A 72089-nucleotide genomic window follows, 5' to 3' on the forward strand; every position below is an offset into this window, starting at 1 on the left:
TTGGGAATAACTTGAAGAACCCTAAAACTTTACTGAAGCTTTATGTGTGGGTGAGAAAGAAAAAGGCATAGGGAGAGAAATTCAGGGGAACACAGTGTTTAATGTGCTTCACAGAAAACTTTTAAATATTTTAACTCCTTCATTGCCCCTCCCCCAGTACTTTAAACTTACAGAGAATGGGTGCCATTCTGTCCATGTGAGCAGAAGGTTGTCCATAAGCCATGGCAATTTCCATTGATTCCTCTGAAGCATTGAAGACACACCCCATTTTACCTCTAGGATCCAGCTGACACCTTTACCTCAGCATTCGTCTGACTTTCTTTACAAGGGCTGAGGGCCAAGAACATGAGGCTGGAGTCTAGACAGAAACTGAGATTCATCAGGGGACATGAAGTCCCACCAGCAGCAGCATCTCAGCTGAATGTGCCCACCAGATGGGTACCCTAAATGAAATGAATATATGGACATAGGGTGGAGGAAGAAAAGTCTCGGAGTCATGCAGCCAGGTATCTATACCTCCAGAACAATTGAAGTGGACCTAGTTTGGGGATGGTGGGTCAGGAGAACTTTTCTAGAATGGTGTCAGCTATTTGTGGCATCTGTAGAAAACTTATTTGTAATCTCCTTCAGAGGCATGCTGAAAGCAGGGTACATGGTTGCTGGGTGGCTAGAATTTCTCTTTTTTGCTCCCAGGATCTGGCATCCTGGTATTCCTATAAGGTTGACAAATACTTTGTTTTTGCCTATAGTTGCTAGCTGGATTATAAATTCTGCAACAGCAGGCCCATTGGCTGTGGTTCTTTTGAAGTATTCTTAAGACCTAGCACAGTAGTTGCTCAATAAATAGCATTTAGTGAAATAGATTTGTGGATGGCTGTGCAGGCTATATAATTAGCAATTTTGCTAAAATGGATAAGATAGGTGAAATCTCATTTAAATCTTGAATCCATCAAGGCTCTTTCCTCAAAGGCTGGAACATGACAGAAAACTCTTCTCTCTGGAAAAGAGCTTCAACCTGTTAAAATAGTACCAAGAGAGCCAGAGAAACTTTTGCTCACTTTTGCGCCACAGAATATGATCCTCTACAGATCCCCTTTCCTCCCACAGACAAGGATTGTATTTTGGGTAGCAGACACGCAGGAAACACTTGCTGAATTGACTTTCTAATGTGCTGTATGGGAAAACAAGAGAAGGCATTCAGATTCTTCTGAACTGAAGGAAGAACTTTGGGTGAAGATCATAAGAATGCAGAAGGATCCTATCCTAGAGCACATGTAGCTTGGGGTGTTACTTCTACCTTCGTTTCATACATGGGCATTCTAAGAGAAGGCGAATACCTTCTGTCTCTGACCAAAGGGAGTAATCGATCATTTGAAGACCTAAGATTTGCGCCCCAACTCCTCTACTCAACATCTTCACTTCTCAGGAGGAAGGAGGGAAGCATGACTGCTCTATGTGTGCACAGAAGAAGCTGAAGGTGGAGAGGTAGTTGGATAAAGAGTTTTGAGTTTGTATCTTATGAGCTTTGGTTTCTCTTAGGGTTGGAAACTTTCTCTGAGGCTTTGCATGTTTTCTCTATTCATACAATGCAATCTTGTAACTCCAGACCTCAGCCCAGCTACTACACACACACACACACACACACACACACACACACACACACACACACACATACACAGAGAGAGAGAGAGAGAGAGACAGAGACAGAGACAGAGACAGAGAGAGACAGAGAGAGACAGAGAGAGACAGAGACAGAGACAGAGAGAGAGACACAGAGAGAGACAGAGAGAAATAATTTCTACAGACATTTTTGATGGGTCTCCATAAGGCCACATGTTCTTCCATTCATGCCTTTCTTTCTTTTAAATATTTATAAAGGTTCACAAGCAGAAATAAAAGTCCTTCAGATAGAAAGCAAACTAAAAATAGCCACTGTGTTCCTTGCCAGGCAATCTGGCATCAATCAAGGCCATTGCAAAGATGCTCGGGAGGAAAGAAGAGCTGCTGATAACCTTTTATGCCGTTTTTGGTCATTCCTTTCTGTTATTAATAAGTCAGAAAGATTGGCAGCTCGGGATGCAACCCAGATGTTGCTAGACTCCTGCTGCTACAGAGAGCTGCTGCTTCATGGTTCTTGGATTAGATATGTTCTTGAGGAGAGGGCTTTGAACTAGCTAATTGCCCTATAACTTTAGTTTCCTCAGTAAAGGGAAGACTGGGAGGAATCTTTGAAAGAGTGAGGACCTCATGAGCTCCTTAGATAACCCCCATTTCTGCTGGATAGATTTATACAGGGCTTTAAGCTCTGCCCACAGAACTGTTGTTGACTAATTCAAGTGATAATTCACATCTGCTTGCTGGGCCAGGAGATGAGACTGGGTTTGGAGTGTGGTTCCAGAGGGGCGTGGAGATAAACAGGCAAGAGAATCAGCAAACAGCTGAAATAAAGGAATGGGGCTATGGCCTTGGGATAGGAACTTAACATATAGTTGGATAAATGAATACAACGCAGCTTAATGACACCTTTTCTAGGCCTTGCTTAAGTATGGGTAAAAAGTGTTGGGTAACAGAATGACTCTGGATTCGCTAGTGGCCGAAGGCTTAGTGTGACTCAGAGAAGTGGGTGACAAGAAAGGATAAGTTGAAGTCTGGCTGATTCCTCCTGACATATTCCTCCACCTCTCTTGTCAGCTTGGTCCAAAATAGGTTTTCTTGGCCTTCCATGCCTTGGGACATGATCTGAATGACTCCTCTAAACATGCTGAGAGACTGAAGGGAACAGGAAGTGTCACCAGCTGCCCAAGTCCCTAGAAGTTAGTAGGCCAAATAAGTCAGTCATGAAATAAATATGAGCCCAGGGATGAGGGAGTGAGATGATGCCTGTGCCAATTAAATGTCATTCAAACGGGACCCAGATAGAAGAACTGTGGCTGCAGATCAAGTTGGAGAAGAATTTATAGTCTGTGTCTCCTTCTAATAGGAAACTTCCTTCCCTGTTCACACTCACATGCAACAGTTCCCCTCATCCGTGTACTTATATCCTCGGATTCCAGCTTCCCACAGTTAATCACGATTTGAAAACATTAAGTGGAAAATTCTGGAAAATACAGCTCTTATTTTTAAAAATAGCTTTTGTTGTAGTACATTCATACAAATGTATAATTTCATTATTAGTCATTGTTATTATCTCTTATTGTGGATAATAGTTATTTACAAGTAAAATGTTACAGAAAAACCAGGTTCCTGATTGTCTGAAATTTCATTCAGCTAGCAGGGGTCTTGGAATACATTCCCCACAGCTGGGGGGATGTGGTGGGAACTTGATCAGAAAGTTTAGGAGACTTCACTGCTTATGGTAAAGTCAGGGCAATAGCCAAGAAGTGACTGTGATTCAGGTCACAGTGGACCAGTGTTCCATTTCTTTACTCACCAGCTGGAAGACTTTTCTGAAGTTATTTCAAATCTCCAAACCTCAGTTTCTCATAGAATAAGGAGGCTTCTGAGGGGTCTCTAAGGTTCCATTCAACATAAAACTCTAACCCATCCACAAACATTGTTGACAATCTGGTATGGCTGGATGGGGTCCTGTCTTGTAGCTGCAAAAAGATAGATGATTTGGCTAATTCTGACCACTGTTCTTGATGATGTACATGTAGCTAACACACAATATCACTTAAAAACACTACTTTATGTTTCCTATCTTTGCAGTATCCCTATGGAGGGAATTTTCTTTTTATAATAAAACTAGCATTTTAAAAAACATAACTAATCTATAATTGTAATTTAGGAAGAGTTCTCTGTTGTTTTAGATGCAGCACAGTGGCTGCACCTGAATCTACTGCTGCCTCAGCTGCTGACTGCAACTCTGCCTCCTTGTTGCTGAGGCTGCAGCCCATGGAAGCCTTCATATCCCACCACTGCTGCCTCTATCTCTGTCTCAGCTGCCTCCACACAGGGAGACAAATGTTTTTGACTAGTTCTATATCTTTTTATTTGACCAATAAATTCTCGTGAGCCAGATGCTGGGGTGAAAATCTGCTAGCTTAGAGAGTCAGAGAAAGCAGCCCAGCTGGCTGACCTTCCTCCTCCACCAATATCTCAGGAAGAGGCCTCTCCAAAGGACAGCATCAAGAGGACAAAATAGCAGCTTACAGAATGAGTAAAGATCTTCACCAACCCCATATCCAGCAGAGGGCTGATTTCCAACATATATAAGAACTCAAGAAACTAGATATCAACAAACCAAATAATCCAATTAAAAATGGGATGCAGATCTAAACAGAGAATTCTCAACAGAAAAATCTCAAAGGGCTGACAAACACTTAAGATGTTCAATATCCTTAGACATCAGGGAAATGCAGATAAAAAGACTCTTAGATTCTATCTTATACCTGTCAGAATGGCTAAGTTAAAAAAAAACAAGCAACAGCTCATGCGTGAGAGGATGTAGAGCAAGGGGCACATTCCTCCATTGATGGTGGGAGTGCAAACTTGTACAGCCACTCTGAAAATCAGTAAGATGGTTCCTCAGAAAACTGGTAATTGATCTACCTCAAGACCCAGCTATACCACTCTTGAGCATATACCAAAGGATTCTCAGTCATGCCACAAGGACACTTGTTCATCTATGTTTGTAGCATCTTTATTTGTAATAGCCAAAACCTGGGAACAACATAGATGTCCCTCTACTGAGGAACGGGTAAAGAAAATGTGGAACATTTACACAACAAAGTATTACTCAGCTGTTAAAAACAAGGACACCAGGAAATTTGAAGGCAAATGGATGAAACTAGGAAAAAAATCATCCCGAGTGAGGTAACCCAGACCAATAAAGACAAACATGATAAGTACTCACTCGTAAGTGGCTATTAGCTGTAAAACAAAAGATAACTATTAAGACTAGGTAACAAGGAGAGTTCATGGGAGGACACCTAGATCCCCTTAGGAAGGGGAAATGGAAGAGATTTCATGAGTGAACTGAGGGCAAGTTGGGATGGGAACATGAGTGATCAGGTTGACAGGGGTGGGGGAGAACAGAGGAGAAGAGTGCTGAGGGGGGATTTGTGGGGGTGCATTTTGGGGTTTGGGTAGAAGCTTGGTATGGGGGAGGACCTATGGAAAGGACCCCAACTTAGACTCCTAGCAATAGTGGATAAGTAGGTTGAACTGGCCATCGTCTGTGACCAGATTGGTGCATGAACCAATTGTCATCAGAGAGGCTTCAGCCAGCAACTGAGGGAAACAGATGCAGACCCACAACCAAACATTAGGCAGAGTTCTGGAATCCTGCAGAGGAGGAGAAAGGCTTGTAGGAGCCTGAGGGGTTAAAAACACCATGGGAAAGCCACACAGTCAACTAACCTGTGCTCACAGGGGCTCACAGAGACTGAACCGACAACCAACAAACCTGCATGGGATTGACCTAGGCACTCTACATGTATGTTACAGTTGTGTAGCTTGGTCTTTTTGTAGGATTCCTAACAGTGGGAACAGGGCCTGTCTTCGACTCTTTTACTAGCTTCTGGGACCCTACTCCTCATGTTGGGTCACCTTGTCCAGCCTTAATACATGGGGAGGTGCTCAATCTTACTGCAACTTGATATGCCATGTTTTGTTGATATTCAAGGGAGACTGGCCCTTTCCTGGATAGAGACAGAAGAGGAGGGGATTGGGTTGTGGGAAAGGGAGTATGGGGAGAGGGACTGGGAGGGGACATTAGGGAGGGGGAGGCTACAGCATGGATATAAAATAAATAGATGAATTTAAAAAATCCACTGCTCCAATGTTTTCTGTGTTGTTTTTCATAGAGCAACCCAACCTTTCTCCCCTCCCCTCAACCTCTCAACTTCCTCTTGCTCTCTATGGTTTATTCTGATCAACTGGCTGCTTACTCCACCTCTTGACCTATGGTTGATTTTATTTAATTAATGCAATCTCGGGGTTCACAATGTGATCAAATATCTGGCAACAGTTCTCAGACCAAAGAACTCTGAGTTTATTAATGAATTTTAGTGACCTTTGAACTGATGCTCCTGTCTCAGTAGCTGCAAGTACCAGCCTGCATCACTGGGGCTAGCTTAATTTTCCCCTTTTGGTTTAATCCTGTCTATAAAATAAGAATAGTTGTTATTTATTAGCTCAGCTTCAAAATAGATACCTTAATCCAGTATATGATCATATTCTATTTCTACTGCATCTTGTGTGCAGATCTAAAATCTTAAAAGGCAGGACACTTGTACTGTTTAGGGGGCTGCTGAATGGCTGGCTACCATGTTCATATTAGTAAAGGAATTTAGCAGTGATTGTTGTTTAATATATTTAAGTCTGTCCTTACTGGAAATCTAATCTTTGCTGAAATAACCATTTTTAAATGTTTCAAGAAACACCCAAAGGAAATGGGAAACAGAGAAGTATACTGAGATTTCTCTCCATAAATAAATGAATATGGAAAATAAGTTAGAATTTTTATATATATGATTTTTATGAAGGATAATAAAACAGGAGAAATTATAACATAAAATATAACAACAACAAAAAGAAACATCTCCATCAAACTGAGGTCTATGTGTATGTGTGAATGGGGAGGTTAGGTTGGGAGCCATTGACTCCACTGGGAAGGAGTGTTTTATCACCAACATTCCTTAGAGTTACCTGTATGTGGTGGTGATAATAAAAAGAAGTCTGTGGTTCCACGAGTTTCATGTTGTTCCTGTGTTCCACAGGCTGTGCATTCTATCATTGACTTTGTAAAGAGGGCAGCTTTCTGGTCTTGGCTCCTCAATGCCCCTATGGAGGGTTGTTGGTTTAAGAAGTGGAGAATATTAACATTGGAGTAGAAAGTGCAGTCTAGCTTCCATACTAAGTCATCTGTCTGCAGATGGGAGCACTCCACATGAAACACTAAGCTTTGGCAAAGCGTTCTGAAATGTGGGTTGCTCTCTTAGCTCCATTTCATTCACTCACCCCCCTCCCCCAGTGAAGGAAAGGTGGAAAGAAGCTCAGAAATGGACAGAGTACAGAGAAAAAACTTCACATTAGAAAGCGAAAGCCTTTGAAGACTCATTTCTTTCATCTTCCATATGCTTAAATAATATGGTCCATGTTTTATGCATGCAGGAGATATTTTTATTAGGAACTAACAAAGGCAAAGCGTCAAAAAACATTTAAACTGTCACATTGGCTCTACTTCTACCAGGGATTTAGAAGCTCAGAGGGTAGTCTGGTGCGTTCAGGCTGCGGTGTGTGCCATCTACCTCACCTGAATGCTATCACCCTCTGTAACTCTCTCTTCAGAAGAGCGGAAGGGCCAGTCGAGAGTCACGTCAGGAAAGCAGCAGTCAAACAAATTACGGATACTCTTAGGCTTACATGCAGCACTTCAGAGTCATATAATCCTAAATTGCTTTCCAGTGTCCAGTTTCCTCATCTGCAAAGTGAGACATCTTGAAAAGAAGCTTTGTTTTCAACGCTTCCATTGAATGGTTTCAGCCCCAAGGCTCTGCGTCTTTGGTGCTTGTTACCAAACACTGCCTGCCCAGAATGATGAGGAGGCAGCCTTTTGGAGGCTTGCCATCCTGAGAAAAGCATGTTGAGGTGTGAGGGGGCTTTGCATTTTCCAGTATGGTCAGGGCTCCTGGGAGTTTCTGCTCTGCCCATCATTCAGATTGCTCACAGTTCTTAGCAGTGACAAGCCAACTATCAAGAAAACCCTTCTTCTATTGCAGAACTTTCAATTTCCCAGAGCAAACTTCAGTCTGCAGTCTAAATCTATCCCGCCTTTCTCATCAACTCAGATTTGTTAGAATATGTCCAAGGCCGTTTGTTTTCACATGGCAGAAACACACATTTGACAAGGGGTAAAAGATATGCAACTAAAACATTGCCATGTTGTCTGGGAGAAATTGCCTAGGAGAATACTTTATCAGGGATTATAGGGGCCCTCTACTCCCCTCTTACCCCACTCTAGGTACCATTCTGGTTAGGGCGTCCAAGATCTCAAAGAAGTTACTACTTTGTTGCCTAATTGTAGTTCAAGAATCCCCTCCCTAGCTAGACCAATGTGCTTTCCAGGTTGGTTTTCACACACTGGTCACTGGCTCCTTCCCTCTGCCTCTCTTCTCTCTTTCTGCCCATCTCCTTTATTGGTAGCACTGCTGAATACTTATTTTGTGGTCTTTCTATTCATTTTTCAATACTAATACAAAACTGCACTTGAACTACAAGGCCATTCTGAGATTTGAAGGAATGAGATCTGAATATATATCATAAAACACAGGAACTGTTTATGAAAGACAGATATTAGTGCTGCCAATTGTGGGCCTGAGAACTGTTTTTAAGTGATATATACTAAAGGAGGTTGAGGCTTCCCACAAAGCCACCTACTGGTATTTACCTGGCTAATTCTGGCTCACAAAGCTTCTTCGTGTCAAGGCGTGAGTTCTGAAATTGGTGTACGCTGTTTCACCTGGGCTCCTGTTGCCTTCTTGCTATAGCTGTACACACTGTGTTATTAAGAATGGTCATTGTAACCATATCTTTTCTTAGAATTCTATACAATCATGTTTTTTTAAGTCCCTATGATCATGTTGTTTCCTGATTACAATAGTGAATGATGATTGCTAGTTCTGCAGGCATTCACTCATTCAACGGTATGCCGGTCACTGCAGGTCTCAGAGGAGACTTAGAGCCACATAAAGTGTAGCTGTTGTCTGCACACTTCTCTCAGATCTGATACAGAGAAGTGGATGTGACTGAATCTATTCTAAGGCATGGTAAAGGAAGTGCTAATTAGGGCTACATCAGTCAAACGCAAAAGTTGAACTAGGAATACTGGAAATGTTTTATGGGAAGGGTAGGGTTGTAGTCCATAGTAGAATTGATATTTATGGGCAGCTTGTTGTGCCAGAGGCAGTCCTCATCCTTGGCCTTAAGTAATGTGGCATTTGACTGGTTTTGCGTGATCCTTTCATGGCTGAATAGCAATAATGTCTCCTGGGACGGATCAAATAATCGATAATTTAAGTTTGTAGGTCATGGGGTTTCTGTCTTCACCACTCATCACTGCTATTTAGTATGAAACTAGCCAAGCACCATACATAAGTGAACGAGTGGGGCTGAGTTCGTTTATAAAATGGCCTGATTTGGCCAGTATGCTGTATGTATTTGGACACCTTGTGACATGGAAGATGGCTAACAATGCATCTGGAGTGAGACATAACTGCTTGAGTAAAGAAGAGGAATAGACTCTGGGCTGGGGATACTTCTGGAGTGTTTTTTGTGGTAATGAGAGGATTCTATGGGAGAAGAAAACAATGCTTCTGACAATGCTGAGAATGAAACAAAAAAATAAAGATTACTACTTGATACACTAATTGGGGTCATGAAAAGTAGGCTTTCCTCAAAATTGACACATTTCTAACTCAAATGGTGGAGTATTTCGCTGGGCATATGAGTGAACTGGCTCCTTACAATGTCTCTTGTAGATTCCCAGTGTATTTGTGTGCTTCAGGCTCACAGGAGGACACTCGGTGTTTTGGTCGGGCAATCCAAGAAGGGTTTAGTTGAGACTATTTACAAAGATGCGGGTAAAGCTGAGGGAAAACACAGTAAGTTGTGTGGCGCTTCCATCATCTGAAGAGTAGGTTGATGAGGTCCCTGAAGTGATGAAATTTGAGAACCCACAAAGACAGAATGGAAGTGAACAATGGAGGAGCCCTGGCCCTATTTATGGTGATAATAGAAATAAACTGGAACTGCTATCTTGACCTTGGTATTCTCTTCTACTGGATCTTCTCTCAGGAACGGAAGGGGGACAAGACAGAAGTCCGGAACATAGGAAGTCCATGGTCAGGTGAACATTTGATGCAGGTTCCACTTCCTAGGGCATGGATGAAGATAGAGGGAGGGGAGTAAGGAATAACCCTGAAAGGAAAGCCAAAATATCCATTTTCATGATGTACTGATAATGGGGTGATTATCCTTAAAAAAGCAGTATAGGAAAGATATTTACATCTTTCTGATAGCCATGAATTCCATAGCCCCTTGTGCTTAGAAGGATGTGTGACAGAACTCTTCCTAAGGGCAGATGAAAGGGAGTGGTACACATCCTTCTAGGCTAAAGTTCTACAGAGGGATTACTTGAGGCCATGACTCATTCTTTGCTCTGACAACTTGGAAGCTAAGTCTGTCATGGAAAATCACTTGAAAAATAGGCAGGGACCTGATCTCCTTCACAGAAGAATTTGTCCTGGAATTGCTGGACCCTTAGCAGAGCTCACACAATCCAACACACTTTGTTGTTTTGCTATTGAGTTTCTGAGAGTTTGCTTCTTCCTTCAGCAAAACTGAATCATGTCGACCAGTATGGTTAGAAAAATTACAGCCTCATGCATAGAACTCTCCAAAAAAATCACTGGCTAATATCACTTTGCTGCAGTGTTGTGTGGTATAATAGGTTGTGCCATACCTTTTTGAAAGGGCACCAATCATGGTTGACTAGTTAGCCGTCCTCTTTCTGCACATTTGTGACACCATCTTACTCTTCAAAGTATTTGATGATGTTATTTCTGAATGTGTTTGTTCTCCCAACTTTACCCTCTCAGACTCAGAGTTTCAAAGTCAGGCCAATTATTCAGGGCTACTGTCTCTGGAAGTTGAGTTGTCTGATGTGACCTGGGTCTAGGCTTGTTCATGTGGAATCATAGAATCTCTCTGTTAACTGTGGGAAGAATTTGGACTTTGCAACCTGAAATACCTGTGTTTGAGTTTCACCCTGGTCACTCATTAGCTATGTGACTTCATGCATGTAGCTCAACTGAGCCTTATTTTCTGCCCTCTTTTAAATGGCAATATCCTATGAGGAAAAACTATTGTAGGTATTTAAGGATAAATGTCAAGAAAAATTATGTAGTGGATGATTGGTATCTTGCAAGAACTGAATGGTTAATATTTTATATTTGATCTATGAAAATTCTGCTAAGTTTTTAGTTGGTAGTATTTGAATTAACCAAAACATAGTATCAGGCATTAACTTCCTGTCTCATTTTGTTGGCTAGGCTTGAAGCTCAGTAGGGTTTCTGTGAATATCAAATTAAGTATTTTGAGAGAATAGTATAGAAATGATTCTATTCAATTAAAAGTGCAGAATTGCCAGGCGTGCTGGCATATACCTGTGATCCCAACCCTTGGGAGGATGAGGCAGAGGGTTGTGAAGTCCAGGTCAGTTTGGGTTCCATAGTGGGACCTTGCCTGAAAAATGCAGAGTATTTTTTAGGAGGGCAGCTTGGAATAATGGGTCTGAGGTTAGTATATGAGTCAAGACATATAGATGCTGGGCCATGTTCAGCATTTTTAGAACACAATCTGTTAAATCATTTGTTTTCACTAGGTTCTTCTATATTCACTAATATATCGGAAATGGGTTGTCCTCCCATTTACAACTCATAGACTTGCTGTGAGGCTCTGAGAGCAGCACATAAAGGAAGCAAGAGACGACCAGTCAGGAAGCACAGTCCAGGTCAGTTCTTCACACTTTTGGTTCCTTGAGTTTGATAAAATGTCAGTAAATGAATTAAATGGATTAATAAGTAAAGAGGAACTGCTAATGCCACTTACATTACAATCAAGGCCTCCTGTAGTTAGATTTTCCTGCCTGGCCCAGTCAGGACAAATCTCTCTTATCCGCTAGTCCCATAGTCGCTCAGACCCAACCAAGAAAGCACACAGAAACTTACATTGTTTACAAACTGTATGGCCATGGCAGGCTGCTTGTTATCAACTTCTTCTATCTTAAATTAACCCATCTGTATGCCAATGCTTGTGCTTACCAGTGTCTTACAGTGCTTTCATGATTCCGCTTCTTCTTCCAGAATCCTTCTCTCTGTCCGCCTATACTTCCTGCTGGCCACTGCCAAAGAACTTATTTACACAGAGCGATATCCACAGCAGCCTCTTGATGAATGAGGCGTCAGAGGAGGATCTTGGAGAAGAGGGAATGAGTAGAAAGACAAGTAATTCAATTCTTCTTTATCTATTTACCTATAGCAAAAAGTGAGCGTGGAAAGAGAAATAACCCAAGATGTTGGCAAAACTGGAATCCCAGCACTACGGGATTTAGGATGAATGCTGCTTACATCGAAGGGTTTGTGCATACTCCATGAAGAATGTCCAGTTCTTGTTAACACACCTGTGTGTGAGATTATGCCAGTGCACTGTTCTTTGGGCAGGCGGGCAACACACTCATTGATTTTAACACCGTATTTTGCCTAATAGCCCTGAGGGTGTGTGTGTGTGTGTGTGTGTGTGTGTGTGTGTGTGTCCTGATAATTCAGAATTGGCAGGTAGGTTTCCCAATCCTATCTCTTTAATTGAATGGAGGCAACATGTGTTGAAGTAAGCCTGCTTCTGGTTCATGGGTTTGACTCTAGGGTTTCCATATGGATGTAGAGGTACAGGTACACAAATGTTATCAGATTTAGCCACAGTTTTATAATTAATGAACTGTCTATAAGGAATTGTTCTTGTGTTAAGCATTCTAAGACAGCAACAGGGCTTGTTTTTGTCAGAGCATAAAAGTTGGCCTGTAAAGGCTGGAAGTTCTGTGATACTGAAACTTGCTTCAGTCTGAATAACTATGTTCTTGTTGGTCATTTGCCTGCCAAATTGAAGCTCCTTAATTCACTACTCCAAAGTGATTGTTTGAGTTATTGGGAGGTGGGAGCATGTTCATCACCTCTATGACTGCTAGTTGATGACGGATCAGTTAGGTAATTCTCCCACAGCATTGGTGCAGTGTAGCTCTGGGAATATGCCACAGAGGGAACATGAGTTACGCTGTGTATATTTCTTACATCCTCCAGCCTTGGAGAACTATTCAGAAAATGCAGAAACTTAAGTTTCCCTTGAGTTTGGGTAAATTGAATGGGAGCTCAAACTTGTGTAACTTGATTATAAGGATCTTTACTTTAAACTCCGGCTTGAACCCGAGTGTCCAACATAAAATGCAAATGAAAATAATTTCTAATCTCCTCAACAAACAGACTTAGTTTTCTTTATTCATAGACAAGGGTATGAAAATGATCCTTCAGTTGTAATTTATCATTACTTATTTTTGATCATATAATTGTGTCCATAGCCTAAATATATATCAAAAATCCTTAGTGTCAGAGTTTCCGTTTGGTGTTACTCATTTTCATATGAGAGATGCTTATGTTTGATTTCTAGAGCAGACTTAGAGTTGAATATGAAGCCTTGGCTGAAATTGATTAGATATGAGGACTAATAAACAGGGCCAAACCATTCAGGATGAATCTGTTACTGGTTTGGGGAGTTTGTTGCATGTAATAGAAAAGAATGGGATTGTAGAAGTGTGATCTTGAGGTGCTAGAGATTATCATGAAATGGATGTGTAGATTGGGGGTTCACTTCTGAACTCTCTGCTTCCCCTTCCCATGTGCAATCGTGAAAATGCAATAATGCTAATGCCTTGTTTTGAAACTTCTTAATATTTCTTACCCTTTAGTTCCATGACTTATGCAGGCTGAGGAGAATAAGGTGATGAGGTGACTTTTTTTTTTTTAAACAGTCTATGCCACCAGCAAATGGTGGTCATAGATTAGACTTCCTGTCATGGATCCTCAACTGCTGCATGGTCTTAGTTCACGCCTTTGATCTCACTTTGGGTTTGAACACTAAAACCGAGAAACTAATCTATGTCTGAGCACTACATCCCCAGAAACAGTAAATTTCAACATTTCCCCTATTAGGTAAATCTGAGGTGAGACAATTTCATCATCTACTAAGTCAGGGAATGGGAAATACAAAGACAATATCAGAAAACAGTAACAGAGATGAAATAAACTACCAAACTGAATTTGAATTTCTTTTTGAAAAAAAAAAAAGAATGAATTTTCAGAATCCTGGTTTGAGAATTAGGTAAAGGTGCAAGGCAGAGGCTTAGAAACAGACGAGGGAGAGATCAAAAGAGTCAGTTTGTGGTGCATAGTTTTGATGAGAAGAAACAAATACAGGTATCTGTGGCAACACCCTATTTGTGTCTTTATTTATCCTTCAATCTACACAGAACCCACCAGAGCAAAACCACTGCACACTCATCAGGTTGCCCCACATAGATCTTACAGAGCTGACCTGAAAACTCAAAGGGAAATTATTCCACTGCCCAGTGTCTGCTTTTGGCCAGGGCTGAATAGTGGCCTGTATCAGATATATGCACTGAATTCCTACTAAGTCACAATGTCTTGGGGAAGGCAATTTGGAGCATCACTTGGGAATTCTCCCTCTCTTATTTGTAGCAAATCCAAGAAATTCTCCAAAATGATTCCTGAGATTTAAAGAAGAGTTGTTTTTATAACATTAAACATATATTCCGATAATTACTTTTTTTGTTTAGTATAACATCTAGCATTATCTGGCCAAGAGTCTCAAAAGGTATTTCTTTGAGCTAGGCATAGTGGTGTATGCTTTTTATTTTATTTTATTTTAGCGCCCAGGAGTTGGAGGCAGGCAGATCTTTGTGACTTGAAACCAGCTTATTCTATGTCATGAGATTCAGGTCGTCTAGGGCTGCATAGTGAGAGCCTGTCCTAAAAAAAAAAAAAAAAGATGTTTTCTTGGAAGGCTGGAAATGATGGAAATGACACTCCTGTCCCCATTTATAAATAAGATGTAGACATAGTGAAGAGGTTAACATGTCTACCTTAAACTTATTAAAATTTGGTGTGTATTTTTATTTATTATGTGTGTGTTTATATATTCGAATGGGTAAGCAGTTGGCTGTATGTGGAAGTCAGAGATGAGCTTGCAAACGTCATTTCTCTCCTGCAACAGGGGCTCTAGGGGCTAGATTTATGTTACATGGTTTGATGGCAGGCACCTTACCCACTGAGTTATCTCAAACTAAACTTTTGTTCACTGTTTTCAGAGGCATGACATTTTAGAGCTGAGACTTGCCAGGGCAGAAAAATAAACACGAATCCAATCAATATTCAATTCTGTATCTGTGGGGCCTGGAAGTTTCCATGATCATGAATGTCAAAGATGTCATCATATGGGGGGATTCAAATTCTACCTTTGATGCCCCTCCTACACTTCTTGAGAAAAATGTATTTGTGCAGTCTATCCCTTGATATTGTACAAAGCAGAATTTAGAGTTGTGGAAACTGTCTAAGCCAACTGTTTTGTTCTAATTTCCCCCGAACATACAAGGTTTTATTTCTTCCATAAGTATTTATTGTATTCCCATTCTGGACCAGGCTATGTTCCGAGGCATTGTATGCAAGTCAGAGACATGTGATACCTTCAGGGAACTTTGTGTATACCTTCTACTCCTTGTACAGTAAAACTAGACTGCAAATTGTCTGATGTCTCTTCTGCCTTCATATGCCATTGTAACAGCCACTACTGGGCAGTTGAGTCTTAAACCTTCTGTGTGACCTTTGAAAACCCTGAACTGTTTTCAGTGCTCAGCTTTACACAGATCCGAGTATCTCAAGTGCAGACTTGGACCTATCTAGGTAAGTCTTTCTGCCCTTCTCCCAGCTAGAGTCACATCGTGGCTTTCATCTGTCCCGGCCCTGCCTGGCTCACTTCCTCCATAGATTCATATAGAATGTCCTAACTGTTCATGTGTCAGAACTGCCATATGTCTGCATGATTTCTCCACACCAGGGCTATCGCATTCTAGTTGAACTCATTATCTTTTGCCTGCTCTGTGACTGTCACCCACAGGCTCTATTTCTTCTCTCCTTTCCCTGGTAACCAAAGCATGCATCATAGACTGGTTTCCTGTGTTGTTCTCTCCTCATACCTCCAGTGAGTCTCTTTTATCTTCAGATTAACTCTAAACTAAATAATCTTTATGTTATGACCTTAGTCTACCATTTGTGTTCATATCTTCTGTGGTTCCATGTATGCATACATCACAGTCACCAATCCAGGAAATCTCTCTTTGTAAATAAGTTATGTTGAAGCATGCTCGCATTGGCAATGCTTCTATGGTTTTATTTCCCCTAAACTCTAACTGAAGTGTCAAGTTCTTCACAGAAAACCCATGATAGACCTCCTACAACACCCATTACTTAGAATGTGAACTTGTTTTTCTCACATGGAACATTTTGTGTTTACTTGAAGCTTGTAAGGACCTTGAGTTCATATTTCAGATGATTTAGGGTTCTGTTCATATTTCAAATACTTGCCAGAACATTTGGTCAATTTAATGAAAATTATTAATTAATGGGAGCTAAGTGAAGTGTGATAAGATAATAAGTAACTCCAGAGTCCAAAAATTGGGTTGGGGGGGGATAATTATAGGCTTTGCTTTACTTAATCTCCTTTGCTTCCTACCATCACCCAGGAAATAAAGACAGTGAACATCTTTTCTGGCTTGTTCTGAGGAGTAACTACATTAACATACAGAATGACTGGAATAATGCCTGACTCAGGGTAGAGGCCCTGTGTGCGTTTGTAACCCCTCTGATCTGGCTGTTATAAATGAATGTAAGGAGGAACATTTACACACACTGGGGTAACTGGGAGAAGCCCTCTGGGTTGGTAAGTCATCAGTGTGGGTCCTGAGTGGTAGACCAAAGACTCCAGGACATGCCATATTTTGTTTTCTTGGTTCCCCCTCAGTAATCCCCATGATGCTCTCTAATGTCCACTGTCCTTGGTAATATCCAAGTTGTTTCCCAGACTGGAACAACAGTTTTTTGTTTTTTTTTTTGATCCTGTGTTCCAAAGTACCCCCTTCACTGTGCCTGGCCCTCATTCTACCAGAGGGCTGTGAAAACTGAGCTCAGGCTGCCTACTGTTCCTCCTGGTCTCCCACTGTCCACCCAGTGCTGGCAGTCTTGCTGGGCTCAGTCCAGGAAACATTGGCAGGGACAGCTTCTGGATACATTCTCACATTGGTAGGGGCCCAGCTGGGAGACTGACTCCCACATTTTACCTCAGGGTCCTCTTGAGGAGAGTAGGATAAGAGATTTAGATAGAAGGACAGAGGGAAGAGAAACAGATAGAAACACAGGATAGCCTCGGGAGGGCCTGGATCATTATCCATTGGCCCCTCCTGACTCTTCTAAAGGGCTATTTGTGGGAACTTCAAGGAGTGGAGCAAAAGACCTCCCCCAGCTCAGCCATGGGTAGACCTGTCCCATCACCTAGAAAACATGCACATGGTCAAGCAATCCTCTAATGCAGCTCTGCTGGGTAAAGCAAGCTCAGATCTCACTAGGAAACCTTTGTGGCCCTCCACACACATCAGAATGCCTGGCCTGGGCAACCTGCAGGGCCACCTTCTCTAGAAGTCTGTGTAGGGAGGCTGAAGGAAGAGCATTGGGAATGAGTTTGTCACCTGAGGCACAGAGAGTTCCAGTGACGTGACCCTATTGTCTATAAGACAGCTGGCTGCTGTTGTTTTGCTCTTCTCAGTACAATAAATAAAGCCTTCTGTTGCCATGACAATGTCTGGGCTGCCGGAGAACCTCTGAAGGTCCCTCCTGCAGCCCCTGCCTGGGCTCTCAGCCTAGAGAGGTTATGGGGCAAATGGAAAGTCAATTATTTGCACAGCTCCAGCTAATGAATAGCTTTGGACCTGGGACTTCCTGTAGCTGGTGGTGCACTCCACCCATGCAGTGTGATTGAAAAGTTCAGTGTTGTGTCTCCCACACACAACAAGCCATTGGTTGTACCAGGCCTGCCTCAGGGGATAAGCCTGGCTCACTCATCTCACACCTGAGCACTCAAAACATCTTCCCTGTCAGAAAGGGCCTGCCTTGCTTCTTCACAGTTGGGGGTGTGGTTCCTGCCTTGCTCCTCCAGCATTTGTCATTCCTGGGGTGGTCAGGGTCAGCTTGTATGGAGGATAGGCAAACTTTTGGAAGGGTCATAAATTCCAGAGGTAGGCCATGTCTCTGTTTAGACCATGTATGTACTATGGAGACCGGTTGTCCTTCTCCTCTGGGATTCCTCGAAATAGCCAGGTTCTTTTGGGCGTCTGAACCACAGAATCAAAACTGTCTTCTCAGATGCTTTTCATAAGCACACACTACCACCATGAGCTCACAATACTACCACCATGCCTGTGTAACACACCTCATGCCCCGAGCATGCACAGGGAGGGGTGTGTCTGTTAAAAGGGAAGACTGAAATATCTTACCCAAGAGTGGCTGATAGATGGGATGGTAGATGACTGGGGATGAGAACAATGAGGTTTGACTTGCCAGAAGATCTTAAAGTTATCTCTAAACATGTGCCAGGGCTCCCAACTTCAGCTGCTTAGATCTTTTCTCCACGGGGACCTCTGCAGACTGTTGCTTTGATATGGAAATGCACCCATTGATCCCTGCTGGAGGACCTACATCCTTGCACTGAGGGAGGCAGTCTCAGGTTGAAAGAGAACTGAATTCAGCCTTCTTCCTACTGCTTTGCTTCTCTGGAGTGGGAAGTGTCTGGAGTTTTGTTCTTTTTCCAGCAACCTCTTCCCCATCTCACGTTTTTCCCAGTGCTTGGGGGAAATCTCTTTGTTTTCAACAGTAAAATAAATGAATTCTTGGTAAGGGCTGCCATGCTCTTAAAAATCCATATGGGAAGAAAATGTAGATGTCTTCAAAAGGAAGTGTGAGCTGAAAGGTATGTGCCTGGGCTCATCATGAATAATTCCACACTGTAGGTGGACCCAGCCTGCTTTTGAAGTGGCTTTTATACTGACCAATGAACCAAAAGAAGTCATGGCATCACGGGGAGGCCCGGGAAACTCAGCAAAGATGCTCACTAGGGACTTGGCCGCTGTCTTCAGTGTGTAAGCTATCAAATGTATGGATCTGAAGGCTTTTAAATAATGAGACTAAATGCTGCCTTTTAAAGCACAGTTTCCACTCTGGAAGACTGTGTACTTATCCAACCATGAGTTTCTAAATCTTCCTAGGACATTGTGTTAGGGGAAAAAAATGGGCAAAGCAGGCATGGTATCCCTGTGGTCTGTGATCTTCAAAGTCCTAAGGTAATGTTAGAGACCAGAAAAAACTGGCTCAGCTCAAAATTCAAAATTAGACTACAAATTGAATCAATATTTAATTTGTCATTGTGTCATGTAGTCCATAGTGATTCAGTATGGAAATTATATTTTTCCAGATTTATGAGTATAATTGACAACTTTGTGTTGAACACATTTACTGTGTAGACTGTGATGTGGTGCTATGTATATATATTCTGAAACGATTAGCATAGTTGGCTAACTAACCTATCATTTTGCATGTTTGTCTTTATTTTTGTGTGTTTGTAGAGATCAAGACTCAATCAACTGCACTACAGTATGTCAGTCACCATGCGGTAGGTCTGATTAATCAGAACTCATTCATTTTATAGCTGGAAGTTACATTTCTGCATTTTCCCCTCAGAAATTGGCAGGCACTATTTTTACCAATTTTATTTGTTATTTCCATAAATTCATCTTTCTCTATATTTTACATGTAAATGAAACCATACAGTATTTAATTGTCTTTAACCATGACATCCTTATTTCATCTAGGGTGTTGAAAATGGGGGGGGGGGCTGTCCTTGTTTACCTAAGTTTCACTGTTATCCCTCCTACCTTGTGTGCGTGTGTGTGTGTGTGTGTGTGTGTGTGTGTGTGTGTGTGTGTGTACCATAACTTTGTTCTTGAAATGACATCTTACTGTGTTCCCTAGTCTCGGCTTGATTTTCTGGCCTCACATGATCCTCCAGCCCTGGTCCCTCAAGTAGCTAGAACTATAATTTGTTATTTCACAGGCAACTGGGCTGTTGATATTTCTTGCTGTTGTGAACAAGGCTGAGGTGAACATACTCTTGCAGATGTCTCTTGGCGATTCCGATTTGGTTTCCTTCAGATGTGTACCCAGAGATGAGATTGTTGGGTAGCATGTAGCTCTTTATTTAATTTTTAAGGAAAAGTTAATATTGTCTTTTACAGTGTCTATACCAGAGTGCATTCCCTTCAATAGTGTACAAACTTCCCTTTTCTCTGCAACTTCACCAACATTTGTCATCTCTTACATCTCTAGTCTTTATTTACATGAGCCATCTTAACAGGGTGGTGGTATCACACTGTGTGTTGATGTTATGTTTCCTAATGGTTAGCGAAGTTACATGCTTTTGCAAGTCTTCAGTGGTTAAGCATTTGCAAAGTTTTTCCGTGAACCATATTTATGTAAAGCATAGGTGAAATATCATGTGTCTAATATATTAAAGTGATGGGTCTCTAACAGTTAGGATACCTACACTTTAAGAAGGATTGAATTTAGCCCTGCTACTGGAAAGGAGCAGAACTATAAAACGGTTGGAAATAGATTCTGGATTCTGTTCTAAGTTTTGTTTCAGATTCTTCATATGACTTAGAGGCAAACTCTTTACCTCTCAAAATTTTGTCTCCTCACAAGAAAGTAGCAACAAAAAAAATTTGCTACATAGAAGAAAAGTCTTTTTGTTCAGTACCTGGCCTTGTAAAGAAGAAAAGTCACTCTGCTTAGTACCTGGCCCTGAGAAAACTCAGTTAATTTTCCATCACCATTCTTGTTCATCTGTTGACCAAAAATTGTTTTGCACAATATTTCCAAGCATGTATTATCTGGGTCTTTGTTTCAGGTTTTGGGTTGTCTCCCCAAATCAGATTTATCCCTGAAGGAATAAAAATTAACCTCCACAAAGAACAGTTGGGACTTCCTGCTTCAGATTTGAAGGAAAAGTCTAAGGATGAGCATGTGAGCTCTGCTGTGTGGTGTCACCATCACCGCCTCTGCACAGTTGGATGTCAGGAACAGTTTCACATGGCATCCAAAACCCAGGAATCAATCAGTAAGACTCCAATCAAAAACTCTCTGAGTAGCTATTGGATGCCACAGGCACACCATTCTTCATATGATCTCTGTGGTAGGTTCCTGTCTTGTGGTACATACTCTAGGAGCTGGGTGTCTAAGTCAGTGGTAGAGGGTGTGATGAGCATATTCAAGGCCTCAAGTTCAATCTCCAGAGTCACTAAATAAATGAATAAATACACTAAAATCCTGTATAAAATTTCCTCTGGGTTATGTGTGCATGGTGCTTAGGAGACTTTTTTTTTTTCATCTCCAAGGTATCTCATTATATACATGCAAATAGTAATTCTGGCCCCTAGCATTTTGCATAGGTGTTATAAAACCTCTGGTGTTTTGTTTTGTTTTAAACGGGGTTCACTAGGTAGCCCTGGCTGCCTGAAACTGACTGTAGAGCAGAATGACTCACACTCACAGAGATCGACCTGCCTCTGCTTTTACTGGATTAAAGTCAGGTGCCACCACTCACAGCTCCAGCTTGTGTTTTTATAGAGTGCAAATGTCTGCAGCTTCCTAGGTCTCATGTGCCTTCTCATTCTTGTTTCTTTACAGAATCTGAAGCCTCTGCAGATTCACCTGTGCTGATGGGTTTTGTTCTCTGTCAAATCTACCTACAGACGGTGGGAGCATTGCGTCATTTGCTATTTGCTGCCATGTTGTATTGGAGTGCACCTCTGACACAGGCAGGCACTCAAAAAGGACAATTCTCTTTAATTATTATTATTATTATTATTATTATTATTATTATTATTATTATTATTTTGGTTTTTCAAGACAGGGTTTCTCTGTGAAGCTTTGTGCCTTTCCTGGAACTCATTCTGTAGACCAGGCTGGCCTTGAACTCACTCACAAAGATCTGCCTGCCTCTGCCTCAGCCTCCTGAGTGCTGGGATTAAAGGCGTGCGTCACCACCACCTGGCTTGTTTTACTTTTATTTATCTAGTTTCTTACTTTTCTATGACTAAATTAAATGTAAGAGTATATATTTATTTTCATTTGTGAAAATGTATTTCCTATGAAGGATATAGTGAATACTTATGAGATATAAGTTGAGTGGGCAGTGGATGAATGCATAACAGGTAATTCAAGTCTCAAAAATCCCAAGGTTATGTAAGGGTCATAATCTCTGTATGCATACCCAACTAATGGTCCACATCCAATGCTAGGTTATCAAACATGTTTTTATGGATTTTAACATCAAGATTCTCTAGAATCTAGTCTTTTTTTGTCTATCATTTCTTTATTGACACATCTGAGTTCAGGCTTTTGGGATTCAGGTCTGAAATCAAGTCCTGGGTCTTTCCTTTACTTCCCATGTAGCCATGGGAGATTCATATAGTGAAATAGACAGTATATAGCATTTATCAGTCCTTGAGATGGTCTGATGTGTTTAATATCTGTCTTCCTATGTAGGAATAATACTCACTCAATTGCTGGGACTGTGGAAGCCTTGTAGATCACTCTGACTGCAGTATGGAACAATGGCCAAGACTGGCAGCTGCTCATTAGTAGTACTCACTGTCATGAATGTTGGTGTACACTGTGTACAGTGCCAGATTCAGTTTCTGATGTCCGTTGGATGCACAATGATAGAAGCAACATCTGGAAGGCTTCACATGTCCATGCCACCATCTTTATCCCCCTTCAATTCTCTTCTCACTGAGATCCAGAGTGATCTTCTTCATTGCAAGTTTTACCTCACCATGGCCTTTATCAGGTCTTCTGTACCCTTTATAGGTCCAGGATCATTTGGATGGGGGTATTGCTCTCTAGAATGCTTTCTAGTCCACTCTGATCTAGATTTTATATAAAAAGGTAAGCTCACCTCCTGTTCCAGGTGTGCTGCACATCATTGGAGTGTATGTACCCCTAAGACTCTCTTCCTTGTGCCTCTCTGACAGGCTATTACCCGTATCTATTATTCCTGTTCAAGTATCAGCATCCATCCTCTGAGTTTGTCATTCTTACAATTTCATCTCTATTAGCATCATAATGCAAAAGCATTTTTAATGCCAGCCATGGCAGATAATGGAAGACCTGTCCCTCTGTGTTTTTGTTCATAAAAGGACTTCTTTTTCTGGTCCCCTTAGGTCCATTCTAGAGTTACTTGATGCTTGTGGTGCTGATAAGGATGATCATTTAACAGGAGCAACCCTAAGAGAGAGAGTTTAGGTCCTCCAGGCAATCTTTGGCCCCCTGTGTCAGAAAATCAAAGAGGGCACGTTTTGCTAATGTGCTTTATCTTGCCCATCAGCTCTGGGAACTAACTCCACAGGGTGATCACAGTTACCAAGCCTCCTCATCTAAGGAGATACAATCCTGGGAGCAGCTGCCCTTTGCCCTGCTGGCTGCCCTGTGCATTACTCACCCTGTCACTGGTCTTGGGTCTGGCCTATCACCTGCTGGGAACTCTGCAGATTGGAGCAGCAGCAGGACGAAACAGGATGCTTGCTAGGGGAGAGAGAGGGTAAGGGTGGAGACTCTCACGCTGGGAGGAACATGCAGCTTAAGCCAAACACATAAGCCTGCTCAGTTTTGGAGTCCAAGGACAGCATGAGAGAGGGGGCCAGGTGCTCTTAGAGCACAGTGCACCTGGCCATTGATACCCAGATCCTAAGAAAAAGTGTGGGTTTGCCAAAGCAAAATCAAGGCATGGGGGCAGAGTTGACTGATGTGCTGGTAGTTCCTGGTGCTTTCTGCTTTTGTTCCCTATGCAGAACAGAGCGTGGACTTCAATAACAAACAACACAGAGCAGCCAGCATTCCCTAGTGAGACAATTGAACGTCACAGACAGCCCCCTTGGCTAGTACCTGATTTGACAAGGACCATACTAGGTAGATGGAACCTTGGAAAATTCCTTACCAAATGTGAGTCTTGAGGTTAAATAGGGTACATGCTTTGTATAGCTGTATCCCGGGTTCTAAGAAGGTGAACGAGGGGTGAAAAGAGATGAGGCGATAGGACAAATTAAAGTCCTAACCAGAGAAAAGAAAAGTCTTTGGGAATTGAAGGAAGAGGAAACAATAAAGCTAAAATTCCAACCTTGTCAGGAATGTCTTTGCAGCAGGCTCAGGGCCTTGAGCAAGTTACTCCACCACTCTGAGCTTCATATTATTATCTTGTATGAAGAAGTGGAAGGAATGTCCATGAAGCGAAGTCCGAAGGCAGTGAGAGATGACAGACACAGATGGACAAGCTACTGCTCTCTCCGTTCACCAGTGTGTGAGAGCTGAGGCACCATACTTCCACAGGGGGTGATCTGTTATGGAGAGCAAGTCAGCGACGATAGGAAAAATGAGACATCTTAGGAAACACACGAACGCTATGCTTCTGGGAAGGTTATGGTTGCCTTTCCAGATATCAGCCCACCGGGCTTTTGTCTTTTTTATGATTGTCCTGAGAGTACACAACCCCAGCTGCCAAACTCTGAGAATCTGGGGATGATGTGGCAATTGCAATTATCAGGATTTCTGCATACTGAGAACCAAGGAAAGGAGGGCTCTCCAAGCCCAGTATCATTGGCTTTAACTTTGAACCCTAGTAGTCAATCCAAGCAGTCAACAACCCTCTGGGGGGCTGTTGATCATATGGAAGCCCTTTGTTCTCTGGGTTGTTTGAGTGTAGTCAGACCACTAGACTAGGCCATGCTGGTTATCACAGCAACATGGATACATCTGGGATAAATCAGAGCTGGTAGATTCAGCTTGAAGGGGGACCGACTGGAGAGTGTTGTAAACAGGACATGGAGGAAGTTGGGAGCTGGACTTGAGTTGTTACCCCACCACCACCACACCCCATTGTCAGGAAATGTGGGGAGCTGACAGCTACAGAGCACACAATGATGCAGCGGGAAGTGGCCTTTATAAATACAGGGGTCAGGGCCAGCCTGGCAAACAATAGGGGGAATGATGATGGCAGTGGGTGTGTGTGTGGGGGGGGAGGTAGAGAAGGCCAAGATGACTCCATCAGTGACAATAACAGAGCAGGGACTTGTAGGGGCTACTGAGGGAGGTCTGGGGGTTGCAAATTAAACAATGCAAGTTGCCAGGTGACTCAGTAGCCACAACAGAAGAGAGTGGGCTGTGTAAATAGTTTACAGTATGGCCATTGTTCCTTCAAGAACCTCTCCCTGGCTTCTACGTGTCGAAGGTCTCTCTGTTGCTCATTGGCCGGAAGCTAGTCCAGTGTTCAGAGGATACTATTCCATCCCACTGGGAGAACGGGCTGTTGGGCTACATTGCTTTGTCTGTGTTCACCTTGGAATCTAATAGGCCACAAAAGAAGCAAGACAGGATCTGCAGGGATTAGGGTAAGGGTCCAATGCCCAGCTTTGGTGTAAACTCCCTGGATCCATTTAGTGAATGGATGTGGATCAACAGACAAAGATGTCATTCTTATGTGCCTGTGGGGAGCTACATCATTAGGTCATGCATGTGACCTTGCAGATAAGCTAAGACATGGAAAGAGTACAGGAGAGGCAATAAATGAAGGCGAGATGATCCATTCCTTGTCCAGCATGAACTATTCTGTGTTGGTTAACAAGGTGAGCAAGTGGCTATTTATAAAGTTTTCTGAAAAAAAAAACAAAAACAAAAACAAAAAAAAACAAACCTAGATTATTTAATTTGTGGCTAGTCTCTGGTTATTTCTATTAATAAACTACCTCAATCTTTTAGGCTCCATTCCCACTCAGTGCACAAGTAGCTATGGAATGCTAAGTTTCTGGAAACAGTGAGACTCCACATAATGTCCTCCTTTTCCTTTTCATCTAGCCCAGGCAGCCCATGTCTGCTGGATATTCGATGTTCATATTTTCTCTTGACAAGCAAGCTGAGTTAAAGAAGTAGGCATATGTTGTATTTGTCCTTGGAGCATGTGTGGTTGCGCTGAAATCAAAGGAAGGTAACAGGGAAAAGCTGTCATCAAATACCATGTTTAATCCTTCCAAATATTTATAAAGTAGAATAATTTTCATCAGAAAGACACTGGCTACATGTGAATAGATCTTGTGCAGGAACTGTGTGCTATCAGATTGGATATTATATACGCCATATACCTTATACTCTTTTAAAGTATTTCATTACAAATTATATGTATGTGTATGTGTGTGTGTTTGTTGTTACCCAAGTAATTAGTTATCTTATGGTCATCGTTTCTCTAAACAGCAGCCTTTCGAAAAGCAGACACCATGTCCCACTTTTTACTGTGGGTTCTCAGTTGTCAGCATGGCTCCAACAACAGTTCCAGACAGCTAGAAAGGTGATGCACTGAACCAGTGTATTTGTACTCTTGCATCTCTGTAAGGAGGACTTCTTCAGGGGACAAAAACTGTTCATCAGAAAATCATATTGTGAGAGGAAAAAAAGTATATTCACTTTAATCCATCAAATGTCTTGAGAGCCTGTGTAATTGGACCACACTGAATGACTAGGAAAAGGCATTCTCTCTTGTACTCTTTTTCTATTTGTAGTCTCCTCAAGCAGCAAACTGGGAGCTGTAACCTTGGGTATAGATGTATGGCAGGAACCTAAGTGAAGGTGTTCAGGTGTGAGGATACCTTTACCATGTATATTAGTTACTTTTCTGTTGTTGTGATAAAACACTGTGACCAAAGCAACTTACAGAAGAAAGGGTTTATTGGGGCATTCAGGTCCAGAAGAAGAGTCCATGATGGTAGGAGTGGCACAGCAGCAGGTCATGGAGCAAGGGGATGAGAGGTCACATTTTCAACTGCAAACACAAGCAGAGATTGTTCACTGGAAACAGGATGAGGCTATAAACCCCCAAAGCCCATCCCCATGATGTCCTTCCTTCTTCAGCAAGCCTCCACCCCACCAAGGTTCTACAACTTTTCCAAAGAGCAGTACCAATGAGGGACCAAGTGTTTAAAAACATGAGCCTATGGGGGACATTTCTCATTCAATCTACCACATCGTGGATGTCTCCAAATGACAGGACTCAGAGTGTCCTTCTGCTTCCACACTAAAATGTTTATTGTCAAATAGTGTGCTCAGTATCTGCTGCCTGCAGCAGCCTTTTACATTTGGATTTATAGTAACTCTTTATGGCATAATTTTCTCCTATGTTTGATACAATGTTGTGTTATTTTGTTTACCATAGTTTTCAGTTCAACAAGGGTGTGTGTGTGTTACATGTGCATAAGCATTTGTGCGTCCTATCTATAGGGATGTAATGGTTTTTACCATGTGGGCAGTGAAAGCTTTATTCTGTATTTGCACAATGATAGATCACATCATGACATATCTGTTAGACTTCTCCCATCCATTAAGCAATGTATGAACATATTTTTAATTTTAACACTTGTGATTTAAGTTGAAAACTTTACAAGAGTCCAATTTTAATTTCAATGAGAGTAGGATTTGAAAAATACATATTTAAAACTGGACTCTGCCTGAATTCTAACTCTGATATTGCTGGCAAAAATACATTTTCAATTTTTGTTAGGTATTTTTGAAGTCTTATAATATTTATATACTTTAATCTTAGAATTTTATATTGAGAATTTCATAAAAATGTGGGAAAAAACTAAAGAAGTTTATTGTACTTCTATAGAAATAATTTTAAAAGTGAGCTTAATCTATATTGCAATAATGGAAGATGTTTAATTAACTGCAAATGATAAAGTTTTATGATGTCACTGATTAAATTAACTGAATTAGTGATACCAAAACTACTTTTAATGTATAATTTGGATCAGCAACTATTATTTGACAATACAGAAAATTCAAATCATTAAACTGTATGGAGAATATCTTCTTGACTGTAAAAATACATATAAATCAAAAAAGATTAAAAATAATGTAACAGATTAGTATTTTTACTACATGTTGCAAATGCAGTTTTTTCTTGATTTTTCTCTTTCTAGAATTTTAATAAAAATCTATATTTAATAACCAGTTAAAAAACATTGGTAAGTATAATGCTGAAATTTCAAATTGAGATCTGTCCAGTATTTCTTAGAAAGAATGAAGACATAAGTGTTGTGAAATAGAGTATCTGTTTAACTATGTAAAGATGTGTTGCAGTTGTTTATGCTGCATTTGTTTAACTATGTAAAGATACGTTGCTGTTTTACCTTGCCTGCCTAAGGCAACTGATTGGTCTAATAAAAAGCTGAATGATCAATAGCTAGGCAGAGGTGGGATAGATAGAGTTGGCAGGCAGAGAGTAAAGAAGGAGCCAGCCAGCCAGCCAGGGTCCAGCCAGACACAGAGGAAGCAGGAAAGCAGGATGCACGGTGGTACATAGATGAGGTAAAGGAGCCTCAGGGAAGCACATAGATTAATAGAATACGGTTTATTTAACTTAAAGAGAAAAGCTATCTAGAAATAAGCCTAAGCTAAGGCTGAGCATTCATAATTAATAATAAGTCTCTATGTCATAATTTAGAGGCTGGCATTCTAAGAAAGCCTGCTACACTTAAGAGTCTTCAAAAAGGAAAAAGAGAAAGAAATGGAGGTACACTCATATCTCTTGCAGGGTTTTTTTAAGTTCATGGAATTTTATATAAATAAAATACAATAAAATAAAATACAATACTCAACTGTTAAAGGTATGATAACATGAGGCCATGGAGATCTCCCAGCTACATTATAATCTTTTGGGGCATCTATCTGTCTGTCTATCTATCTAATCTATCATCTATGCATCCATCTATGTAACTTTATTTTATTTCATCTATCTACTATCTCTTGGCTTCTGACAAATCATTGAAGGGGAAAGAAGAGAATGTATGTAATATTCCTTCACAGTATCTTCTAGAGGCATTGGAAGCTTCATGTGAGAACTCATGGGCTCAAATGATGGACTTTGTCATGTTTTTGATATCAGAAAATTTGCAGATAGACACCTATTTGCTTAAAGGATAAGTTACCAAGGTACAAACAGGCACCATGTTGGGGTTTGTGAACTTAGGATGGGCTAAGAGATGCCCACTGACTCTTTGCTTACCTATCATATGTTACATGTCATTAGAGGTATTTTCTATGTGCTAACTCTTTTAATCCTTGCAATGAACTCATGAGTTAGATGCTTTTATTGTCCACATGTTACAGATGGGTAAATTGAGACATAGAATGTGAGGCTAGTTGCTCAGAGTCACAGTGCTAGGACTAGTGGAGAAATCAGGAACTGAACCCAAGAACTGTGCCAGGCTCTGCTTTCTGTCTCAGTTGTCACTCTGAGTGAAGTCAACAGCTGTGCCCAGGTGAAATGGCCCTGCATTGAATTGACCGCATTCCTATAGCTTCCTCAGGAGGGCTCCTTTAGGCTAATCCCATACTACACGTTAACTGAAAAGAACATTGTGAAAGCAAATAGTTGTGTGCTGTGGATATCACTCTGTATAAATAAAATGCTGACTGGCCAGTAGCCAGGCAGGAAGTATAGGCGGGACAAGGAGAGAGGAGAATTCTGGGAAGTGGAAGGCGAAGGCAGAGGAGACACTGCCAGCCTCTGCCATGAGAAACAACATGTAAAGACACCGGTAAGCCACAAGCCATGTGGCAAAGTATAGACTAACAGAAATGGGCTAAATATAAGAGTAAGAGCTAGACAATGGTAGGCCTGAGCTAATGGCCAAGCAGTTTAAATAATATAAGTGTCTGTATGATTATTTTATACCTGGGTTGTGGGACCGCGGGGGCTTGGTGGAACCTGGAGAGAAGCTCTCCAACTACAGTTGTGTTTGCTTAAAGATCAAAAGTTCTATTCAATACTCACTCATGTAATAAATATTTATTGAGGATATCCTGGAAGCAGAGATAAAAGACTTAATCCAAAAAGACAGACAGACACAGGCATACCAATAAACCATGTGCCGATGGGAACTTTAATGGATTTGTGCAAGATGGATGTTTCTAGACATTTTAGGCAGGACATGCTGACAACACGGACAATGTCTAGGCAACTGTAGAGTGAGATATTTGGAATCAACTTAGTAATCAAGATCACATGGATTGAGGGTTTAAAACAAAAATGTTGTCTGAACAGGATGAAGGGGCTGAAGAGATTGCTCAATGGTAAGAGCACTTGCTGCTCTTGCAGGTGACACAGGTTCAGTATATTAGTTTGGGTAGGTACCTGTAGTGGAAAGACACAGTGTTAAGGCTAATCTTATGGGTCAACCTGTCTGTCTCTCCAGGGAAGAGAAAACCCCAACTCAAAAATCCTCTCCATCCAATTGCCCTATGGGCATGCTTGTGGAGAATTTTCTCAATTGTCAAGACCACTGTGGGAGGCACCATTCCTAGGCAGGTGGGTCTGGGCTGTATTTTAAAAAGTAGCTGAACAGGAGCAAGAGAAAAAACCAGTAAGTAGCACTCTCCTTGGCTTCTGGCTCAGTTTGTGCTTCCCGGTTCCTTCTCTGAGCTTCCCTCACTGGTGGCCTGTAAGATGGAATGAACCCTTCCTTCCCCAAGGTGCATTTGATCATGGAGTTATTGCAAGAGCAGACAAGCAAACTAGGACAAATGGGATCCAGCCTATGTGGGTGCTGTAACAAGCTTAATATAGGGACTATTTATAGAATGTGTGGTGGGCTTTAATAAATGCAGAGGGGACTGTGAAAGAATTGGCAGCATCAGCAGCAGGATCCTTTAAAACTTCCAGACAGGTGGCCATCATGAAGTGATTCCTACTAAAACCCAGACAAAGAGCTGTGTTTGAAGGGATGCTTGATGGCCTTCTATCCAGGACTCAGCCAGGTCATGGGTATCCTACAGGAACGAATAGGTAAAATTCACAACACACACACACACACACACACACACACACACACACACACACACACTTCTTGTCTCCTCTTAACCTGCTAAATCAGCTAGCAGCCAGAGAGAAGGGAGCTCACAGCCAGTCCATGCTGCGAAGCTCAGTCTCCCTGAGCATGGGTTGGGAGGAAATGAATCCCAGGAGGGCATCCAGAGTATATTTAACACAGTGACCTTTGCCTGTGTACCTAAGAGGGCCTGGAAGCTGCATGACTCCTGGTTTTGGGCATGGGACCAAGCCTTGAGCAAAGAACTATTGGACAATGCATAGTATGACAAAAGCAATGTGTTGTTGAAGTGTATTTAACTAACTAAGCCGTGTCTGCCTTCTAGAAGGAAGTGCTTGTGGATTCAGTTCTGCTGAGTCAGGTGAAAGCTGGTTGTGCCTATCAGTTTGTACAGGTGAGACCTGAAGTCATGGTTGCAGTTGAGGTCAGTGGAAGAGCAGGATGGGGCAATTGGGAGACATGACCAAGGACTGGAGGATAAACAAATCATCATCACCCTAAAGAAGTAGTTTCAGGGTTCAATTCTCTTTAAATCTGGCCTTTTCCTACACACCAGGAATCTTTTCCTAAATGCCAGGAATCTTGTTTTGTATTTGCTTTATTTCAGGAGTCAGGTCATGGATACTTGGTGAATAGATTTTACAGCTTGGAAGTCACACACCTGAGCTGTTCTGTTGGACTTCAGAATAGAACTTCCACCAATGACCTTTTGTCTTAAAGCTTCCTTACCTTGCTGCGATCCAGTTCTTTGGTCACATCCTACCTTACAGGGTGTTTTTAAGGATAAGTGAGATAATGTCTGTGAAGCCCCTGGAGAGGAAGCATCATTGGAGATAAGCACACTCTCTGGTATTTTTAGCTGAAGAGGGCTGGTTGTCCAGGATATGCCATTTAGCAATTCCTGGAGCCTTGAAAAGGAAAGAGAAAGGGCGGCTGGGGTCAGGGAATTGGTGCATTCAACAAGATTGTTTTTCGAGAAATCCCTCCCACCCCAAGTGTAAGAATCCACGTCAAAGGAAACAAACACCATTTGTAGATAGTACAGGAAGGTGACGGGTTTGCTTGCTTGCAACTGTTACAGCGTGATGTTAACGGGCTCTGTCCTAACTCCTTGTTCACTCCAAGGGGCAGAGGTCTACAGGAGAACCACTCCACTGATAATGGAACATGGCTTAAGTAATTCGCTTTGCACAGAATGGCAGGAAACATCTTCACCATCCATGACTCCTCCAGAAAGTAATGAATTTAAGGTGGGGGTGGATTTCCTGCCCAGATTCCAAAAATGGTTCTCAGTCTCTATGGAGGCAGGAGAACGACATGTTGACCCTAACACACGCAAGGACAATAGGGACCAGCCTGCCCTCCGATCCATATCTGCCTCCTAAGCAGAACGAGTTCCAAAAGGAGTAGCAGGAATTTCACTTCGATAACCAAGCTGGAGAAGGGTCTTAAATGAGTTCACTCGAGTGCTTCCTCAATGCTGTTGTCCATTCTGCAGTGTTGATCTCTCAACCCTGTGGTGCAGGACTGAGCCTCGTTCTCTGTGGGTAGTCAGTAATGTTTGCTTACTGCTTTCAAGGCTCAAAGATGAAGATTCGCATTTTGTAAGCACACTGGAACTTTTCTTGAAGCTAGTGGTTAGGTGTCATTTTCATGCACAAGCCCCGGCAGATACCTAGGACTGAATACTAAGAGTCACACCTGGATTCAAATTCTGCTTCCACTTGGTGAGAAGAACAGCATTTGGGAAGTAGTTTAAACATCTCAAGGTCATCGTCTTTATCCATAGTTTGGAGGAAATAATTTTCATCATTGTATTATTATGAAAGTGAAATGAGTTAGAGAAGACAAAATTTAAACAGCCATGCTGTTGCACTCAGAAACTTTAAAAAAAGTGGGGGGGGAGAGGGGCTGGAGAGACGGCTCAGCTGGTGAAGTGATTGCAATGCAAAAATAAGAATCTGAGTTCCATCCACCAGAACCTACATTAGAAAGCTGAATGTAGGGGTGGGGTGGGGTGGAAGTAAACACAGAAGCATCCTTTGGGCTTATTGGCAGATATGTCTAACCAAATTGGTAAGTGCCCGTGCCAAGTTCAGTAAAGACACCCTGTCTCAAAACCAAAACCAAACCAAACAAACAAACAAACAAACAAAAAAACCCATGTACACACACAAAAAGCTATAAAAGAAACAAAATATGGTACACTGTCTAATTATGATGTATTTCTTGTGTTTTTTGTTTTTGTTTTTGTTTGTTTTTTCGAGACAGGGTTTCTCTGTGTAGCTATGTACCTTTCCTGGAACTCACTCTGTAGCCTAGGCTGGCCTCGAACTTAGAGAGATCTGCCTGGCTCTGCCTCCCAAGTGCTGGGATTAAAGGCATAGACCCCCCCCCTCCCCCGGCTGTATTTCTTAATACACAAGCAGCCACGCTGATTCTGAGTGAAATGAAATGGAGGAGACAAATTTGCCTCCACCTTGGTCATCGTGTTAGTTCTAAATTTCATAAAGTGTGGATACCTAGGTTACAGAAAGAGAAGTTATTAATAACAAAATTCATTTGGGGGAGCTGGTGGAGAAGTTCAAATCACATCCCCCAAATTTCTCATGTTGAGAGATTATCAATTTGGCAATTGCTTTCAAGTAAAGGATTGGAAGAGAGGCAGTGTTGTTAGTAGATGGGAAGCTTCTAATCATGTGGAGCCCTAAAACCTTAGCTTCACCGAGAACCCACTTCTTTCAGGTTCTAAATAGGAAACTGGGAGCCAGTTTAATCTAGTGCATGTCCCCACAGCCTGCAGACAATACAGCCAGACAGAGCCTTTCTTCATTTTGAATTCTAGATCTCCTCCACCTTCTCTTGGCTGAGCCTCTCCCCTTATGAGTACTTTCTCCTGAAGAGTGGAATGCAGAGTGTGTCTCCTGGAAAATGCTCATAAAATACTTGCATCCCGAGAGGGCAGTTGTGTGTCTGGTGTTGAACTCAATCTCTCCAGCCTCTGGCAGCTTCTCTCTGCCATAAGGTGTGTATCTGAGTGACATCATGAAGAACAACAGCTCCTGCTTCCTCATGTGTCAGCCTTCCCTTCCATGTGTCCTTGGGAACTCCCCACTCCATTCAGCGAACACCAAGTATTGCAGCTTCTGTCATATACCAGTGATCATGCTGCCAATGACGCATCTCTGGCACTGGAAGCCTCTTTCCAACAGACAAAGTGACAGGCTTGATTCCCAAAAGGGTAAAAGCATGCTTGCTGGTAGCATGAACCTATTGTTACCCCAGGAGACACATCAATTATGGCCCTGACAGCAGACACAGGTCTACATCTGTGGCCACAATATTCTCTCCTTTCATCATTCAGGCATTTGATTCTCTGCTCCAAATGTGGAGGGACTCGAGGTTCTTCCTTCAAAGTCAGGATTGGAAATTGAATTTGTCTGAAGGTTCAGGAGTATTGGCTAGAAATGAACTCTTACAATAAAAAGGAAAGTCTAGCTACGACATTGGCATGCCTAGTATAAAGCCCCAGACTTTAGGAGGAGCAGAGAGAATTATCAGCCTAGAGGGGAAATGTTAAATGGGTTTATCATCTTCTTGCTAATATGATAATTCTGGTATCAGGTTTCATTTTGGTGATTGTTGCCATGCTGAAGGAGCCAGCAGCATGGCCCAGCATGCTCATGGGTGCCTAGAGAGGACAAACGGGAAAGACAATAAATTGGAAGGGAAGGGAGAATGATAACCTGGTCTATGAAAGATCTTGATCACCTCAGAGTGTTGATGAGTTCCTGTTGTGTTCCAGAAAAACCTCTGCTGTTGCTGGATCCTAAGGGCTCCCTCAGGGGAGGGGGTGAGGAGATATGGCATCAATGGCATAGACACCAGGAGTCAGTTGAAAGCAAACAACAAACTCATTTATTAAATAACAAGGAAGGCCTTATATACCCTTCTCCCAACACCCAGTCTGTATCACAATCTGGTGGCAGTGCATGGTTGTCCCTCATTAGCTGAGCATGATCTGTGACCAGGAACTCTGACAGCACCTGTTGCTAGACCTTCAGACAGACTTCAGGTTGGCTAATGAGGAAGTACATTTTGTGCATGCCTTGGCAATGCCAATTTCCTCAACCCTATGGGCCTGTCCTACTACAGTCTGCCGTATTGATTTATGTCAATCTATACATAATTCATCTACCACAATGAAACCACTGATAAAGCCAATGTAGGGTTTAAGATTCTTGGTTCCATCATTTCCTATACCTGATGAACTTTTAAACTATTTTTTCTTTTCTTTGTAGGATTAAAAATAGTGTGTGTGTGTGTGTGTGTGTGTGTGTGTGTGTGTGTGTATGAATATGTTTTGTAGGCAGAGTTTTCCTGTCCCACTGTCACTCTCAAATAAACACACTGAGGCTTATATTAATTATAAATGCTCGGCCAACAGCTCAGGCTTATTATTAACTAGCTGTTACATTTTAAGTTAACCTATGTTCCTTATTAATGCTCTGCCACATGGTGGTAACTTTATTAGTATGGCTCATTCATCTCCTGCTCCTTCTGCATCTGGCTGGTGACTCCAGACTTTGCCATTCTTCCTCCCAGCATTCTCCTAGTCTGGCTTTCCTGCCTAAACTTATTCTGTTCAGCTATTGGCCAGTCAGCTTCTTTATTAAACTAATCACAGTGGGATATATTCACATAGTGCAAAGGGATATTCCACAGCAGTATATTTTGTTTGAGTGGTCAGGGAAGCCAGGAGATGGCATCAGATTTCCTAGAACTTGAGTTACAGGCAGTTGTGAGCCACCTAACATAGATGCTGAGAACTAAACTCCAGTCCTCAGCAAGAGCTAAAGGAAGGGAGTATTAAGACATAAGAGAAGGCAACTTGACAGTAGATACTCAAAACATTTATGTTGAATTTAAGACTGCTTATTGAATATTTTGTACAGTTTGATTCCTTCCTCAAGACTTAGCTACTCAAGATATGTTTCAAAGATTCCCAGCATCTTCCTTATGTTCAAGGGTTTTAGAGGAAACAAACCTCGGGTCCTGCTGTAGACCACTGGGAGAAGAATTTGTTATAGCACTTTTTTTTTTCCACATGATTTCTGGACAGTGACATTTGAGACGTGTGTTGTGTCTGGATGTGTTTCTCCAGGTTAATGGTAATAGCTTCTGTGTTTGCTAGACTTCATTGTAAGGGATCTCACAGAGGTAAGTAGACAGCATAAAGCCCATTCATATCCTATTCCAGAAAATGGAAAGTAGCTATTAAATTGACTTCGTGATAAATCTTTTACTTCTGCTTTCAAATATTATTATGGATGTGTTGACAGCCTGAGCTCCTTTAAAAGTTTTGCCTTCTAGAAAGGATCACACTGCAACTGTTTGTTCATAGCTCTACAATGCTACATGTAAGATGTTTATTGAATAGACTAAACTGTGTAGGTAAGTCAGGCTCTGCTGATTGAAAGCATGGCTGAAGACATTGCTCCCTGCACACTGGCTCCTCAGAACACCAGTTGTAGTTTGTGCCTAAGTATTTCAATGTCCATTTCTTTAATGTTGTTTCCCTATTTTCAACAATACAGCCAAGGAACATCTCATTTGCCCCCACATATTTCTGCCAATTAGTTGGCTGCATAGTGTGAACTGTGACATCTACTTAGGTATTTTTAATGTTTACTCGATCAACTCAAGACTTGTTATTCTACTTTGAGGGGAAAAAGAAGCATTTTACTTGTATGCAAATAAATAAATAAATAAATAAATAAATAAATTAATTAATTAAAAAAATCATGGCTACTAACAATTCTTCACTCCCATTGGCTGTATTGCTTCAGATTTTAAAGTGTCTATGGACTCCATCAGGGCCTAATTTGGACTTCCTTTGTTTCCTTAGAAGGAATTCATTTTTAATTCTGTGAAGTTGAAACCCCCAGTTTCCAGCTCTAAGCACTGGGATTTATTGTTTTTTTCCTTTTCAACTCAAAAGTGCCTTTCTCCAAAGAAGGTGGTGGAGTGTTTTTCCACCTGCAGCATCCTTGTGGCCCTCTGCCCCTCTGCTAAGTGACAACTAACTGTGATGATTCTCTGTAGAAGGCAAACCTCTGAAAGGTACTCATGTTGACTTTAACAATAACATTTGAAAGAATTTGTTGCCTTTTTCCTGACATAGGAGTGCCTGCTCCAGCTTGGGTTAAGCTGCTGTGGAGGTGTGTGTTTGTATCTTAGTGTGTTGCTCTGTTTTGTGGTGTTTCTGCAGCTGCCCCTACCACTCTGTGGGTGTTTTCTTGAACTGCAGTGGAACCACTGACTGGCTCCAAGCCTCTGCTGTTTTTGCAGTTCTCTGCAGAAATGGCTTCAAGTGTTACTTTTCTGGGTCTGCTTGGGGGCAACCACAATGATGAACAGCGATGAACACACACGAACTTCTTGACGTCTACACTTCACCTCCACAGCTTCCAGATAAGATCAAAAAGTAGTGCTTCCAGTGGCCTGACATACTCTGCTCTGGTGTCGGACAGAAGGTTGTCTGTCTGTCTTGTCATCCTTCTGCTATAAGGGCTCGCTGGTGCTGTCATCTTCTATACCTCCTTCCAAGGAGGGCAGGCCTGGGTGGGGAGATGTCCTGCTGCGTTTCCAGAGTGGTCTGGAGACACAGGCACAGACCTAGAAAACTGTACTGGCTAGAATCGTACCACTGTACTCTGTTTTTATCCTGGTGGTCCCACAGTACTAACTATGGTAGGAGGCACCTTAGAAGCATGCTCATTTACACCAAGATGGTTCAGTTTGTTCCTATATGTCCTCTAGTCCATTCTTCAGCTCCTAGAATTGTCCCATCGCAGCTTCTAAGCTCACTGGAGAATGTGGGGGTGTCATACAGAGTCACCTTCCAAACTGTCAGCCAGTTTGTGGGGCCCTATGCATGATAGGCTTATCTACTTTTTACTGGTCATCTAATGATTTCTTATGACTAAAGAAAGAGAGCAAGCCCTGATTGGGGTGGGATTTAGTAATTAATTTGTGGGCAGGGATTACAGGGATTATCTGAGTCTAATTTTATTATAATCAGCAAATTCAACTCACAAACCCAAGTTTAACTCTCAGTGTGTGTGTGTGGGGGGGAGGGGTGGTGGTTAGGAATCCCTTTCTGGAATCTTGTGGGCTGTTGAACAGAGAAATTGTCTTTTTTGTTTGTTTGTCTGTTTTTGTTTTTGTTTTTTTTTAAAACAGAGTTTCTCTATCTAACAGCTTTGGCTGTTCTGGGACTTGCTCCTTAAACCAGGCTGGCCTCGAACTCACAGAGATCCACCTGGCTCTCCCTCTTGAGTGCTGGGATTAAAGGCGTGCATCACCACTGCCCAGCAAACTGAGAAGATTTTGAACAGAGGAAGAAATAGAATTGAGAAAGAGAAAATTACCTGGGTCAGAGACACTTAACAAAGTCAATGATGAGACCATGAGAAAGAAAGGTGACGTGGCAGGGGGATTATTATTTCCTTTCCAGAACTTTCTAAATGACAGCTATTCACTTCGGGCAGCTGTTAGTTTTTAATTGTTTAGAGAAAGATGCTGAGAAACAGAAATTGTCAATGGTAAGCAGTGGAAGGTATGTAGAAACAGTTTCATCGAATATTTGCATCATTCCATCCAAGCCCCATCACTGTTAAGGAGTTGTTGCTAACTTTGTTTTTTAGATGGAAAACTTAAGGCTTTGTGGTACTTGCCCAGAGTCACTAGGCAGAAAAGGAGTGGAGCTGATGCAGGAGCATGGCTAGGTTTGACTTATTTATCCACGTTGCCTGATCCTGTCTGAAAAGCAAAACATAAAGCAGAGAGTCTTGCTCAGCATCTCTAGTGCTCACAGCCCATCCCAGGGTTTCTGGTTGTCCATGTCCCTGGACTATGAGTTGAACTCTCTTCCCTTGGAGCCTGCTCAGGCTTGGAGGTGGCAGCCATTGGTTTCCCAGAATGTGCTGAGGTCTCACATTCCTCAGCCACAGCTACCCACATCTCACCAGACTTGGCTTCTCTTTTTTAGCCACAGATAGTTGCCTCAACATGAGCTTTAAAAAATTTTTGCTTTTGTTCTTAGAATGAGGGACATATGGTGCACCAGAGAGTGCCCTATGTATAGCTGTTTCAACACTCCCTGGCCATCTTTGACATTCCAGAAGAACTCAGCAGACATCATGGTAATAGGCATGACATTTAGTGTCCATAAAGCTAGCAGAGTGATTGTATAAATCAAAACGGGAAGCAAGGCAACAGGAGGAGTGACCAAGTTCAAGCTGGGTATTCCCTAGGGCCAGCAATGGGAACTTGGAACTTAAGACAGACACTGGCTCAAGGGGTTCATCACAAGAGCATCCTGGCAAAAGGGAGTCCCTCGCCCTGAAACATCTGCACTGCTTTCTTTCATTGCATGCTCCTTTGGCCTCTCTGGGTGAGCTCTCAGCCAGCCTTTTCTCTTGTCTGGTTAAAGATGCTGAGTCAGTGCTGGACTCTGTTACCCCTGTTAGATGAATAGTTTCCAAATCTCACTCAGTGCTCATTTGTCCAGGTTTGAGCAGCATATATGTCGGCCCCAAACTCTGGGGTCTTCTAAAGTAAGGATTGTACCCACTGATTCAATGTCATGTTCTGTAGTGGAATTTTTGTTTGACCCACTCATGAGAAATTACTGGTCAGGAGAAAAGGGGGAAGAGAGCCTCGGTCGGTCTGTGATCACGTTCTCCCACATCTCTGAATACCTAACCTTATCATGGCTTCCTTTTCCTTAACCTACCTTACACAATAGGAGTGAGAACATCCACACACACACACATCTCAGAACAGTGGCCCTTGACAGTCTCTCAGATACACTGGTGCCTTTTTGTCTTGGAGGGGTGGGAAGAGCTCATGACTTTTCTTGCTTGCAGAAGCATTGCTGGAGTCAACCTTGTGCCAGATCCTTTACTTAAAATCTTTGTGCTAACAAAAGTGTAAGCCATGTTCCTAAAGATAGCGATCACTTAGGGCAGGGTGGTTTTTTTGACTCTATGCAGTTGCAGACTGTCAAAGATCGGAAACGTAAGAAAGCTTCTCTCCTGTTTCTGTCATTTTGAACCTGGAGAATGGAAGCATTGGAAACCAGAGAGCTTTGGCTGTCCCAGAGTTTTCAAGGCTTGTTGGCCCCCAAGCTCCTAGGCTGCCATAGCCGTGACTTGGGCTGCATACCTTTCCTTTCTCTTTATTGAGTGTAGCATTGGGACAGGAAAGTTTTATAGCCTGATGCTCTAGTCACCTTTCCCTTCTTGTTCTTGTATTCGGTTTCAAATCTGGCTCTGACCCTTGCTGAAGGGGTCACTGGAAGTGACAGGGAAAGAGAGAGAAATAAGCCTGGTCATGACCCAATTGATACACTCAGTCTTCTAAGGTTAGTGCCATTTTACAAGGCAGAGAGGTAGAAGGGGGTGGGGTGAGGATAGAGACAAGATTCAGGAAAAAGAAAAGATGGCTACCTGTAACACCTTCCTTCAGGAGTTAGATACAATGCTAGCGGCCTTTGTTGAGCTCAGAAATCTGAGAAGAGCATGGTGACCAGGTAACATCTGCACAAGACAGTAACCTCAGGACTCTTAGGTTTTACTCCACCATTGACCAAACTAGGAAGACAGTAATTTAAAAAAACAATTACTAGGAATGTTTTAAACCTAGTGGTTCTTAAATTTTAGATGTGTTAAAAATATGACCTCTTGGTCATGTGCTAATGCCCCATATTCCAAAAGTTTAATGTGAAATCAGGAATGGGTTTTTTCTTGTTCTCTCTGTGTATCTCACTGTCTCTGTGTCTCTCTCTGTGATTGTGTGTGCGTGTGCGTGTGCGTGTGCATGTGCGTGTGTGTGTGTGTGTGTGTGTGTGTGTGTGTTAAATAAACCTTTTTTTTGCTATTTGGGGAAAATAATTTTATATTTTCAGAAAAAGTTGTAAAGATTATGTTAAGAATTTGGTATATAGCCTTAACCTTTACCCATTTACCTTGAAATTTTAAAAAGAGTTTTAGTCATTTATTTGTGTGTGTGTCTGTGTGTGTGTGTGTGTGTGTGTGTGTGTGTGTGTGTGTGTGTGTGTTCATGTTCATGTGTGGGTGCCTTTGCAAGTTGTCTGCTTGTCACCTAGGTTCTGGGATTCCAATTTTGGCGCTCAGGGTTGCATGGCAGCAAGGCTCTGAAATGTCATTTCTCCAGTCCTGTTTCCCTAATTTTTAAAAGTATACAAAAAATTGTACTTCCTAGTTTATCATTTTACAGTGTTTTATTCAGTTAAGCGCAGGATGGTGTTGCACAGCCACCACCATCTCCCTGTGCAGAATAATTATATCCCCAAAGTGACACTCTGCACTTGTGAAATACCAACCCCCAACTCTTCCTTCCCACAGGGCTCCCCACAATTACCACCCTATTTTCTTCCTGTATATGTTTAATTAACCTTCATGCCTCATCTGAATAGAACCATGCAGTATTTGCTCTTTGGGGTATGGCTTATGTCACTTAGCATGACACTTTTGAGGTCCCAGAACCCAAGGCCTGTTTATCCAGATGATATCTACCTCATACTGCCATTATGTGCAGATTGGAAGAGTCACACTTTGTCTTGCTGGTTAAAATGTGTGCTTCTCCTGAGGAAGCACTCTTCCGGTGATAGTGGGTAACCCAATTATTTAATGTCCTGGATTTTTTTTTTCTTGCCCAAATAAAATATCAACCTACTGTAGTTTCTCAAGACAATGTTGTGAGTTTTATTTCGTTGTTTACTCAACATATTTTTATTAAGAACCACATATTTCTTAGGCTTTACTAGACCATGAATATGCATATGGCCATCATTAGATTCCATACCTGAAATACACACCATCTATATAAGAAATGTCACATGTGTGCGTAAGTACATCTGCTTAATGTTATGATTATTTTGTTTGTGAGTTTGACTAAATCAGGAGGTCTAGGATTGATTTACAGCTATCTTAACTTCCTATAAGACATCATAAGTATCTTAGAGAATTGCATGTCTGCAGACAATGAAGAAGGGAGTTAAAAGTCTTCAGATACAGGAGCAGAGTTGGTCATCATTGTTCCAGGCATATGTATTCTCCAAAACCCTGTTCAGCTCAGTCGTTTCACAGGAAAGTTTTGGGAGATGATTTGAAATGTGTCAGGGTACCTCCATGATGGTGGATGAATCATGAGGGCTTGCCTTTCATGATAAAGGAGGTGAACCAAAGCAAAGACCCCCCAGCAAGTCTTGCAGCAAGGAGGTGAGAGGAATCCAGAGGGAGGGGAGGACCTGGGCTCAAATCTAGTTGGGATTCTCTTAATCCCCAGGTTCCTTAGCTACAGGAGAGGCAGTCCTGACCTCAGCCTAGCATCTCTCCATCTTCTCGGAGACATGTCAGTTCCTGGGGACCCCCTTGTGGTGACCCTGACTCAGAAAGAAACTCATCAGTTACTATAGCACACCATCATAGACCACTTCCTGAAAGTCTTTGGGTTTTCCCTAGAAGGCTCTTGCTCATGTACAGTCCTGCCAGGAACAGCTGGGGACTTGCAGTAGGGCAGGCTAACTGAAACAGTGACCTGATTTTTAACAAATGTATACACAGCACAACACATAAAGATAACCACTGGGGCAAGAAAAGAACAGCATAGCAGAGCTAGCTCCTTCTCTCTCCTCCCCTCTCCCACGCTCCCACTAATGCATACACACCTACACACAGAGACCCCAATGCATAGTTCGTTGTTTGTGTTGTGATTTGCACATCCCATGTAGACATAGAAATAAGAAAACTAAGAAGAACTTTGGGAAGGAAAAGAAAAAAAATCAACCATGGCTGAGGGCCACTAATATTTTGACTTCATGTGTTCTGGGATAAAGGTTATCAGGCAGAGAAAGGTCTGTGAATGCATATGTTTAGGAAAAATTGAGTATAATGAATAAAAGCATTTCTTGTTAGGTCTCTTAGAATGGTTAATAGGTAAGTGGCATTGTAAATCTCTTTCCTAATATGTAGCCATTGGGAAAATCTTGTGAAAATTCTCTCACAGTAGGGATCTGTGGAACACATCCCTGGGTAGACACAGACCTAGGCTGATGTAGTTAGTGTATTTGAACATCAGCACTGCCAGATTTCTGAGTAATCAAGGCAATTACAGAAATATGAGGGGTTATAGTTTATTCATCAAATTAAATCATGTCTTCTTGCCATTTTTGTAAGATTCCAAGTTATAAATGAATTTTCTGAATTTATTATACAATCAAGGAGATATAATGAGTTATTGAAAGATGTTTGTAAACATGAAGTGATATTTGAATATCATGTAAATTTATTTAAATGTTTAATGGTTAGATATTTAAATGTTTTATTACAAGTTTGTGTGTGTGTGTGTGTGTGTGTGTGTGTGTGTGTACTTGTGCGGCTCTTGTTTATTAGTTTTTACTTTACCAAATGTTGGATACGAGCCAAGAATATAAACTGATAACTTAGCTTGAGTAAAGGGGACACGTGTAGCTGTCTGATTCTTTCTGATAATCTGCTTGATGATTATGAAAGCATCGGGATTAGCAGAACTGTTACACCTCCTTGAACACTAGTCATTTATCTATACCTTATGCCGGAGTTTGACTTTATTTTTCATCTATAGCACAACCCAGGAGCTGCTTCCCCATGGGAGACATTTCTACAAGCTTTTAATACCAGATATACCTATGATGAAATTCGGACGTTTGTTATGGGGTTAGGAAGGCTGGCCTCTTCTTTTACTTTGCTAAAAGGTCTTTTGTCTCCTCCAAGGGTGAGTCCCAAGAGAATGCTTCAGGGAATATGAAGACCCTCTCAAGATGCCACCTGCCTCTTGCTGTAATTCACAACAGTGTGTGAGCAAGGTCATTGCCTGGCTTGGATAAGAGGTGGAATAAGTCATGTAATTTTAGGTAAAGAGGTGGGGGGTTCAGTTTTTTCATTTTAGTATTTTTACTTTTGGGTGACAGAGGGTTTCTTAGAAAGGAAAGAAATACAGAAAGTCTTCATCACGGATTTTTATCTCCGCGATGTCATCACACCTTATTAGCACAATCAGACTGGAGATAGTTACAGCGAAAGTCCAGATAAGACAGAAGTGATCATTTTTGAACTCTGTGTTTCTGTTGTAGACAGTGATGAGAAACGAAGATCTAACAACTAGGTGACCAGTAACATCCTCCTTAGAGATACAACAGCACTTTCTCAGATTATCTTTTCATGCCCCTCCCTACACACACACACACACACACACACACACACACACACACACACACACACACACACACACACACGAGAGAGAGAGAGAGAGAGAGAGAGAGAGAGAGAGAGAGAGAGAGAGAGAGAGTCAGGTAGATCTGCTTCCTTTTCTTTGTTCGTCGGTTACACCCAATACTTCTCTTTATCAGAGGATTGGAATTTACCATAAGATGTTGAAATCAACTGCTACAGATCATGTGCCGTTCCCTTCTCCTAACCATGAATTCCTCAAAGATAAGGTAAAGAATCCAGTCTTGAAATCACACTAACTAAAACTATAGATGCTCATTTATGCTCAGTCATGGATAAATTAGTTCAGGTGGAATTCTTTGATTTGATTCACTTTTTAAAATAATTAACCCATCAGAAAACGCTTTTTCACTCAGATCATAAGATGGAGATTGCCCCTCTAAAGAAGCACATGGAAGCTAGGCCTAGTAGTACAGGCCTGTCATTCTAGCTAATCTGGAGGCTAAGGCAGGAGCTTGGCAAGTTCAAGGCCTGCCTAGGCTACAAAGTGAATTCAAGACTAGCCTAGGCAACACAATGAGACCTTATCTCGAAAATATTAAGAGAGGGCTAGGGACATGTCTCAATGGTAAAATGCTTACTCAACATTCACAAAGCCCTAGACTCAATTCCTAGTACCATGAATAAAAGAAAGAAAGAAGGGAAAAAAGAAAGAAAGGAAACAAAAAAGTCTATGAATTATTTCAGAAGGGATATAACTTTAAGCATAATGAATAATGTAAATTTGAAGACAAAGCAGGTCAGTCTAATTTATGAATTCAAACTTGAGAAACTCAGAATAACAACTCCATGCTACTGAATGGAGAAGTTCATAGTCACTTTACTACAACTTGAGCTTAGGGTTTCCTGTGTTCCATCAACATTTATTTTATAACTGAAAAAAATATCAAAAACTTCATACATAAGAAAATCATTTTCTAAAATCTCTTCCTTTTATGCAAGAAAGAGTAATTCTTTCAAAGAGAATTAAACACTGAGGTCTTTATGTTTTGATCTGTTGCCTAATGTTCCCTTAAAGAAGTGATTTCAAGCATTAGAAAATTATGTTTCAGAACAAGCAGTCTCCAGTAGAAATACAGGCTACATATAGAATTTAAAAGTTCCTAGTAGTCTTGGGAAGAAGTTTTATTAGTAAGTTAATATTTAATTATACATTATAATAATTCATATTTAACCTAGTATATCTAGAATATTGTAATTTCAATATACAATCATTGTAAAATTTTCACAAAATATCTCATATTCTTTTTTATATGAATTCTTTGAAAACCAGCATGTATTTTATATACATTGTATATCTTTTGTGCTAGCTACATTTTAGTGTTTAATAACTGCATGTGGCCAGTTGCTGATTTAGAAAACCAATAACATAAAATAACAGTCTTAATTTTTCATATGATTTTTCTCAGATGATGTTAGCATCCCAGTTGATGGGCCTACTAAGGCTGAGTTCAGTTACTGTATTTGATAACATATATTCACTGACTTCCTGGTGTTCTTGGAGTTGTTCTAAGCATTGAGTGTGGTTGTGAACAAAAAAGTCCATATATTTTTTCCCTATGGAGCTGTCATGAGAGACAGATAATATAGACAAACACATTGAATAGTGTGTTTTTCAACAGTGATGAATGTTAAGCAAAAATATTAGGATGTAAAGAGAAGTAGAAGATGTTATGGTAGGAACTCTAGTTTTAGAACTAGATGGCCAGTTTGCCTTGTAACTGAAATTTGGTTAAAGATTCTCCTCATATTCATAAAATTCTATGAAAACTATGGTCTTGGGTAATGTTGACTTTACAGAAAATTAATGAATGCATAAAGTTATCTCTTCTTTTAAAATATGAGGCCAAATAAAGGGCTAAGGATGGTGGGTGTTAAGGTGAGTGAAACCTTTGGGGTTTGTATTTAGTGGATAGGTACTGATTAAGTATTTGTAAGATAAATATACACAGTGATGTGGTGCATCATATTTTGGTCAGTGATGGACTGCACCTATGAGGTCCCATAAAATTGTTTCTTTGGTTATACTGTAGCCATCTTGATTTGCTAGTATTCTTTCCTACTTACATGTTTGGTATTATTAAATGACTTACAAGTATAATTAGAGAAGAAGCAACAACCTATAAATGCATAGAATAAAAAGGCCCAAACCAGACTGAGCTGAATTGAGGGGCTCTCTATGTTTTCCTGAGTCAACATTGAAGAAGGCAGTGGAAGTGTAGGGGACCACAAGAATATATTATAGAGATTCAACTGTGTATTAAAGCTATATTTTGACTGGCTAAGGGTCTGTCAAAAGGCAAGCCATTTATTATGAATATTTGGTGTTATCCAGCGTTTACTATTTCAGATGTCTTCTGCTATGAAATTTTTGCAAGCTCAAATATTCCCAGACCAATTGGCAAACAGTTCAGCAACTTAGACCTGCTGAACTTCTAGGTAACTAACTTCCCTGCTGGAGACAGGTCAAGTAGGCAATGCTTCTTGTGCAAATGAAGCTCAGACCATCCCCCTGTCTGGAGGCCTAGCTGCTCTCCTGAGCAACTGACTAAGAAGAAAAGAGGTTTTTACATATCAAGGGGGAAGATAAAGCAACATTCCTGGGGAGGCAGAGAACCACGTGGTAGCCAGGGAAAGACAGACAGAAATTTTCCTGTGAAAAACGGGCATATTTCTGAAGAGCAGACAGAATGGTAAGACCAGGGAGAAGAGAAGAACACAGGAAATGTAGATAGCAAGGCAGAACTCCTGAGTCAGGAGTAGAGAGCAAGTAGAGATGGAGTGAGAAGAAATAGAGGACAAAGAAGAGGCAGGAAGCATAGGGCTTAGTTGTTAGCAGGACTTTGAGGGAACAGAAAATGTTCATCTCAGTGTCAAGCCCTCAGAAAAGAGGCCCTTGGAAGCCTTGTACAGCAAGGTAGTGTGCAGATACAAATGCTAATGAAACAAAGAAGGAGCAAGAGTTCTAGCCAGAAAGCATGCCAGATAACACTGAGGGGAGTGTTAAGTGTCTAAATTCATATTGTGCCTGACTATTTAGAATCCATACTTAACTTGGAGTTGCCCACCCTGCTCTGTGGGCTTCTACTCTGTTTAGGACAGCTTCCTACACTTTGTTTAAAAGTAAATAGAGTGCAGGGAGCAATTATCAGCCAATGCTCTCACTTACAAATGGTTCCAATCTGATCTAGCTCAAAACTCGTCACCAGCTGGTTCAGGTTCCTTAGAAGTTGTTCGATTACATAGCTTTTAAGTTGTGTCTGCATAGGTCAGTTTTAACCTAACTTAGTCTAAGAAACACAACAAGGACTTATCTAGTCCTTCTCCGGAACCAACAGAATAAAGGGCAGAGAGTTAAAAGATTTTCACATTAAGACTTCCTTTGAAGCTTTAAGTTGATTGAAAATAAAAGAGGAAATGATGTCCTTGATCTGTAGAATCTTGAGTATAGAGAATTCCTTTGAAATAAGAAATCTTGTTGATCAGCTCAATGTAACAGTGGTAGCCAAATTCAATGGATTATAGCTATGGTGCAACTCTATTCTAAATGTCATCTATAACATTCACAACAGCCCCATGACATAAGTACCATTAATATTACTTTTGTCTAAATAACTCAGCTAAGACAGAACTTTCAGGCAACTTGCTCAAACCAGGGCACCGTGAACCAGAACTGTGGCTAGAGCCTTGGCAATGTGGCACAGAGGCTCGGGTGTTTCTGGGCCCCTTTCTTTTACATTGTTTTTCCTCTCCTCTGAGCTGGTCAGCACATGGTGAGGTACTCCTGGGAGGCTCATGGTGAATGTCTATCGGCTGAGAAGGTGTGATAGGATGAGCATGCCTTGTGTAGTGAGACCATTGCGGGTTTCCTGGCTTTTTCACTTCCCAGGTTGTTCCTCAACTGAGGACCACCACAGCACATTATCTTGCTCATCTTGTTGGCAGCTTGTCCTCCAACCTACTGTGCAATAATAGTTCCTACAGAGAGAAGGTAGCAAAGCACGTCCAGACTCTCTGTGGTGAATAAAGACAAGCATTCCTTACCAGGGGCCGTGAACTCCTTGTGGGTCATCTTCTTGCTAATTTTCATTAGTTGAAAGTATAAGGTGTGTGCCTCCAGGCCAGCTACCTTTTAATCACAAAGACTCCAGACTTCCTATGCTTTTTGTGAGAACTGAAGCTAGCTCATGGAATGTTCATTTCAGGATACCGAAAGAAAGAATTAGTGGCGAATCCTCTAGGGATATGTGGTGTGGTGATGGACCATGACAAACACCAGATCTAGCCAACCAGGTCAGATGACTTGAAAAGAAGCTGGGACAGACCATTGAAAGTTGAAGTGAAGGAACCCTTCTGGGGACAGGTTAGCTAAGCCCTAGAAACCAAGTATATCTAGTTAAACATGCTTAAAATGTGTAGGAAGAATTCCTGAGAGCCGATAGGCCACTATACAGCCCCATTAACTACTACTGTTATGGGAGATGCTGGAGACCAATGAGAGCTAAGCAAAGGGAGGGATCTCTCCAGACAGTCTAGACTGAAAACTGAAGCTTAGTGTGTCTGAGAAAGTCCCTGCAGCTATCCCAAGGCTGCAGCCAAGGGCTTGTTCTGAGGTAGAGTAGCTATTTTCTCTTACCATCTTCTTTTTGTAAACAGTCGTTAAAGTCATTCGGTCGACCATTCATCAGTCCCTCTGGAGACAGGGAGATTGGCCAGAGTACTCTTCTTTCCCACAGGAGTGTCCATGGATATCATCCTCTGCACCCCTAGCAAGATCTCTGCTTCTTCCACTTTCCATCCTTTGAGGAGCTTCTCCTGGCTGTGATGGGAAGATCAACTCAGTGTTTATACCATCTAGAGATGGAGCCCTGCAGCCTGAGATTACACTCAGTAGTATGTGACAGTTGTGCCCCATCCCAGCCTCTTCCCCAGAGTGGCACCCATTGTCTCTTCCGGGTCAGTGGTGGAGGAAGCGGGGAGACAGCTCTGGCAAGTGAGAGGCCACGTTCCCGCCACCATTGTTACATTGCTGAGATGGGGAGTCCTGTCAACCCTTCACTTTATTTGGGCTTTCTTTCTTCAGGCCTTGGTGAGAATAGCTCTGGGTAGTGGAGGGCCATGCTGGTTTCTCCAGTGGAGGTGGTGGGGATGTGCAGACAAGATGAATGATCCAGGGGCAAATATCCAGGGTACAGCTGAGACAAAGAAAGTGACTCTAGACTCTTGTGGTTCCTTACTTCACCTCCCTCCAATTTCAGCCAGCCCTAGTGTGTCAAAGGCTTTTCTTTGGAAGAAGCATCATATAATTCACTTCACATGAGGGCACATATTCACACACACACACACACACACACACACACACACACACACATGCACACACATGCACACACACACCTTAGAAGCCCCAATTGATAGTGATGAGGTCCAAATAAAAATTCTAACTTTTTTTGTTTTCTTTTATTGTCATTATTAAGAAATTTTCTATTTATTTTACATACCTACTACAGATCGACCCTCATCCCTCTTCTCACCACCCCCAGCCTTCCCTCCCAATCCTCCCCCCATTCCCACCTCCTCCAAGGCAAGGTCTCCCATGGGGAGTCAGCAGAGCCTGGTACATTCAGTTGAGGCAGGTCCAAGACCCTCCCCTCTGCACCAAGGCTGTGCAAGGTGTCACACCTTAGGCACTAGGCTCCAAAAAGCTTGCTCATGCACCAGGGACGGATCTTGATCCCTCTGCCTGGGGCACCCCCAAACAGTTCAAGCTAAACAACTCCATGTTGTGTCCCATAGCACAGTCCTGTGCATCTCAACATGGCTGTTAGTGGTCGGACAATCTTTTCTTGGTATGTACAAGGTGTCACAAGCTGTCTGGGTTTCTGTTTTCTTGTGAAGATTTGAAGCACTCTTTCTTCAGGCGGTATCTTGTTGCCAAAGTTTAGAAGTATAACATTTTCATGGCACCTTTGAAAACAGAGTGTTTGCTGTTCTGTGGCTACCTCTACCTTCTTTGATTCTGCTGAAGAAAAACAGAACACAGAGACTCTACACAGTGCAGAAAAAGCTCAAGTCAGACAGCAAAGTATCAAGTATACTGTGGTCACACGTTTTGTTTTCCACAAATGTGTTAGAAGCTCCACTGTGCCTCATTCTGTGAAACGTTTTATGTCTTGTACTGGGGAAGTTACTTTTTGTTGCTTGGTGTTGGAGAGACTCTGTGAACATACCCCCTTTAGAGAAAAAAAGCAGCCATGGAAGTCAAGTCCTTGTAATCAGTCAACATAAATAATTGAAGCATGGCACTTGATTGATTGTCCCTTCCCATGAGAATGTCCTTCTCATGTCTTAGTTGTTAGCTTTGCTGCTGGTGTACTTGGTCATCTTATGCCAGCCGAGCATTGAGAGTTTTCCCTCTGCTCTTTGTGTGCTTTGGTTTCACTTACAAGTATAGACTCTAGAAGGTAGTCTCCTCCACGTGGGTCTTTCTAAAGAACTGCTAGGAGAGCAAGGAATTCTGGTACTGAGGAAAGCCAAGTCAAATGTGATGAGTGGAGAATGCACCTTTTCTCACATATAATGACTACAACACAAAGCTGGGAAGAATTGAAAAACTCCAGCAAAAATACAGAGAAAGCCTTAAAGCATATAGGATACATTCACACATCTGTTCCCTATGGATCTCACTGGGCTTGACAGGGAATGCTCATTCCACATCGGAAGAGAAGAGGGCTTTCAGATCTGAAGCAGTGCCTGGGGCAATCCAATGTAGAGGGGACAACCTTGGGCGCTATTCCTTGGGTATTCTCCACCTGCTTTTGTTTGTTTATTTTTAATTATTAAGTGGGATCTCCCAGTATGAACTCATTAAACTAGCTGTCCAGTGAATTCAGGATCTGCCTCTCTATCTTTCCACCACCGGTAATAAGCATAGAACACCACACCTAATTTTTTTTTTTTTTTTAATAAGCAGGGATTCTGGGGATTGAAATCTGGTTTACTACTTGCAAGGCAAATATGTTACAGACTAAGCATTCTTCCCAGATTTTATATATTTGTGTGTGTGTGTGCATTCATTTATTTATTTTTCTAGGGCTCAAACCTAGGGGATTACACACGCTAGGCAAGTACCTATCATTGAGTTCTCAAATCAAAATGGAATACTTTAACCCTTTCCGGCCAGACAGAACCAATGGAACTTGGCCATCCAAGGTATTTTAGAGAGATTGTTCAGTGGTTAGGGGCACTTCTTTTCCAGAATACCTGAGTTCTGGTCCCAGCACCCACACGGTGGCTCACAATCCTCTGTGTCTCCAGTTCCAGAGGATCTGAGTTCCTCTTCATCTTCATTTGGCACATACATACATGGAGGTACTTAGACATATACATAAAACAAAAATAAATCTTTTTTTAAAAAAAGAGTGGGTCATCTAAGAGTTTTTCAAAATCGATTTGTTATTTCAGGCTAAACATCAAATCAAATACACTCCACCCACCTTCCAAAAACAAAAAAACAAAAAACCATAAAACAAAACAACAAAAAACACCTACTAATGATCAAACCATCCTTAAACCCAACTATTCAGAAAAAAAGTGAAAATTATTTTTTCCTTGGAAGAAACAAGTATAAAGGAAATCAATTTCACAAGCTATTAACAAACACTAAATTTCAACAGGCCTCTTGTCTTCAAAACCAAGGCTCTGGGGCAGTAATTAATCAGATTGGAGGTGTAGGGACTTATCTGTCCTCCATCACAGTTTCTGCTGACAGCTGATCTCAAGATGGAAAAATCACTCAAGGATCTAACAGTTAGGGAGAAAGGAATCCAAATTTCATTGTTACCTGGATGGGAACTGAAGACAACACCCAAGAGTGTGACTGGCAATTAATTAGACAGATAGCATCTTACATTTGGGAAGGACCTCAGAGGGCTCATCCCATCTCTACCCATAGAGAAACCCTTCCATAGCAGATTTGACAATCAGTCCTCTGGCCTGGGCTCCTGCTCTGGGGTTTTAACAGTCTGCATGAAACAATGACAGCGCCCTGCTAAATGACTTGCCTCCTAGGTACCAAATTCTTTGCTCAGAAGCTACCAGTCCATCTTGTTGCCCTGGATCTGCACTCTGGAACCTGAAAGACTGGAGTTACTTGTTCATTCATTTGCTATGTTCTCAGCATTTGCAGTCATATCTCAGGCTTCCTTAAAAGTTCATCTTTAGTGAAATAACCTGTTTCTTCATCTCTTTCAAATTTATTGATTTTCCGGATTTGCTCTAGATGGCACTTGTTTTTCCTTGGTTTTGGTGTGATATTCAGAATGTAATAGGGTGTGTTTTATTTCTACTGCTTAATCTACCCCAATGTTAAGGGATTTGTGATGCTTTTATGGGCTACAAGCTTTGTACCAGGAAAGCTTTGTCTTGGGTCTACTGATGGTATCAGCAGCCTCTGCTCTGTAGCCTTCTGGAGTTACCCAGTGAGAACTGGTTTTCTTCATGCAGCTTACCTCAGAAGCCACACCACCAGTGGGGGTACCAGAACTCACTGTCAATGTACAACACAACTCACTTATCATCATGAAGGTTGGGGCTCAGAAAGCTTTTTGCCTATCTAGTATTGCATCTCTTGAAACATAGAGCAGAACAACAAGGGAAGTCATTTACCAGCCTCTTCGACAAATAGCCCCTGAAGGAGACGAGTGACATTTGGAAAGTTGGTAAAAAGCCACCAGAGTCAGAGAAACTTCTAAAAAAAAAAGTTGTGGCTGTGCTCTGTTCAACCAGGCCACACCTGTTTTTAGAAACCACCGAGAATGTTCAGCAGATAAACAGAGATGCCAGGTCTGACAGTTTCCAGGGCAACAAGATATGGATCATCATCACACATGGAAGAGACAGAGACTCTTGTGAAAAACACTAACCTGCTTTTCTAGTCTTCTCGAGAATTGCCATAGCATGTGGTACCAGCCCTGCCCAAGAGAGTTCAGGAGGTCTCAGCCCACTTGAAGTCTGAAATTCTAAAGGTTGAGACACACACACACACACACACACACACACACACACACACACACACAAAGAGAGAGAGAGGGAGGTAGAGAGAGAGAGAGAGAGAGAGAGAGAGAGAGAGAGAGAGAGAGAGAGAGGTGGGGGGAGGGAGGGAGATCCTGCACTTGTAACAATCCTCAGAGCATCTGGAACTCACTCCTCCCTAATGCAGGAAATCTATGGCTCAACATAGACTTCAACAGGCTTCTGTGGGTTCAGTGTTAGTCATGAAATCATGATTATGGGCAAACACAGCCACACTTCTGTTTTCTGAACATTTTGATCCATATATCTTGTATTGATTTGGGTTCTAGTTGTACCTGCATATAATACCATGTTTTTTTTTGTTTGTTTGTTTGTTTTTGTTTGTTTTTGTTTTTTTTTCCCTCTCTTTCTTCTAACTTGAGACACTTGGTCAAAAGTAAAGCAGCCAGGCAATTTGTAAGAAGTTGGCAATAATATAGACAGAGGTGGGACCCAGGATGCCTGCTCCCCTGCCTTTAGATCTCAGTAGACATAACATCCTACTCTGCACCATTCATAGTTGAGACACACTTGTTGGAGAGAGTTGCCCTGCTAAGTCACTGAGCTGAACTGTTGCTGCAGAGCTCAGACAGGCTAGTCAATGACAAGAAGTTCCTTGAAAAGTCAAAAACTGAAGGATCAATGTCAATAACAGTATTGGTTTATAAGATTAAGTTACTAACTGAAAACCAAATAAAGGATCAGGCTGTCCAGTAAGTAGCCGTGTTCCTAAAGGTAGGTCCTGATCAGAATATCAGAACAAGCATGGCTGTATAACATTGAGTGAGAATCAGAACATCCAGAACCAGCTGTGATGAGATAGCAGGTCCAGCTTCTCTGCAGCACTGTGGAGACACACCAATGCAAATTTCTAAAATGTCAGTCTTTGAGGATTTGTTTCATATTTTGCTGTTGAAAGTATACATAGGACATGCAAGTGAAGACACAGTAAGACTCTTAGTCCTATAGTCAAGCAGTGCTTCAGGAGCCTGGGTTCTCCTCATGAATCACTGAAAGACTACATCCATTATCATACACACATACATCCATTATCTTTCAAGAGTGAGATCACTTTGTATTATGCTATTTTGTTACTTGATATTTCACTGGATGTATACCAGAATACATGTGTATGTTATTTAAATAGTCTATATTATTCATGGTAGTATTATAAAGGCATGTATTGTGCATATCATGGACTAATGGGCATTTAGACTGACTCCAAGTTTCATGTGTGTGTGTGTGTGTGTTTGTGTTTGTCTGAATTTTCCTTTTCATTCTTTTCTTTTAAAAACTATTTTCTTATGTGTATGTGTGTATACTAGCATGGTGTTCCCCAAGTGTGGACAGGAGCTGGCAGAGACCAGAAGAGTCCATAAGATTCCTTCAAATTGGATTACAGATGGTTGTGAACTGCTTGATGCAGGTGCTGAGAACCCAACTGGGTCCTCTGCAGGAGGCTTAAGTGCTTTCAGTTACTGAGCCATCTCTTCAGTCTGTCTTCTTCCTCTTCCTCCTCCTCTTCTTCCTTTTCTTCTTTCTCTTCTTCCCCTCCTTTTCCTCTCCTTCCTCCCTCCCCCTCTATATCCTTCTTTCTTTCTTGTGTTTGAACTTCTCTTGAGTATCCTTGTTAGGCCTCTCTTAATATTGTCTTTGGGGAGCTCACAGCATTCTCTATCAGTAGTGTACACATGAATCTTTTTCTTCTTTTAATTTATGATAAAATGTGGCTGAAGCTAAAAAATGATATGTTGTGTACCTGCTTAGTTATTTAAGAACTGACTATTGAAAAACAAGAAAGATTTAGGGGAAGTAACTGATTAGATCTTTGAAGTTGCTTAACACTACAGCAGTTATTTTTTGCATAATATTTAGAATGAGGTCAGAGCATTATCACCCCAAGGCATATTCATATCCTAAAGAGTTAAGTAAACATGAGAGCTCATAAAAGAAAAAACAAAAGAGAGCCTCAAAAGAATGTGTTATTTTAAGAAAAAGAGACTGAAATATTTTGGTAAAAAAACCAAAATGCAAAATCTTTCCCAAACAGTGGCTTCTGGCTTTCAGTTGGTCTCTGGCTGGCCTACCATCTGCTGTTATCTGTCTCCAAATGTCCTCATGCTGCCTCCCTTAAGATTCTTGCTCATGCTGCATCCCTGGGGACTGGCAAACACTCCCAACTAGCCTCTTTTTTCATTCCTGGCTTCCTAAAGAGGCAACACTCAGCATTCCGAAGCTCTTGCTGTCCAGGTCTCAGTTCCAGCTCCCCAGGGGATGAGCTGTGTGACCTTGGCAGGCTCCTGAACCACCTGCGTTCTGGTTTGCTTCTTTGTCAAAAGTGACTTCTAGCACAGTTGTGAGTTCGAAGTCAGTGAATCACTGCAAGTGAAGGGAATCTGCTGCCCCTCGCTCAGTACATCCATCTGCTCCTGTTGTAGCTAATCCCTCATTCTGATCCTTGTTTGGTTATATGGCTTGGTGAAGAACTGGGGGTCGCTTTACTAACTATAACTTTAGGAGTATTTACTGAAAGCTGTAATTCTAAGCCCTGAAGGCCCTGAGGCATTAGCAAAGGCTGTGGGAAATTGGTGGAGGACACCAGAGACTCATTGCTTTCACTTACATGATTATTGCTTCACCAGTCTTTTCCCACCCATCAGTGCAAAACAAATCCACAGAATAATAAGAAACATGCATGGCAGTTGGGTCAAGAAAGAGCTGAGCTGAAATCAGTAACAGAGTTCTCACTATTCAGCCTGTACTATGAATACCTTGGTTTGTGCATTCCCCTGCCCCCATACCCCCTGGTTGCTAAAGAATAGGCCACAGCATACAAACATATGTGCATACAACACTCCTCACCCCCCCCCCCATCCCCTTTCCCTGCTCCTGGGCAATGAAAGCTGGTTCCTTGCATCATATAAAGTGATTTCCCTGATCCCAGGCTCTGGATGAGGGGAGATGCCTTCAGTGTATGGACTGGCCTGTGGCATTGTCTGGAGCGTGCAAACCTGTTATTTAAACCACACCGTGAGATAGAACAATGGGTCAACTTAGTCATCTACCCACCTTCATGCACATAATTTCCTACTCAGCCCATATTCACCAATGGTTGCCTAGTGGCTATTCCAAATATCTGTAACAACAGACTGCACTAACATTGACTGTGACCTTAGTAAGTCATATGGAAATAATCCCCTTGTGTTGGATAACACCATTAGGAGTTCAAACCTCCTTTGTAAGTATTTGTCAGTCACTGTTTTCTCACCTCTGTCTGGCTTCCTCCCTGATAGTGAAGGAGACAAGTTAAGGTTCTGTTTTCATGCCACTAAGTGCCAGAGTGGTGAGCAAGGTGGAGGGGGACGGCAGAAGGAAAAGAAACAACAGATAGACAACATGACTTCATCCAGAGTTCCTTAGAGCAAGCCAGGAAAGTTCCTCGATCTGGGCATGTCTCTATTTTTCATTAACAAGAACAGTCTCCATCAGTACTGGGCTTCAAGACACAGGATTGGATTCTAGCTCTGCATCATCTCCTCATGTGCCCAAGAACCTCTTGAAGACTGTGCGCATCCTTGAAGATGCTGATAGCTCCTCCTACCATGTTTGTGAGGCCAGTGGCATCATAATTGTGGAAGCATTTTCTGTGCAGAAAGCATGAAGCAGATATTAAGAGTTTTGTTGCTGATATTTTTCACTTTAACTACAAAAGACTAAAGTTTAGAATGGGACATTTTTAACTCCACAAGATGCCAGACAATAGATAACCAGATTCTGGGCAGCTTCATCACTCTGAGTACTACAGTATTAGTAGGTTAAAATGCAAAGGCAAAGTGGTTTTGAGAAGGTAAAATATCCTTGTCTGTAGCATGGAAAGCCCTGCCATCCTCCTTTGCTCTGTGGCAGAGAAGGCTAATTCCTGCATGCCCTGTGTAATCGCAACTGTCCCTCATGAGTGAAAAGAAACTGGCCATGTCTGCAACCTATTGTATTTCCTGAGAGGCTTTGTTCTCTTACAAGTCTGTTTTTACTAATCTCAGGAAACCTCCAATTTTCTCAAATTTCCAGTATAAACGGAAAAAAAAAAAAACTGTAGTGGATTCTCTTCCTTTTATACACTGGAGTGCTTAAATCCATGAGGTATTACTTCAGCACCACCCTTCCTTGTTGCTTTGTTCTAAATATAGCACTTGGGGCCACTGCCAGGTGTTGATGAATCTTCTTTAATCTCCCAAGAGGCATGGAAAGACCCACGGATTGGGAAAGGAAGGCATGGATGTTTAAACAATCAGTCTAGAGACTTATCCAAGGTCACCAAGTGAATAAAATGAAACCCACAGCCATCTGATCTGGTCACAAAGATCCCCCAGGAGACTCATCCTGCATCAATCCTTGTACAGCCAACATTTGCAAGAGCAGATGTCTTATCAAGCGAACTGCACAACAAGGCCCACCCTTGCCTATCAAGTCCTATCTGCTTTTATTATGCTTTGGGGCTCTAGCATGATAAGACCTCCCATATGGTACTTGTATTAACATTAAATAATGGCCATTGTATTGTGTACACTATCACCGTAGAAATATTTACTTAGCTGAACACAGACACCGGTCAAGCATGGTGATTGAAAACAAGCTAATCATAAAAACCATTCATGCTCACATCTATTTATAAAATCTGTTTCACTTGTGGCAGTTAAGTATAGGCTTTGTTCTAAACAAACACACGCAAGCCTTCTGTACACCCAGGGACATGAAAGGCACCCCACCTCCCTCTCTGCAGAAAGTCAGGCCACAGGGAACAGCTGTGTGTGAGACTCAGCTCAGTCACTCCTGACTCCTTTGAGGCTGGAACAGGGACCTCTTCTCTGGGGACCTTTGTTTTCTCCCTGCTCTGACTCCCTGTGTGGGGTGCCTGGGCCTCTCTTGCAGCATGGCTGTGCTCAGAAGTCTCTGGTATATTGCACGAGCTGTACCTTTGTGGCTTCAGATAACTGTGAATCTAGGAAAGCTGTAACTGTGGCTGGCACAAACAAAGGCTGCCTTTCCAGTGTAGCTCAGTGGTAAAGGGTACAAACCTGGCCCATGGTTTATACTGTCAGCATTACTATTGTAGAATACTTGAGTTAGTTGTTCCTATGCAAGGGAAGTGTTAGGGAATGTTATTTGAGAATGCCATGTAGAAAAGGACAGAGGTGACCGGAATTTGATACCAGCTGTATTATCAAAGAACTGAGTGACTTTGGGCAAGGGTCTCTTCTTTCAAAGAAGTCTATAAAATGTAATTTGTGCAGTGATTTCCAAACACTAGAGCAGGAAGATCAGTGGCTGGGGCTGGAGGCCTTTTAAAAATGTTCCTTCTTGTCTCCACCCCCACTTGAGCCTATTCTGATCTTTGGCCATGGCCAGGGCAGACCTGCAAGGCCTCTCTACTTACTCCACAAAGAGCTATTGAGCCTTTCTTTATTCTAGGCAGGTAGTGCTCTGCATGCTGGAAATACGCCAGGGAACAAACCTGCATACTTCAGGGCCTCATTCTGGGGAACCACAGGCCTAAGGTCACTGACCCGACTTACCCAATGATGCTCCTTGCTTTATGACTTGAGGAATTTCAGACAGACTCAGAATGGAGAAGGAAGCTCACCTTTGGGCATCTTCTTTCCTATTAAAACATTTTTGTTTCAGTTTGATTTCTTTGATTTTATGTATATTGAGGGTTTTGCCTGCATGTATGTGTATGCACCATGTACTTGCCTGATGTCTGCAGAGGTCAGAAGAGGGTGCTGGATCTCATGGGACTGGAGTTATGGATAGTTGTGAGCCATGGGTGTCGATGGGTACTAGGAAATGAACCTAGCTTCTCTGCAGGAATAATCGGTGATTTAAGGATGGAGACAACTCCCCAGCTCCCTCTCCTCTTTTAGCTCTGTCATCCTTTCTGTTGGTGACCTCTTTCCCTACCCTATGACACATTTTACAGGACCAGAACCTGAGGTGGTAGTTGTAGACAAATGCTTTTCTTACCCAGGTTTGTCTCCTCATTTATTTATTTTTAAAGATACTTATCCAATTATTTATTTATGTGTATATGTCTATCTGTCTGTCTCTCTCTGTATATATATATATATATATATATATATATATGTATGTGTGTGTGTGTGTGTGTGTGTGTGTGTGTGTGTGTGTGCAAAACTCCTAGGAGCTAGAGTTACAGGCAGTTGTGAGTTACCTGATGTGGGAGCTGAGAACTGAACTGAGGTCCTCTGGAGGAGCAACAAGCACACCTAACCAATGACCATCTCTCCACCCCTCAATTTCCTCACTTAAAGTGGGGAGCTTAGATTCTCCATCTGAAAGTCCCCTTTCAGTTCCCTAATTGCTCTAATTAACTCATGGGAAGAATAGTGTCCACATAGCTCAACTGCCTCTATACGCTCATCTCTCCCATAGACCCGAGTCTTAGAGACAGGCCAAGCAAAGTTAGCTCCGCATTAACTCTGAAGCTGTGTTGCAGAAGCTATGGCTACTTCTCCCCCACCCCCACCCCTGCTTTGTCTGTCTCTGTCAGTTTTGTGGTCCCGATGATGTATGCTTGAGAATGTTTTTATCTTTAGGTCTAGCCAAGAGATTTATGCAAAGTGACAGCTCCAGAGGTCCAGGGATGGCCATCAGAGCTTCTGAGATGCATGGTTATTAGATGTAAAGCAGAAAAAAAGAAACTGCTCTCCATGCATGAGCTTGATCAGACTGCTCTGTATTCTTCTCTTATTTGGCACTCGTGTGCAGGTGGGACCTGCTTTCCTGGCATACGATAGATTAGCTGTCCTTATTTTTCCCCCTTACCCCATACTCCCCACCATCTCCCACCTGCCTCTGCTTGGGGAAGAAAAACCGTAGAAAAAGATTGTGAGTGGGCTGCAGTGAAGCACATCTCCCAGAGCAATGGTTTATGCCATGGTATCCCACACTCTGCTTCCTTTTGGCTCCATGTGTACACACTCAACCTCACATACTCTGTCCGACACACCAGCTCAGACCTTGTAGAGGGCAGTCTTCCAAGGGAACTATAACATTGGCCAGCAGGCATGCAGAGAAACCTGGCTGGAGTCAGCACTCTAAGGTACCACCCTGGTCTGTCAAGTGGGTTACGTTGGGGAGACAAGACATCCCCCATCTTGTGTTCCCCTTGCTAAACCACTTTCTTGTGCTTTCAATAGCCCGTCCTGAAATGATCCTACCTAGGAGAGCAATCTGACCTATCAAGCTGTGGAAAAGACCCAGTGAAAGCAAACTGGTTACATTAAGGATTGGGGTTCTGTTTATTGACAGGGTCATGGCCTCTTCTGGTTATGACCCCCGAGGGACCCTGGCATGGAAACAGGATTTGTAACGTAACACTAACAATAACACACTAGAGACAGCCGTGACAGGGCCTGGTTCTCCTACACGCTGCAGCTGGCTCCTGAGGATGAGGACAGCCAGAGGCAGGCAGGGTGGGCATGGCGTAAGAGACAAAGGAACAAGATAGGTTTGAATTGACTAGCACAGTGCCCTCCCCCAGGAAGCTAGATACCCAGCATGAGCTTCCAATGGTCTCCTAAGCTGGAGAACTCATTTCTGGACTTTCTGAGCTGCCATGGTCCTGGGTCATTTTCCACCTCTCTGAACAGAGTTGTGATCTCTAGAGGATCCCTACTTTACCTTCATCATGGTGCAGCCTTGCTCTAGAGAGCAAACGTGTTCTCCATTTACCACACAATTGTTGTTTGCTTGGGAAGTTTTTTATCTAGTTTTTTCCTGTCTGGAGTTGGGGAGGTTATGAGGTGGGACCAAGACAAGGCTAGAAACTGATGACCCAAGTTTTCCTCACTGTTTGCCAGCACCAGCTGCCTGGCCAGACCAGAGCAGGATTTTTCTGTAGTTTCTGTTCTTGCCTTTTCGGGGGATATCTGAGGGACTGTGAACTCTATCAGCAAGGCACACCACACTGGAAAACACCACTTCCGTCAGCCACCAGGGATTTCTGTTGCTGTCTATGGGAAGGAGATGTCTTTGTGAATGTGCAGGATGGAACTCTGGTGTGTCGCCTGGTTGGCCGAGGAGTGCAGACTGTAGAAGAAAGAACAGCTGCAGGTGGTCTCTTTCAGGTTTTCCATCAGGCCCATGCTTCACCTCGTTCTTACCTGTGCAATGTGCAAGAGTGGAAACTCGGGCTCTGGAAAAGCCTGGAACGCATTTAGAGGTGATTTCCAAGGGAAATGCTCAGGAGCCTTCTTTTTCCCTCTTACGGTCTGGGAAGGTCAGCTTCCTTGAACTGTGGTGTCACAGACCAAAAGTATCCACGGCCCCACATTGATCTCAATTTCTGCCCTTCCTTTCAGAATTCCATCAGTACCTCAGTTTCCAGCAAACTCTTCTGTGGTGCAGTGTGCAGTTATATCCCAGTAGTCCCGTGAGTGCCAGCTTTTCTTTTCTTACATAGTCACATCCTGAGTTTTCACACTTGATGTGCAAAGCCAGATAATTCTAGACTTTGAAGGATTAAAACTTCTCTGGACATGGTGCTCTCAACCCTGCCTCATGGCATGTGGTGCTTGGCTTAATAGAGAGGTTGCAACATGCGCTTGACTGTTTAAAGTTGTAGTTGACATACCCAGGCTGACAAAACAAGGAGCCCTGGTCTGAGTGATTTGCCATCTCACTGATTTTCTGTACTCAGTCATCAGAGTTCTTATGGATAAGAATATACTGGGCCTTCTACTGGCTTGCACTGTGGAGACATGGGGCAGGCTTTGTGTGCTTGATCAGTAGAAGAGGGTAGATGAGAAGCAAATGTGATTTCTTGCCCATGTTTTCTTCCAAAATGTCCATAGATGTGTGTGTGTGTGTGTGTGTGTGTGTGTGTGTGTGTGTGTGTGTGTGTGTGTGTGTAAACTCATGTACTCAAGATTCATTCCCACTCTGATAATGAGCCTTCCTAGACCACAGCTTAAATATGTGTTTTCTATCTCTGTTTGCTCGGCCTTCATAAAATTTTGCCTTGACTTCCATAAATGATTACTTTACATCATTTTCTTAATTAAATGATTAAATTATATTGTTGCTCTTTGTTTCCTTCATGGGTCTTACTTCCTTCAGACAGGTATAAAGTCCCTGAGGACAGAAGCTTCCAGAATGCTCTTATCCTATGCTGGCAGAGCTCTCCGTGAGTGTGCCGTCTGTAAGAGCCACATGGGAGAATCATCATGGTCTGAAGTTCAGCTTCAGCTCAGAGTTATAACCAGGGATTTCTTAAAGATGGCAAAAGGGGAGAGTCCCAGATTACTTGCAAGTAAGTTAGGTATCACGGGCCACATCTTTGCTCCAGACCTACATGGCGATGGTCTCATTGTAGGAACACATTCTACTTTCTCCTTCTTACTCCTCCTCATCTCTCTTTTCATGAAAGTAGAGACAAAAGTTACCGGAAACCTCAATTGTCAGAGTTCAAAGCCTTTGCTAAGCATTTGACATTTGGAAATGTGTCCCCCCTCCCCTCCCTCTGCACCCTCATCTTGCATGCACGGGCACCAGCCTAAGAGATAACCATATCAAGCAGAATAAATGAAGCTTGTTTCCTTTTATGATTTTTTTTCCCTCCTACACAATACAGTGAGGCACTTTACCCCAGACTGCTCTCTTTTGACTTTTAGGGCTGCAGATAGAATAATCCACATTTTTCTAGACAGAGACAGGAATCATGGAACTTTTAAATCAGAATGGATCTAATGGAATATTTCCTCTGATAGTCTTGTTTATATAAGTTAATAATAATAAATAATAAACAGCCGTGAGGTTTGGAGGTTTAGTACATTGTTTGTAGTCAGTTACATGTGAACTGAGCTGGCATCAAACCCCAGAAGTTGTATAACATAAAGACTGATATTCCTAAAATAAAGACTTGGTCATGATACATTTTAGCAATAACCCTCAAAGTTCAGAAAGTGGCTTTCCCCAGAATCTACACAGACCAAAGTCTCTCATGAATTCATCGGGGAAACAGACCAGCCTTGTCCTCCAATACCTTTCTGAAGAGGATGGCTGGAGGACAGAGTATCTCTGGGCCTGACCTGGGGTCTGTATGTCAGGGAAGCAGCTGGGCTCTTTTGTGTGACTGCTGTACCCAGGACTTAAATGTTGAAGTCGACCCCCTAAGCTAGAGGCCCCAAGGTGTTGAGGGACACTAAGTTAATTCCCTAACAACAGGCAGTCTGGTGACAGAGCCAAGCTGGAGACAAGGCTGGGCCCTTGCTTTCTACAGTTTGGGGATATCCAAGAAAGAAGGCTCAAAATACCCCTCAGAGGGCCAGAAATTCCACTAGAGAAGTGCTTTAGGGGATTTTTTTTTTTTTTCTACAATAATCCAAACAAAAATGAAAATGACTCAAACAGTGAGTGGCGATTGGAAATTCGACTAGAGATGAAACTGGCAGAAAGAAAACGGACGGATTTCCCAATCTGACTCTGTCTACCTCCTATCTTGTACCAAATACCCTGGATCTCCCGCCAACCACCACGCCACTCTCGCAACACTGAACTGTTGGCAGATCAGGATGGGTGGGTCAAACCTCATTCCTCTGCCCCTACCTCTTTTAGAGCTGACAGACATGGGGTCCTTCACAGCACCTCCGTGCTGTGGGTGGTGGGGATGTGGGGGCTAAGAGCAGCCGTCTGCCACATGGTGCTCACTTCCGAGGCACCTAGCTCACAGCCAACCTCCTGCTTCCTCAAGGCCCAGTGAGAATAGCCTATTTGCATCCCAGTGCACACTCCCAGTCCAGGGCAGAACCCCTCTTGGCGCTCTTGGCTAGAGCATTCTTATCTCACCCTCAGCCTGCAGGGTCCTACTGAAGCAGGAGAACAGTGTGCTCCAGGGCTCCACACCCCGCTTGCGTGCTTCCCAAGCCACTAGAGAGATTTTCAGGAAACTATTTTTAGAAATAGTAACCTCAGAGTAAGCACGGCACACCAGATATGGGTGTTTTTCTGGGGCAGCCCAGCTAAGGAGCATCTGTTTAAAGAGAAAGGTGAACCAGCCACCCGTGCTGTGTGGCTCTGGGATCACTTGCAGATTCCTGGGTTTGACTCCCTCTAGCGTCAGGATTAAGAAGACAAGCCTAAATCCAGGCTTAGACTTGGGGACCAGGGAAGAAAGTACTTCTCCTCTGCCCTCCTTTCTCCTCCCCTCCCCTGCCTTGCCCTCCCCTGCCCTGCCCCCTCCTCTCCTCTGCCCTCCCCTCTTCATTTTCTCTTTGCTCTTCACTCTCTATTGTGACAGAACCCAGTTTTGCTTTCTACTGTGGGAAGATGAAGATTCAATACTAATTTAAGAATGGTAGAGCAATTTATTTGCATCTTTTTTTTTTCTTATTCCTGGAAGATTCAGCGATTAAACGGAGGTCTATCTCAAGAATGAGGCTATAAAGTGACTTCTGGATATCTTTGTTTATGTGAAGTCTGTTCCCTGGACACAATCGGCAGGCACACTGTTAGGGAACACTGTGTACTGTGCATCTCTTTCCAGAATTAGGCCCGGTAGCTCTGCTGGCTTTGCAGAGGGTAAGTGAAGAGGAGGGGCTTGTCCCTGCAGTGGTGAGGAGAACAAAAACTGAGGCTCTCTAAATGCGAGAGGCATAGGCACATTGTTAGAAGCACAAAGCAGTGTGTCTGTCTTTGAAAGCTGAAATCATTGTTTGTTTTGTCATATTTCTCCATGATTTTGATGAACCTGCTTTCAAAAAAAAAAAAAAAAAAAGGAAGAAGAAAATTAAATGAATTTTCCTAGACTCTGAAAGGGAGGATCTAAAGGTGAATGCCATTAGACTTCCCTGATGGAAAGGAAGCTCTAACCGACGGAGTCTTCGGGGCCTGGAGACCTCAGTGCTCTGATCGCAAAGCTTATCAGTGTGGAAAAGAGCTGGTGGACAATTGTTTGGTTAGATCACAAATGACTGGATTTCTCCTCTAACCTGGCTGTGGCTTCCTAATGTCTAAAGTGACAGAGTAAAACCAAAAGGACTGTGGGTGACAAGAGGGAAAACATGCGCAGCGCACACTTAAAACATGCTCACATCTCCCGGCCTATTTTGAGTCAGACTGTGAATTATGGAACAGCAGTCATTCATTCAACAGAAAGCATTCCATTCACAAATGCTGCAGCTAAGCTCACAATGGTTCATTATGAGTTCTTTTGCTGAAGGGCTGGTTGCCTTTCCAGAGTAACAGTCTCTTCTTTGACGGCCCTTCCCTCTATTCTCTTTTACCACGTTCACATATTTCTCTTCCGGAGCTTATCTGATGTCTAGCAACCCCTGGTGGGGAGACTGGAATGCTCGACCCCCACAGTCTGTAAATATCAAATGGTAATCCTCTAAGGTGGAGCATTCTGGTGTTGATTTTTCAGATAGCATTGATTGGTTTTCCTTTGATGACCCAGAAAAGAAAGACATACACACTGGGCTGGGGAGATGGCTAGGTCTGTAAAATGCTAGTCTTGCAAGCCCGAGGATCCAAGTTCAATCCCCAGAACCCACATAAAAAAGTAAAACAAAACAAACAAACCAAACCAAAACAAAACAAAAAAAACCCAGGTGCATGTGACATTCAACTAAAGACCTCAAACTGTAGTTCTGAAGAGGGTTTTAAGTGTGAAGAAAGTATGGAGAGAAGCCCATGAGATTTTAAGGTTAAAAAAAAATAAACCAAAACAAAATATGAAGTTTCAAGATGTCAGTTTGCAGTATGGGTGGCAAATACCTTCCTTGTTCAATACACCAGACGCTCTCACAGGAGAGGGCAGGCATTACTTGAGGAAAAACTTGACCATGCAACTGAAATTGGAAGGGATTGAGTTAGCTTTCTCAATGGCATGGTGAAGGCTACTGCATGATGAACGATTAGGAAAAGGGCAGATTTCTCATGGAAGGATACAATACACACATAGTCTTGAGAAGGCTGCAATTGGGAATTAAATACGCTTGCATTATAGTAGGCACAATGGCACTCTGACAATCAAGTAAATATGTTCATTACATGGAATATTTAAAAAAATATGTAGGCAGCGATAGCACTGCAGTTGATGAGGTATCATTATCCCACTAATACAGCACCTTACAAAGGCATAATGTATTGAGGGCTCAGGAGGGCACTATGGCCAGAGGCTGGTGGAGAAGGAGCTCTTAAGGTCCAACCTTGAGGTCTTAGTTCTCACATGTTCAACTCAAGATTTCATCATTTCCACATCTGCGTGTGTGTGTGTGTGTGTGTGTGTGTGTATGCGCGCGCGCGCACGCGTGTGTGTGTGTGCGTGTGTGTGTGTATGCATTTGTGTGTGTATTCACAGCACAGTTTTTTTTTTTTTTGCTAATATTTCTCTAAGCAAACATGTGATTCTAGCAGAATGTGCTGAATTTCAAACAGCCACATGTGTATGAAAGCTGTCCAAGTTGGTTATTTGTAGAATGCTGATTTTCCATACATATCAACATTTGGTAATTATCATCAGAAGTATTCATGCAAGTTTAAAAGTGGAAATAAAATTGAGAGAGATTCAACAAGCGCCTCGGATGACCTTCTGGGTAACCCTTTGAGGTAACCAATCCTTTCAGGGAGTATGCAACCATTACATCCTGGGAGGCTAGGTGTTCTTAACTTGGCTTCTCTTAGACGTGATTACCAGTGGGGTGATTACTCACTGAAGAATTACAAGTAAATCATAGTAAGTATATTTGTAAATTGACAAAGATCTGTATTTACTTTTCTCCCAATTTTGTAAACTTCCCAAGACCTACCTTTTCCTAGGTTTTATTATTATTGTCACATGACAGAGTTTTCCTGGAAAGACACAACACATAAAACTACTCACCCCACAAATGAAGCCACAACAGACCAAAGTTACTATTAGACCAAAGTAGAATTTTGGTGAAGTAATGAGTTCTTTTTTTGGGTGGGGGGCATTACTAACAGGAGTATGAGTGAGGTACTTCTTATAAGGAACAGGGGTAATTAGAAAGCTGTTTCCCTTTCCCAAGGTGATCCATACATCCCTCATAAGGTCCTCCTTGATTCTTAGCTTCTCTGGAGCTGTGGGTTGTAGTCTGATTAAAAATCAGATTGGTGAATACTCTGTCATCATAGAGCCTTCATCCAGTAACTGATGGAAGCAGATGCCGAGACCCACAACCAAGCACCAGGCCAAGCTCTGGGAGTCCAGTCAAAGAGAGGGAAGAGGGATTATATGAGCAAGGGGAGGAGTCAAGACCATGATGGGGAAATCTACAGGGACAACTGAACCAAGCTCATAGAAACTCATGAACTTTAGACCAACAGCTGTGGAAACTGCATGAGATTGGACTAGGCCCTCTGCTTATAGGAGACGGTTGTGTAGCTGGGTTTGTTTGAGGGGCCCATGGCAATGTGATCAGGATCTATCCTTGGTGCATGAGCCGGCTTTCTGGATCCCATTACCTATGGTTTGACACCTTGCTCAATCTTGAGGCAGAAGAAGGGGCTTGGTCCTGCCTCAACTGAATGTACCAGGCTTTGCTGGATGAGGGGTGGGTTAGAGGAGATTGGGCAGGGGTGGGAGTAGTGGGAGGAGGGGTGAGAGGCAGAGTCTATGGTATGTAAAATGAATACTTTTTTTTTAAATAAAAAAAGCAGCTCCATCACCAGAAGGCCCACCCCAACTTAGGTGAGGACTCCCAAATCTACAGCTCTGAGCTCTCTAGGCAACTGGCAGATAACTGCACAATTTAACATCTGTCTTTCGTAGTCTATCTGGTCAGTTTCTGGTCACACCCAGAAATTGGTTGTTCCCTCTATCCTGTTATTAAGGACCCTCAAAAATCTCCCAAGCTTCTGCTTGTCCTGGATATGTGATATTTATTCCCCCCCTCCGGTTTTACCACATGGGCCCCAGGAGACCCCACCAACCTCATGAGTCAACTATTGCAATGTAGAGGGAATAATGCAATTTGAAGGAACACATCTTATGACTAGTATTTATGATTTTACCAAGGTCTAGCATATGTATTTTTCAATAAAAATATCACTGTCATGAAATACTAGTTACAGACAACTGTGTGTCAAACTACTCCCAACTTTATCTTATGAAAACAATGCAAACTTCTTTTCTATGAGTTTCAATAGGTCAGGGATACAGATGTGACTTAGCTACATTGTTATGACAGACAGACGACTGAAGGGTCTGCTCAGTGCTGGTGTGACTGTCCTCCTCTTAAGTCTCAACTTGCAGAGCATTCAATCCCAAGATTATACAGTGGCTGCTGGCAGCCTTTGCTCACACCATCCACAAGGCAGCCTCAATACATGGAGGTTTGGCATCTTTCAAAGGGCCTGGATCTAAGAACAATTAGAGAAAAGTATCTAAGGTGAAAATCTGATCTTCCTATAACCAAACAATGAAGTGACATCCCAATGCTGCCATGGTGTTCTGCTTACTAGAAGCAATCACAAACAAACAAACAAACAAACAAAACCAGTGCTCAAGGCTATGAACATGTCTATTGGGGACTACCAGAGACTAAGTGCCACCCATTACAAGTCACATACACCTCAGGTTGTATTGATGGGAACCTGATAGATTTTTAATTTAACCTAATTTCTGCCTCTCAGAAAGTAGCAAAAGTGAACATAAATGCAGACCATCCTGACTCCTAAACTTCATGTTTTCTCTCTTGTCTATTAAGCTATAAAACAATATGATATATTGGTATCCATTTATAAAATGGTTTTAAATCAGCTAAAATAAAGCAATATAGTTATGAAAATGTCCCTGTAAGATAACTGTATGCAAGTTTATGCAATAAAGATTTACTAAGTATCCTATGCCATGGACTGCTAAGACCACTGTCACTCAAAAGTGATAAACAAGATATCTGGATTAGAAGAATTAACAATTTGAAGATAAAAACTAACTTAGAAGTACACATGGAAACACAAGATGGTTAACAGACCATAGAACTATGGAAAGCAGAGAACAGAGAAGCCCTAGCTAGCTTAGACAGTCAACTTGATGCAGCTCAGTGTCACCTGAGAAGAAGTTAAAGAAGCAGGGATTTTTCCAGGTCAGATTGGCCTTTGGACATGTCTATCAGGGAGTGTCTTGTTTGTTAATTGATGAAAGAGAGCCCGGGCCATTGTGGGTGACCTTAGGCTGGTGGTCATTATCGGAATAAAAAAGCTAGCTGAGTAAAAGCTCACCTGGAGCCATCTGTCAAGGAGCATATTTCATGATTGCTGTTGAACCCTTTTGGCTATGAAGTAAGTTCTTTGTTCAGAGGTAAAGCTGTGTGGACTAGCAGGCCAGTCTGCCCTACCTTCCCTCAGTGACAGACAGTGTTACGGAACTGCAACCAAAATAAACCTTTTCCTAGGCTGCTTTTGGTCAGAGAGTTTTGTCACAGTGACAGAAATGACAGGAAAGGACTGCTGGTTTGTGACATTTGGGATTAGAAGAGGGATCATAAATGGACAACAGACAAGGATGGAAGCTGGGAGAAACTAATATCCTGGGTAGAGGCAAGAGAATTTTGGAAAGTATATTTTTCAGAATACTTTGATTTTAAAATGTGAATTATTTTATGATCTCCTGCTATTAGTTATTTAAACTTGGGGATGTTTTCAACCTTCTGGAACCAAACTTTATCAATAAAAGGGGTGTAATAACAAAGTGTAACTCATAGTATTATTATAAAAGTAAATAAGACTATAACTGAGCACACAGGAATATAAAGGTTTCAATGTACCTGCCACATTTTAAGTCTTCAGAAGGTTTAACCATGATAACCTGAAATGGCATGGCTTTGGCAAGATATTTTGGGAGACATATTAATAGGAAAGTTATCTCTGACTATGGAATTTTAAGTAACTTAGGAATCTTATTGAGGATTTTAGACTGACTAGATATTGGCATCTCTGACTCTAGTCCAGGGACATAGAATTGCCTGATACATTTACAAATTTAAAAAATTTAAAATATATGAGAACCAGACTTAAACAGTAGAAAGAGACTGTTTCATGTCAAGTGACGATGAGAAAGAAAGCTGGGGTAACCTATCTGAGGCAAGACAGTGAAGAATGATTGCAAGCTAACACAGGCTGGATCTAAACAACTATCGGCTAGGCTACAGTCTTAGCTGTGTAGCAACACTTCTGAGTCTGGTTCTTTTTGCAAAACCAGTATACGATACTTTATTCATTATAAAGTGGAGTGGGGAATAATATAAAGAAGTCTGGACATAAATCTTAGCACAGAGAAAGGCTATCTATATTAAACTGTGGGTGGAAATAGAATATGTGTGAGAAGTAGTGCTTCAGGAGAGCATTGATGTTAGTACTATGATTTCTCCAGACACAGGGAGTTGGCTACATTGTTTTGTAAGTCTGTTGGACCCTTCTGATCAACAACTTGAAAGGAGGTTTCTTGTGCCTGGTACTGGGAGATTTTGTTAAGTAGTCTATGGTTATTTGGGGAAGCATTACAACCCATGTGATGTAACTCTACTTAAAAAAAAAAAATATATATATATATATATATATGCATGTATGTATATGTGTATTTTTAAAGTAAGCTTATAAAAGAATACTTCCCTCTGGCTTTTTCAAATATCTTTAGTGTCTTTATCTCTCCTTCCCCCTTTTCCTCTGTATTATCTCCCCTTCTTCCTCCCCAGTTAATGTGCCTCCTCCAGGGATCCTTTTCTCCTTTCTTCTCCCATGGTCCTTTTATACTTTCTTGGCTCCTGGGGTTACTTCAGATGACACCCTCAAGTTTAAAGAACTGGTCCAGGAATGAAAAAAAGGGGGATCACGATGTTTGTCTTTCTGGCCTGGGTTATCTCAGTCAATATAGTATTTTACAATTCTGTCTATTTTCACCTACAAATGTCATTATTTCATTTTTCTTTTCTTTCTTTCTTTCTTTCTTCATTATTTTGAGAATTTCATACATGAGTACTGTATTGACATCATTTCCACCCCACTCTTTCTCCTCTCCAACTCCTCCCTTTCCCCTACCTGCTTTACTCTTGATTCCATTTCTTTTTTACAGGTGAATAGAATTACACCACGAATATGTACCACACATTCATTAACATTTCATCAGTTAAGAGAAATTTAGGTTGTTTCCATTTACTGTTGTGAATGGAGTAGCAATGAGCGTGGCCAAGACTATGAGGCTTGGTCCCATGGGCAGATTTTTTTTTTCTTTCAACTGTTCAACATGTAACCTTGTTTTACATGTGTTTAATATTGTTTTTTAATTCCTTAATGTTAAACGCATAGCCTACATCACTCTAATTCATTCCCGAGGAAAGTGTAGCTAACACACTACTTCTCTACAATGGCATCATAGTTCCCATATGGAAGAGCACTAGACAGAACTCAGCATGTCAGGAGGACCATTCATAACAGAGACATCACTAGCACAAGCATGTATAATGAGGTGTATTGGAGACAAGACATTGTTTACCCTGTGAACTTGTCTGGCAATAAGGATTTAGGCAAATCAAACCTTTCACTGTTCTGTGCTTGATCAAGTCTAAAGAACGACTGAGAAACTGCCATCAATATTGTTTCTTTGGTTATAATCAAAACATACAAAGTTATCAGATTTATAAATATAATTTCTTAAATAGCAAGGCTTGAATGGACTTTAAAAATAGCCCACTGATTCAGTAAGCTTAGAAACTTACATTCAATGACCCAACATGGAAGAGTTTATAACAGTCCAAAAACAAAAGGAGTGCAACATTACAAAAAGTTAATAAGCAAAATAATAAAAAAGGTTATCAAGGTTGGAAACTACTATCATTGAAGATTAAAAACTCAGTGGATAAGCCAGAAAGCATTAAAATTTATTAAAAATAATTAAGCATATTGAAAATATTTCAAAACAATAACTACTAAAGGTAGACTTTAAGAAATTTTCCAACATACACAAT

Source organism: Onychomys torridus, chromosome 7, assembly GCF_903995425.1.
Source record: "Onychomys torridus chromosome 7, mOncTor1.1, whole genome shotgun sequence".
NCBI classification, from domain to species: Eukaryota; Metazoa; Chordata; class Mammalia; order Rodentia; family Cricetidae; genus Onychomys; species Onychomys torridus.